The sequence below is a fragment of the Acomys minous genome, assembly GCF_964271855.1.
Source record: "Acomys minous genome assembly, chromosome: 15".
NCBI lineage: Eukaryota > Metazoa > Chordata > Mammalia > Rodentia > Muridae > Acomys > Acomys minous.
In genome coordinates, this window is record NC_140497.1 from 17,845,592 (window position 1) to 17,916,136 (window position 70,545).

The 70,545-nt window shown below is 47.6% G+C and overlaps 2 protein-coding genes across 4 annotated transcripts; both read left to right on the forward strand.

Annotated features, from left to right (window-relative positions):
* Positions 1-26,898: 26,898 nt before the first annotated feature.
* On the forward strand, positions 26,899-41,547 carry ERLIN2 (ER lipid raft associated 2). 2 transcript variants are annotated; one of them, XM_084759521.1, is made up of 12 exons: positions 26,899-27,005; positions 28,130-28,251; positions 30,546-30,627; positions 32,069-32,115; positions 32,543-32,604; positions 32,743-32,868; positions 33,387-33,460; positions 33,605-33,663; positions 34,252-34,343; positions 35,495-35,584; positions 38,165-38,244; positions 38,601-41,547. In XM_084759521.1, the coding sequence occupies exons 2-12, from the start codon at positions 28,145-28,147 to the stop codon at positions 38,799-38,801; spliced, it is 1,020 nt and encodes a 339-aa protein (XP_084615647.1). In that variant the 5' UTR covers positions 26,899-27,005; positions 28,130-28,144; the 3' UTR covers positions 38,802-41,547. The 2 variants fall into 2 exon arrangements, with proteins under 2 accessions (XP_084615647.1, XP_084615648.1); XM_084759522.1 differs by lacking the exon at positions 26,899-27,005 and adding an exon at positions 27,227-27,289.
* Positions 41,548-47,075: 5,528 nt separating this feature from the next.
* PLPBP (pyridoxal phosphate binding protein) lies at positions 47,076-60,019 on the forward strand. Of its 2 annotated transcripts, none has more exons than XM_084758256.1 (8): positions 47,076-47,365; positions 49,941-50,048; positions 50,127-50,162; positions 50,659-50,734; positions 54,665-54,799; positions 56,932-57,074; positions 57,492-57,590; positions 58,677-60,019. In XM_084758256.1, exons 1-8 carry the CDS (start codon positions 47,267-47,269, stop codon positions 58,806-58,808), a joined length of 828 nt encoding a protein of 275 aa, XP_084614382.1. In that variant the 5' UTR covers positions 47,076-47,266; the 3' UTR covers positions 58,809-60,019. The 2 variants fall into 2 exon arrangements, with proteins under 2 accessions (XP_084614382.1, XP_084614383.1); XM_084758257.1 differs by lacking the exon at positions 47,076-47,365 and adding an exon at positions 47,870-48,080.
* The last annotated feature ends 10,526 nt before the right edge of the window (positions 60,020-70,545 follow it).

Below are 70,545 nucleotides of genomic sequence, written 5' to 3' on the forward strand. Positions count from 1 at the left end.
CAGACTGTTGTTCAGGTGGACAGCCCACATCAGCCAAGGCAGCAAGCAGGGTGTCATAGCTACCTATGAGACCCAGCCTAAGCTGCCTCCACAAAGGCACCATGTGGGAAAGCAGCTAGGGGAGCCTTGCTTACCCTCTAAAGATCAAAGTCAAAAAGGAGTCATCAGGCCCCTGGCTGTAGGTTCCCCTCCTGAAGTCTGACACTAAGCACAGACTTGTACTAATCACCAGCTATGAAAGACTTGTGTGTCCAACAGTGTCCAACATCCCAAACCCCAAGCTTCAAGAAGCCGAGTCATAAAGGTCCCAAGTTTGAGGCCTGCCTGGGCACCTTAGTTAAACCCTGTCTCAAAAAGCCTTGTTTGTTTGTTTGTTTGTTTGTTTGTTTGCTTTTGTCCTATTCCTGGAGAACTTATAGTGTGCATTAAGTACTATTGGACACACTCTGTACCAAATTGCCTAGGATCCAGTAGGAAGAACAAGATAAATTCACACTAATAATGCAAATACGATAATGGCAATCAAAAGGAATTCCCCCTCCCAAAAGTGCAGGGTCTTCAGAATACCCTAGACCCCCACACACAAGAAGAGGAGGAAGAGAGCTTGCTCAGAGCACTTCCTAAACAAAACCCAAACAGGACTGTGCAGGTGAACTGGGGATGCTCCTGATGCTCCTATGGGGATGCCTCTGATGCTCCTATGGACCAGCTTGTATGCAGAGCAGAGAGACGCCAAAAGCCAGCAGCTCATTTTGTATCTTGGCCACCTGCAAAGGTGCATCTGCCCAGCAGGCAGACAGGAGAGGGCCAGAGGCTCAGCGGAGGGAAATAACTGAAGTGAAGGTAAGGAAGCTCTTTGCTTGGGGGTTTGGATTTGAAGCGAGTGCTGCACTTGCTAATCCATTTTCCAAAGTCCCAGCTGTTCACCCTGGACTGTCATCCTCCCCAGAGAACCACCTCCCTGGCTCTTTAGACTGTCAGGGTCCAGAGGACAGTGGGTTCTCAGGAACCTTTCCATGGTCATACCCATAAGGTGAGACTTACACACACACTTACACACACACACACACACACACACACACATACACACACACACACACACACTCACATACCCTAATAGTCACCTGTCTTCCCCTGACTCAGCTCCTCCCCTCCCAGACTCTTGAGGAGTGCTTAGCATATTTCTTTGCACCCTTGTCCCTCGCTGTAACTGTCCCCCCCTTGTACCCCTCCCCCAGAGCCATTCCTCTCCCCAAGACACACTCACATGCATGCTCCCTCTCACCCTCACCTCCCTCCCCCCTTCCCCTCCATTTGTTTCAATGAACAGCCCCTTTTATCTATTCTGTAGGTACAAATGAAGCTGTCAAATTTGATCAGGCGCTTGATATGACAGGCTGTGGGAGTCAGGACCCCTTGAACAGAGTGGGCCTTGTCTGTCACAGCCCGCCTGACACTTCCCATAATGCCCAGACTGATGAGATTCTGAGTAGGGCCCAGCACATTTTCAACTCTATTTTGGGTGAAAACCCTTCTTGAAAGGTCTTGAAAGGAGCTGGCAGTTCCGCCGCCCGGGTGATTAATGAGGGTTGGCTGCACTGGATGGATTTCTCCTGGTGCCAACAGCCGTCCTCCCAACAGGCCAGAACGTGTTGCCTCTGACTCCCCCAGTGCTTCCCGGCAGGCAGCACCCCCAAAATTCCCTTTCCATCAGCTTGCAGAATGCCCCCTCCAGCCCTCACTTCCTCCACCAGCCACCATCCCTGCCAGTCCTCCCCACTTTCTAATGGGAGCTGCCCAACACAGGTGGGAAAAGTTAGCCTCTCCACTAAGGGGCCATCTTGAGGGAGCAGGGCCTCCTGGACATCTTGTGAAGAAGTTGAGGTACATGAGGGACAACTGTGGAAGACTGTGGCCCATGGACTTCTTGTGTATACGTCATGCCCCACATGGGCAGGGTGGGCCTTTCTTCTTTCCTTTCAGGCATCTCAGGGGGCAAAGAGAAAAACATCAAATTCCTTGTTTGTTTTTCTTATCTTTGGGTGTTTCCCAAATGGGACAACTACTGCCATGCAAGTCAGGAAGGCATCCGTGAAGGGTGGGTTTAGCATCTTGGTCCCAAGACTCTGCTCTAACAGCCACCATGGGGGCAATTAAAAGTACTTCCCAATGCTACAAATGCCCCGTGGGTGGGGCTCTACCAGCTAAGCCAAGGACCACCACACAGTATGTCGCACACCATAGTGCAGAAAGGCCTTCTGGTCCAGGTGCCTGAAGAGCCAGGCTCACTTGTGTAGCCTCCATGAACTCTTGTAGCCTTCAAGCCCTGAGCTCCCCACCCCACCCTGCAAACTTCAGGGGTTCTCTCTCCCTCCCTCCCTCTCCAGCCTCCCTTCCCACATCCTGCTACCCAGCAGTGCCCAGATGTTCTTTGGGGGACTTTCAAACTCAGAACCCTTTGGAACAAGCAGGCTCTGGGTAGTTGGGGTCAGGAATTTGTCTTGATCTTCCCTCCTTGCCCCTCCTGTTTTTTGGGGGGGAGTTCTTTCATTTTTGACAGGATCTCCCTATACGGGCCAGGCCTGCCTCAAACTTTCAATCCTCCTGTTTCCCAAGGGCTAGGATTACAGGTCCTCCCCACCATGTACATGTGGCTTCTCTTACCTCTGAGGCAGACCCTAGCTGTGTCATTCAGTGGCCAACTTCATGAGTAACTGAGTTTACAGGTGTACACCACCAAAACTTAGACTGGTTTTTTTTTTTAAGCACTCGTAGAGATTTCTTTCTCAAACTAGGTTTGAGGTCTGAGGAAGAAACAGGGTCTCTGTAACCAGAGGGTCCCTCTGCCCCTTTTTCCCCTTCTTCTTTTCCTCAGAGGAGAGAGAGAGAGAGAGAGAGAGAGAGAGAGAGAGAGAGAGAGAGAGAGAGAGAGAGAGAAACCTGAGCATACCCGCAGGCTACTGGGTAAATCTCTAGCCAACCTTGAGATCCGCCCACCACCAACCATCTCACACGTGAACCTGAAACCGTCAGCGCAGTCACTCAGCACTGTTTACTAAGCATTACTGCATTACCAGGCACTGAATTGGCTCCGGAGAGACGATGGTCAGCCAAAACCTGCAGCTTCTCCCTTCATGCTGCTGACAAGCAAGGACCCCGAAGCCCACGAAAGTCAACCTATAGATATCAATTGTAGGGTGGCTATGAAAGGAAAGTGGAGTGTTGCACAGGACATACCGGGAGTGGAATGGGGAATCCTCCTTTAGAGCAAAGGTCCAAGAAGACCTCACTGGAGCGTGACATTGAAACTGAGACTCAGTGGCTAAATGAGCTTAGCCCGGTGGGAGGGAAAAATGCGTCAGGCTGGAGAAAGTCGTGAGTGATGCCCATCAGCTAGCTAGCATCCTTTGTCATGGGGGTGGGTGGTGCTTGTCTCTTGAGTGGAGGCTTCATGGAAAACAAAACCTCAGAAGCCCAACCAAACCTCAGCAGAACCACCGGAGCAATGAGCTTGGAAGGGAAGGGAAGTCCAGGAATGCAGAGAGGGGTCACTGACCACAACAGCCTGCACAAGGCAGGACCTCTCCACCTAAGGCTGGAGAGGGAGACTGTGCCGAAGGGATGCCTCTCGACCTGTTGCAGGGCCCACAGGGAGGCGTTGGGCAGCCTTCTCGCTCCTGCAGCCAACTGTACAACGAAAGCCACCGAGGGAGACCAAAAAATCAACAAGTAATCCCGTGCAATCAATGCAGAATAGTTACAAGACCCTTGCCAGAAGCTTGAAGAAAATTTTAGTCTTCTCTTTCCCAGTAGGTAATTTTCAAAGGGATTATAGAAGATGGTGGTTTTTACATTTGGAAAACTCCATGGCTTTATTATTAGTTAGTTTTCATACATATGACAAATACTTGAGATAATCAACTTTAAAAAAATAAAAAAGAAAGTAAGAAAAGTTTGGGGCTGAAGAGGTAGGTCAGGAGTTAAAGGAATTTGCAGTTCTTGCAGAGGGCACAGGTTTGGTTCCCAGCACCCACACGGTGACTCACAGCCATCTGTAAGTCCACTTCCAAGGGACTCAAAACCCTCTTTCTGGTCTCCACCAGCACCAGGTGCACACATGGCATGCATATACATACATAAATACAAAAAAAAATAAGTAAAATTGTGCCCCATTGTCTAATAAGGCTAAGCTTTATTTTACTTTACTTTAGTGTGCAAGTCCTAATGCCCCAGTGCACTGACACCCCTACCAGCTCCCTTCGCAGGAGCCAATAGAACAACTCGCAACTTCCTGTACGTACATCAATATCTTCAGGGACTTAGGCCTTCTTCCAAGACACCCATGCCTCTTGGTACTGTCACTTTTCCCCAGAGCCCTTATGACTTTCTTTTTTCTAGAAACATCCTCATATCCTCTTTATCTCCTCTGTAATCCCCTTGTATGTCCCTGCTCATCTTCCTGAAATGGATCAGAGACCCCCTTAAAGGCAAACCAAAAAAAAGGTATTCTATTCATCTTCTACTCTCCTCCGCCTAGGACAGTGCCCAGCACCTCGTAGATAATCAATAAGTGCTTGCTGAGTCCCATTAGTTGACATCACTTCAGGGATAAACATTTGTCAGTGTCTTTGAGCTGAGTCATTAGGTGACATGGGAGGAGCCTCAAGGATGACACTCAAAGGAGAGACAAGAGGCACAACAATGAAAGAGGAGACAAAGAATGCATGCCTGCTATCAGGACCTCGGATTTGTTATTCCAGAAGGAATCCTTTCTCTAGCCAATCTCCCATGTCCACAGCAGGCAGGGGATGACTCTAAGGGCTCCATCTTCAGCACCACGCCTTGGAAGCATGCAGGGGAAACAAACGAAACAGGACAGCAAGACCACTGTCTTCTGCCAACATGCAATAATGGCTAAAATGTCCCTTTCGAGTCATTGCTTGGAGAAGGAATGAGGTCATTTAAAAAAGCACCATAGACGCCAGACAGAATGGTACAAGTCTGTAATCGCAGCCCTCGGCAGGATGAGGAAGGAAGAGCAGAGCTCCCAGGCCAGCCTGGGACACATAGCAAGTTCAGTGCCCGATTCCATACATAGTGAGACTGTCCCTAAAAAATAAATTGATGAATATAAGCAGGGAGGGTGAGAAGACAGTCCTGCTAATGCATCCGTCTCCACTAAACAGGACCACACAAAAAAAATCACACCTAGGTAAACAAAATCAGGGTCTGAAAGTAAAGGGACATAAGACCATTGGAGGGTGAGACAGTGTCAGGTCACAAACACATTCCCAAGAAAAGCGGTCCAGGATCAATGCCCTGGGGAGGTAGAGGACAGATATTTCCTTTCTAAAACGTTTAAAATGCATTTCTTGTGCGTTTATATGTGTATAGGGGTGTGTATGTGTGTGTGTGTGTGCGCGTGTGTGTGTGTGTGTGTGTGTGTGTGTGTGTGTGTGTGTGTGTGTGTGTGTGTGCATGGCACAGTGTACCTGAGGGGGGGGGGGGTCAGGGGACAATTTGTGAGATTTGGTTTTCTCCCTCTACCATGTGAGGCCAGGGTACCGAACTCAGGTCATCAGGCTTGGTGTTTCTTCACTTCAGTTTTTTTTTTTTTCAAATCTATAAATGAATGAACAAGACCGTGAAAATGTGCTAAAAATAGACCTCAAGAGCAAAACTGGTCCCTGCCCTTTGGATCCTGCAGAGGGACCTAGAAGGCACACTGATATGCAACGGCTACAGCTTGGGAAGGAAGCATTTCACAAACTACTCCAACAGTCCCTAGAACAGAACCAACTCCCCCCTTCTGCCCCTCCTCCCGTCTTTTGGGATCTCTTCAGGGGAAAAAAAAAATAATTTTCCTACCCATGAGGCCAGAATAGAAAAACAAGGCTATATAAAACATGCCTACAAGGGAGAGTAGGCCAAAAACAATATGCTCACCTCTCCTGTGTGTGTGTGTGTGTGTGTGTGTGTGTGTGTGTGTGTGTGTCATTTTCTCCCCCCCCCCAACACACACACACACACACCTCAGGATCTCAGCTTCTTTTCCCAGTGGGGACTGGAGAGAGGAGGCAAGGCAAGCCAAGCCTAGTGACCCTCAGGCCCTTGCCAGACCAGAGGCCCTTCCAGGCAGGAGGTCTAAAAAGAAACTTCCCTGAAGCTGGTTACCAAGAAGGGAACCGGGTACACGGAGCACATGTGAGCCCAACCTCGTTTCCAATTCAGGACTGTCAGACGGTGATTAATGACTAACAGCCACAGAGCAGCCTTGATTGCCAAGTGCCGTATTGTTAAGCCTGACATTTAATGAGGCCGGACACAACTCCAGCACAATTCCACACCATCATCTGCAAATAGTGCTCGACGGATTTAATTGGTTAAGTATTTGTGTGTGTGTGTGTGTGTGTGTGTGTGTGTGTGTGTGTGTGTGTGTGTGCAGGAGGTCGGCAAGCTATCCGAGGGTGAATTTGCCTTCTGTGAGCGGTGTGTTTGTCTGTTTTAATATGCAGGGCTGAGTCATCACTGTAAGGGGTGATACAAGGGCCACAGCATTGATTCTGCCTACCTCTACACTATAGGCTTTGCCCCTCATAAGATGAAACCTACCCGCCCATCTGTCTCAGCACCCTGCTGTGGGCTCCTCCCCACCTCCCCACTCTCCCTGCCACTGTCTCTGAGGGGCAGCTGGGAGCTGGCATGTTTGTGAAGTTAAAACACATGAAAGGAAGTTGAAAGAAGAAGTTGTCTAGAAGTGGGCCAAGATCCAGGGCTCCTGAGAAGCCACTTTTCAGCGGACTCAGATCAATGGTGCCTTGGCCTGCCTCGCTGGGTGGTTCCTCCTTTGCCAAAAGAAAACTATGTCACCCCCATTCCGGAACTCAGGGCTCTCTTGGGAGATGGACTACATCCATCTTATTGTTCTAGAAACAACATCACAGGCAATAGGGGCTGAGAGACAGGCCTGGCATAGAGTCTTTGGGCCAATTGAGCTTAGGAGAGAAGATGTTGGCTCCAAAGGGCAGATCAATTCTGGGAACCAGTGCCTATAGGCTGCTGGCTCTCCGTCCAGTCTCGTGTCTTACAAGGACAGATGGAAGCAAGTGGCATGCAAGGAACTATCTAGATGGAAGGCATAATAAACGGACATGTGGAACCACCCAGACAATGAGTGCTAAGGAACATGTGAGCCGGAAAGACAGTAAGTGCCACAAGGGTGCTCAGAGAGGCCAGCATGTAGGGCTAAAAAGGAAAAATGAAAAAAAAAAAAAGCAGAGTGTGTATGAAGGGATCTGAAAGGCGGGAAGCACTGAGAAGGCTGTCACTCTGGTGATGACTTGGGGAACATTAATCCCCACTAATTAACCCCCATTAGCTTCCTTAAAGGCTTGTGTCCCCAACTATAGGAACTTTGCAGCATCCACATGACCTGGGAGCCTGTTGTAATGCAGACTCTGGGACACTACTCTAGACCCACAGTTCCACAGCTGTGATTTCATTTGAGCCCCTAGGTAACGGTGTGTACATAGTGGATGAGGAAAGATGCTCTCAGAGCACTGGGCAAGAAGCTACATGGAACAGCCAAGCTTGGCCCAAGCACGTGATGCCTGGTGGTCCCCTGGTTGGGGGGGGGGGAGGGGGAAGGGGCCCACTGTTCTTCTATATTAAACAAAACAAATAAAACTCCATGGACCTGGTGTGGGGGTGCTTGCCTGTAATCCCAGCAAGAGGAGTGCCAGTTCAAGGACAGCATGGGCTACATGGAAAAGGGAAGGAAGGGGAAAGCGAAGGGGGAGACGAAGGGAAGTGAGCAGAGAGGAGGAAGAATGAGAGCAAGAGTTGGAGAGGAGGAGAGGAAAACTTGGGCCTGGTCCTCTGGCTACAGAGAGAAAGCACTGGCAGGCTCTGTGAAGGCCTCAGGTCAGGAGCAGGGGCAGGTGACTTTCTCCTGTTGGTGTCCCAGCTCTGGCCTTTGTTCCAGGCCAGTGGTTGCAACCTTAGGACCCCATGCTGAGGAATTCGCCTCATTATTGCGGGCCTGGTGTAATTACCGCCAGCTAACGTTCAGCCCTTCAGGCATTCCTAGCTCCTTGCAATTGCCCTGCTCCAGGGGCCCCCTCTGACTGTGGGAGGCCTGTGTGCCTCAGAAAACAAGACTTAACAGTTAGCATTTTCCAACTGTGACTTGCCTAGGGGTGTCCCTGCTGTGGCTCAGCCTGCCATGCTTTTGGACCACAGCCTCTCCTCTCTGGAAAACCATCACACCCACACTGTTAGGGACTCTTTCCACTTGGCACCTGGTTGTCCTTCCTGTGGTGTATAATGCCCCCATGACTCCCATCCTATGGCCATGCCCCTTTCTGAAGGGCAGGCTGAAGTTTGCACACCAAGGGGTCACGTCCCATCACTGGCCTCCTTCATCCTCCTTGTAGAACATTATGATTTTATTGACCTGTCCCCCACAGACTCATAGTCCTGGTGGCGTGACTTGGGGAGGCTGCCAGACCCTTTAGGAAGTGGCCTCTGGGAGGTTACAAGGAGTCAGCCCCTGAAAGTTATAGCCCAGATCCCTTGTAATGACCAGCCTCTGCTCCCTGGTCACTTGTCATGTAAACAATATGGCCACACGTTCCTGCTGCAAAGCTTTCCCTGCCAGGATGAGTTGAGTTAAAATCCTCAGTCAGAATAAGCCTCTCTTCCCTTAGGTTGTTTCCATCAAGGGTTTGGGCAAAAGTAACTAGTATTGATTCCCAGGCTAAGGGATTGTGGAGGATGGTTGGTTTTCAGTATCCTCTTAGCAACTAACACTTTGATTTTAGAATGGCCTTGGGGGCTACTGAAATGAGGGGTGTTAAAATTCACTAAAGCATCTTTTTACTTATGTTTTAATGATTTTTTAAGTGAGCATTTGTCTTTTGCCTGTATGTGTGTCTTTCAGATGCCCCAGAACTGGAATTGATAACAGTTGTGAGTTGCTATGTGGGTGCTGGAAATTGAACCCAGGTCCTCTGGGTACTCTTAACTGCTGAGCCATCTCTCTTGTCCCCACGAAGGCATCTCTAAGGAATATTAGCTCCCGGATCTGAGGAGACATGCTCACTTGCTGGAGTCCCCTACCAGTATACGACTGGAAGTATCCTATTGTTTTCATGGGGCAGGAAGTGACATGAGGGAAAAGTGGAAGGCCCTATGACTTTATGCCCCTTTCAGTGGCCAACACTCGAAGAAGCCACTCAAATATGTTGTTTGCAAGTGGCAGGCTGATTGCCCTCCTGGCTGCTTGTTCATTTAAATGGAATTGTTAGACGCTTAACAGAAAAATGGTCACCTTTGCTTCTTAAGAAATGAAAGCTGGGCAGTGGTGGTACATGCCTTTAATCCAAGCACTTGGGAAGCAGAGGCAGGTGGGTCTCTATGAGTTTGAGGCCAGTCTGGTCTACAGGGTGAGTTCCAGGACAGCCGGGATTAGAAAGAGAAAAACTCTGTGTCAAAAAATCTGAGAGAAAGCTGGGCATGGTGGTGCATGCCTTTGATCCCAGCACTCAGGAAGCAGAGGCAGGCAGATCACTGTGAGTTCGAGGCCAGCCTGGTCTACAAAGAGAGTCCAGGACAGCCAAGATAACACAGAGAAACCCTGTCTTGAAAAACAAAAAAGCAAAAAAACAAAAACAAAAAAATCTGAGAGAAAGAGAGAGAAACAGAAAGACAGAGACTGAGAGAGGCAGGAAGGAAGAAGCAAAGTAAAAACATTCTTATATATGTATTATTATGTATGTTTTATGTATGTAATATGTATGTATGTATGCATGCATGCTTGTATGTAAATATGCATGCCTTGATTCTATGGAAGATGACTAAATTAGTTTAGCCCTCAAAATTAGCTGGAATTGAACCAAGCTGTTGTGTGTGCACACCAGTGATCATAGAACTTTGGAATTGCTGTTTGGGAAATACAAGCTCAAAAGCAGCAGGAGTTCACAGTGAGATCCTGTCTCTTTAAAAGACTATGCAATGGGTCTGTGACTAAAAGTGCTCACCGGCTATGAACTGGCCAGCTAAGTTTGATTCCCCATAGAAAGGTGAAAGGAAAAAAAAACAAAAAAACCAACTCCATAAAGTTGTCCTCTGAGAGAGAGAGAGAGAGAGAGAGAGAGAGAGAGAAAGTAAATGCTCTCATGAACTCACTGCACTTTAGTTACCTGCACAGAGCCAAGCCAACCATCAGTCAACATTCCTACACAGAGACTCAACTGGACTCGAGAGAGTTACAAAGAAAAATGGAGAGCTCATGAAAGTGGGGGAGGGGTATGTAGGGAGGCTCCTGAAGGGGAGCTGGGAGGGAAGGGCTAGGGGTTGGATATGATCAAAATACATTTTATACATGTATGAGATTGTGAAATAATAAATAAAAGATATTAAAAGTATCGTGGCATGTAAAAACAAGCTTAAAGCTTTATTAAGACATCCAAATGGAGTTTATAATACTGCCTTACAAATTAACACCACACTGACATGCCCACTGTTTAATTCCACTCCCCATGTTGTTACTGAGTGCATTATGTGCCAAGCCCTGGCTCAGCAGCAAGGGAAACACAGAAGTGAAAATGTCACATGACAGTTTGTTTGAGACAAGGTCTCACTCTAGAGTCCTCTCTGGACTCCAATGCACTATGTAGCTGAGGCAGGCTTTGAACTCACAATTCTCCTACTTTTGCCTCCCAAGTGCCACCATTACAAGACTCAGCAGGACTCAGATCTCAAAATAAGTACTGCCCATTCAAAATGGCCACTTTGAAGGATACGTTTTGGGGTTTGGTGGTGGTGGTGGTTTGGTTTGGTTTGGTTTGGTTTGGTTTGGTTTGGTTTGGTTTTTGAGACAGGGGTTCTCTGTAACAGAATCCTGGCTGTCCTGGACTCACTTTGTAGACCAGGCTGGCCTTGAACTCACAGAGATCTGCCTTCCTCTGCCTCCTGAGTGCTGGGATTAAAGGCGTGCATCACTGTACCCAGCTAGGATGTGTTCTAATTGCACTGTGTTGCCTTGCTCAAATCCATCTTTAAAACAAGTGGCTTTCTGTACTGACAATGACAAATCTTTATGTGCTGAGGTTGGCAGAAGGTTAGTCAGTTTTCAATCACTGTGATAAAATAGTCTGAGATGAATTGACTTATGAGAAGAAATCTTTGTTTTCGCTCCTAGTTTCAGAGACTTTAGTCCATGGTCACTTGGCCCTGTTGCTTGGGCCTGTGGTGCCCAACCATGGGAAGAACCTGTGACAGAGGCAGCCTGGTTGCTTTACAGCAGCTGTAAAACAGAGAGAAAGGGGTTAGGTCCTCAGGATCCCTTCAAAGGGCATGCCTTTAGTGACCTACGTTCTTCCTCGGTCCCACCCCCTAACATTTCAGCTACCTTCCAGCAGCTCCATAGGGTGGAGACCAAGGCCTCAACAGTGGACCTTTAGGAAGCATGTCGGAGTATCTGTTGAAACCAACCATGAACACTGAGATTTATCCAGTCAGGTCAAAAATCTAAATGAAGGGCCAGAGAGATGGCTCAGTAGGAAAGAGCTCCATGTCTGTCAAGCAGCTTACCAAAGCCTCTTCAGGACTCTACTGGCTACCTGCATACACATGGTGCAGATGCACATATAGAGATGTGTACACACACACACACACACACACACTCACATAAGATAAGCTTTTTATAAAAATCTAAATGACATGTATCATGAAGCCTGATGAACATGTAGTTCACACCTGTAACCTCAATACTGAGGAAGCTGAGGCAGGAGCATTCCCAAGAGTTCTAAGCCAGCCTGTGCTATACAGTGAGCTCCAGGTAAGCCTGAGCTACCTTAAGGAGGGGGAAAAAAAATAAAACAATATGAGTACTCCAAAAGTCAGATTTCATTGAGTTACCGAAGTTCTGCATGCTTGCAAAAAAGACAAAAAAAAAAATGTTAGGGGCTGGGATACAACTCAGAGGTAGGGCACTTGCTTAGCATGCATGAGTCCCTGGCAACAGTCTGTAGCATGAGTGTGCATGCATGTACATATGTTCACACACACACACACACACACACACACACACACACACACACACACACAGAGCCTTCCTCACCTATCCTGATTTAACAGCCAAGGAGAGCATACCACTCACTGGTTAGAACCCTCAGAGCAAAGGCCACAGTCCCCACGGTGGCTTGTGAAGCGATGCGCGATCCAACACCCTGTCCCTTCTCTAACTTCCCTCGCCGTGGTCTCCTTCATTGACTTGGCTCCCGGCTACATGGTCTTCTTGCTGCTCCTCAAGCATGCTGGGCATGTTCAGACTAGGGGGCCTTCGTTCTAGCTCCCCCTTCTGGGAAACTTCTCTTCTGAGTCTCCACTTGGCAAATTATTTCCTCCCTTCAAGTCTGTCTCCTCAGTGAGAGCTAGCCTGGCCTCCTATTTGCTCCATCCAGGAATGACCCGTTCTACTCCATATGTTCCATCAACCAGTACGCAGCCACACATCCTCACCTGCGTGCTCACGTTACACTGCAAAACGTATCCCGCTGCTAGCCACTGTGCTACCATTGCCTCTGTCTCCCTATGAGGATCTATGCTCACAAGGGCCAGTATCTTATCCATTTAGTAGACTCACAGAAGCCGAGAATTGGCACATAATGGGCACTAAACAAATATATGCCAAATTGGATTGGATTGGATTAAATCGGATTCATTCCCACTATATCGAATTGTGTAACACAGTGTATGGTCCCTGCTTTTTGGCTCTTATACCGCTTATTAAGAGACTAAGGGACACCTACTAGTTTCAAGCCCTGAAGGGGCTGCTGAACCACCTACAACAGTCAGAGTGCTGCTGTGGGCATCCAGGAAGAGCTGGTTCAGGATGCAGGAGGAGAAAGGATGTAAGCTGCTCTCAGCCTCATCGACCATACCATCTCCTTGTCCCTAGCACATGCCCAAACATTCCGGCCTCCGCTCACTTACCATTGCAGCCCCATGGGCTGTGGCACCCTTGCCTGGTTTTGCCCTCTTACCCTAACTCTACCCACCCACCAGTGCTCAGCCCCACCCCCTCCCTCCACTTAACAGTCCTGGTTTGTTCACTGTTTCTTTTTCCCTCTCAGCTCTGTAGAACCTACACCATTTCAAACCAAGCCTTAGAGTAAAAACACATGGGGGAGAAAGGAGGCTATGGGGCTGGAGAGATGGCTCCCTGTAACTCCTGCTCCAAAGGGATTTGACACTTCAGGTCTCTACGGCCATTGACCCTCACGTACACAATCCCACACACAGACCCTCACAGATATGCATTATTAAAAATAATAAAACATAGCTTCTTAATGTGTTTTACTTCCCCAGATAAGATCCACACTTTTTGTTTCTTCTTCTACTATGTCAAGAGAAACAAGCACGCTGTAGGCTGTGGCATCGATGAGAAAGAAAAAAAGGAGATATTTCAGATGAGGCGATCCCTAGCATGAGAGAGAGGGAAAGCAGGGAAGGTAAGAGAGAGAAAATTAAATTATGTATGTATATATGTATGTATGTAGTATGTATGCATGATGGATGTATGCATGCATGATAGATGGATGTAGTGTATATGGTGTATGTATATATGTGTATATCAGGGGATGGAAATATGGCCCAGGCATTAATTAGCAAATTTTCAAAGTTCCCCAAAGTGCTTGTGATGTCCATCTAGGGCTAAGCCCAACCATAGGATTAGGGAAAATGTAAGGGGCAAGAAAAAGGAGACTGTGCAAGAAATTGGGAAATTGGTCTAAGTACTATAGTCTGCCTCACCTTCCTCTCCATTTTTTTTTTTTTTTTTTTGCTGGGGAAGCTGTGAACAGAAGCTACTGGCCTCTTCCTAATGCTCAGAGTAGCATGAAATAAGTTCACAAAGAAAGCAGACAACAGCCTTGGTGGTGGTGCACGCCTGTAATCCCAGCACTCAGGGAGGCAGAGGGAAGCAGATCACTGTGAGTTCGAGGCCAGCCTGGTCTACAAAGTAAGTGCAGGACAGCCAAGGCTACACAGAGAAACCTTGTCTCAAAAAACCAGGACAGAGAGAGAGAGAGAGAGAGACAGAGACAGAGACAGAGACAGAGACAGAGACAGAGACAGAGACAGACAGACAAAGAGAGACAAAGAGAGACAAAGAGAAGAAAGAGACAGAAGAGCAGACAGCACCGACAAACTCAGCCAAGGTCTAGGTCAGTGTGAAACTCCAGGACACAGGAAGATGTGGGGAAGTGGAGGGCTATTTCCAGCCACTGGAAACTGTATGTTGCAACTTCTCCCCGTCCTTGGCATTAGCGGTCAGCTTACCCCCCACCCCACCCCCCAGTGCCTGCCAGCTGGTCCAGAGCTTGGTGACTACATGAGGTCACTGTTTCAGAACTTGTTGCCCAACCCTCACAGCCCCGCTTCTCTCTACCTGCCGTGAGACTGAGCAGAAATCCAGTGTCCGCCTTCCAAGTGCTACCTTGGTCCAAGTGCTCTGAAGTGCCTCCAAGCATCCTGAAGCAGCAGGCAGTCTCTGGATGGCCTGTGAGGCACCCCACTTTCCTCCTCTGGTGCCTTTCTGTGCACATAACCCAGAGGGATGGAGCAGGCAGCCAAGTTGAAGGTTGACCTGGGGGCTCCTACACACCTCTATCATTATCACACATACACACATTTTCCATCTCACATACCTGATGTCACTTCTCACCATATGCCTCTGAACTAGGCGTGAGGCCGGGAACAAAAGGGCCTCTGGAAATGGAAAGGATATGATGGAAAAGATGGAGATGAGGTGTTTTCCTGAGAACAGATTCTGCTTACTCAGGAGTGGAGGGTAGGGGCCAAGAAAGGAGGAAGATAAAAGTAAGTATGCTGGCATTCGGTGGCTGAGGAAGAGGAGACGGTGTGCCAGGGAACCAGGGGAGGGTGTGGAAGGGTGGCCTAGAGAACTGATGACAAAACGTCCAGACCTCATGGCTGCCAAGGCCACGCCCTGCGTCCACAGTGCACAAGGCAGGCTCTGCAGGCCAGCTCCTTCCAATGCTCTCGTTCCCTCTGACTCCTGTGTGTGGACTCACTGTCACACGTTCAGGCTCTGACCATCCTGCGGCCTCTCCACACTGAAAAAGGCCCTGGAAACGCCACGGGAGAAGAGAGCAGGGCATAGCAGGGGACCGCACATCTACTGGGAGGTAACTCTAAACTCCAGTGGGCCAGGCGAGGGGGGTAAGGCGGCGGGGGGCGGGGGGGGGGTGATGGTGAAGTTTTTCCACTTCCATTCGCAACTGTCAGGCGGGTGATTAATGACCAACAGGTTTGGAATCGCCTTTTATTGCCAGATCAGTATTGTTGCCCGTGACAGCTAATGAGGTTAGACAGGCTTCTCTACGCTGAGCATTATGGAGCCTGCTCCCTCCCCTGCAGAGCTCACAAGCCTTGCCAGCTTTTGTGCACAGGAATGTTCAGGCCCTACACGTCCCCCCTGCCCCCCCCCACCTTCATTCCTTCAGCACCACCTCCCCCAACTCCCCAACCACCATCTCACCCAGAACCTCGCCCATCCACAAAGGAAGCTGGGTAGTGGAGCTCTGGCTTGCCCCCCCCCCCACTGGAGATACCCATCTGTGACACCTGAGTCTCTTAGGCCTCTCCTCACCCACCCTGGAGCTTGACTAAAAGAAGGCCGAGGAATGAGGACAAGCATCACAGCCTAGGGGACGGAGGCAAGGCAGACATCATCTGAAGGCTTACTTCAGACAGCTGCATCCCAGTCCAACAGCCTTGACAGCAACACCCCCCACCCACCCACTCACCCCTCATCAGCTGTAAATCTCAGGACTGATTTTACATCCACGCCATGACAGTCTGCGATATGTTAAGGGGGTTGGGATGTAGAAGCAATCTGAGTCAAAAAGAAAGCTTACCACCATCAATAAAGACCGCTGAAGCTGGGGGCCCAGCTCAGCAGTTGAGCACTGACACATGAATAAGTCCTTGAACTGAAGGGGGGGGAACTATTTTAACCCTCACCTTACTCTAGATCCACAAAGCCAGCTTAAGTCCAGAAAGCAGGATGGCCCTTGTCTGATGGTTAAGATGTTAAGGAACTGCTGGCCTTGTTTTCTCCCCTCTTACAAATAATATTTACCTTCGTGCTAGGCCACATCTTGATACGGTTAAGCACATGCTTGCCTGTGGTTTAATATTTGAAGGAGTTGGAGCAATGTAATAAGCAAACAGCTTAAAAGTCCCAGAAAGACCCCCTCAGCTTAAAAATCTATTACTTTTCAGTGTGATACAAATGCATTTTGCTTCTGCTTAGAGCGATTTCCTAGTTTGCTCTTATTAAACCAGGAGACGGTTTAGCAGAGTTCTTGATTTATGAAACACATACTAGATTCATTAAAACCTTAAAAGATTTAATACATTTTATCAGGACATTAAATCTGTGCAGGCTTTTTAAATCAAATACCTGCCATATTTCATTCCCCCACGCCCTCTACACTTACTTAAGAACACTGAAATGTGGACTGACAAACATTATGGGTATTTCAGGCCTGATTTCCAAGTACATTAAAGTCTTCCCTTCCAGGATTTACAGCCCAGCCTCGCCCCAGGCTTGATCTTCTCAAGGAACAAGTGATTCCTCTCTTTGGAATTTGGTCCAGCAGGATGGTCTGAGGTACGTACTTCCTACATCACACAAATGCCCCGTCTCTCCCATCCCCTGGACCAGCGCTTCTCAACCTTCCTAATGCTGTGACCCTTTAATGCAGCTCCTCCCACAGGTCAGAACCCACTGCCTAGACTGGGTTACTGTTCTCCTAGGTTCTATAGAACCTCATGATCCCCATCATCCATCTTCCTCTAGACCTCCTCCATGGGCTCTGTGGCTTTGGATCTTCAACACACCCCAAAGGCCAGTCACCAGCTTGTGGTGCTACAGGGAGTGAGGAACCCTTTAGGGCATGGGGCCTCGCAGGAATTAGGTCACTAGAGAAGGGATCATGGAGTGTGTCCTAGAGCCAGGCCCCTCTCCTCTCTCCTCTGTGGCTCCTTCCCAGCCAGCATGAGATACAACGATCTCCTCCCACCACACATCCATCCACGCCATGACATACTATACCTACCAGGCCAAAGGCAATGTGGTCCAGACTGAAACCAAAATAACCCTTCACTCTTCAGAGCTCTGTACCTTAGGTGTTTTTACCACAGTGATGGAAAGCAAACGCACTCCTTCCATGAACCGTGGCCACATCTCAGCTATTCTCTTGTGGCATAGCCTGTGCACAGCCCACTTCAGTCCAACATTTCACACTCGGGGAGCGTGCAAGAAGATGCTGTCTTCTTTTCTTCATTCCTTGCTTCTAAAAACCCCCCAGTGGCATTTCTCAGCTGGGACACATTTGTGACAATACACAGGGTGGAGACGAACATTTGGCAACACCTAAGACACGTTTGTTGTCACAACTGGTTGAGGCAGAGTGCTACTGGCCCCTAGGGACAGACACCAGAGGTACTGTTCATCTTACACTGCTGAGGACAGCTCCCTCCTCTATACCTGTCAGGATGAGGGTTGGGGGGGGGGATAAGAAGTACCCAGCATGAAATGCCAACAGTTTGGAGACTAAAAAATTCTACAGTAGTATCATAGGAGCTGTGTTCATCACATTTCCATTGCTGTGACAAAACAAAACAAAAACAAAACAAAACAAAACACCTGAGATGATCAACTCAGAAGGAAGAAAGAATCCTTTATGATCCTGGAGGTTTCCACCCATGGTCACCAGCTCCATGGATCCTAAGCTTCTGCGAAGGCAAAGCATCATGGCAAGGAGCAAGCACATGGTGGAGCAAAGCTACTCAGCTCATCAAAGTGATCTGGAAGCAGCGGGTGTTTATAGCAAAGCCAACTCATCTATGACTCTACCAGAGAGCTGAGCCATCGCTTATATCAGAGCTACATGATCCATTCACCTCCCAAAGGTCCCCACCTCCAAACACATAAACATGGGAGGGTGTGAAAGAGCCAACGCCTCACAGCAGGATGAGGGGGCTCCTCACTCAACTTAATGTGCTTTCATCACTTGTTTCAGAACCCATGAGCTCTTTTCAGTACCATTCACAAATAACCAAACCGTTCTGGAGTAGCCTGGGAACTTTACTCAGTGGTCAATGGATAGAGAAGGACTCAGACTCTAAACACAAGCTCTTTCAGAAGTCTAGGACTGGATTTTTGCTAGGAGTAAATTATGAGGGGTGTGGTACCCATGTTGTTCTCAGAGATTTTCAGGGAGAAAAAAAGATTTCCAGGGATCAGGGACCCACTTCTTCTCTTCCCCACTTCTGAGCATGGTCAAATCTGTTATACCAATGGATATGGTAGATATAGATATAAACATAGATATAGATATAGATATATAGTTATAGTTATAGTGAAACTACAGTGAGCACAAGATTATGTGCAACAGCATCATGGTACCCAAATAAGATAAAAGCCCTCTGGCTTCACCTGGGCAGTTGGACTACGTGGTAACTTGCTGGTCATTGGTCTGAGTGGGTGGCTGTTCGCATCCGGCTTTAGCTTTTTCAAGCAAGCAGTATAGCTGACACAGTACCAGGCTATCAGTGGTTTCAAGGCTCAGTCTAGTGTCATAGGCAAATTGTGGCTTGTAGCCAGTGCTTGTTTCAATGAATGTTGGTAGAATTAAACCAGATTTCTATCCCGATGCTGTGACATGCTTCCAAGTTACACGTGTATAGGAGAAAGTATTGGATTTAGGATTGAGTGACTCTGCTCAAGACCCCACAAGTGTGCCTAAGATGCTTCAGGCATAGAGCAATGTTAGGAAGTGCCATTACAGACAAATAAGAGTCAGCGTGTACACACACACACACAGACATACACACACATACACTCACACACACACTCACACACTCACACACAAATGTATTGCAAAGACTGGAGGTGTGGAGAGGGGATCACATTTAAAAGTCTATGCTATGAGATAAAAGATTTGGAGTTGTTTTATGGGGAATTTATTATTGCATGTTTAAGTACTAATATATACAGCCAAAGATTAGTTAATGGCCAGCCTGGTCTACAGAGTGAGTTCCTGGACAGCCAGGGCAGCATGAATAAACCCTGTCTCAAAAAAGAAAAAACAAGCCAGGTGAGGAGGTACATGCCTATAATCCAGTATTCGGGAGGCAGAGGCAGGTAGATTTCTGTGAGTTTGAGGTCAGCCTGGTCTACAAAGTGAATCCAAGACAGCTAAGGCTGCACAGAGAAACCCTGTCTTGGAAATTCAAAAACAAGCAGGCAAGAAAGCAAACAAAAAGATTCTCTGAGGGTCTGGTCTGCAGGTGGAGCTGATGGTAGACTATGTGCCTTGCATATGCAGAGCCCTGGGTTGAACTACCTGCACTACAGAAAACAGCATGAGGCGCACAGTGGAAGATGCACTGACTTAAACGTGAGAGAACTCTGTCTGTACAGGTGTCTTAGTCTGGGTTTCTATTGCTGCTGCTGCAACAAAAATAGCATCATCAAAAGGCAGGTTGGGGAGGGAAGGGTTTATTTGGCTTACACTTCCAAGTTGTAGTCTACCATAGACAGAAGTAATGACAAGAACTCCAATAGGGCCGAAACCTGGAGGTAGAAGCTGATGCAGGCCTGCTTCCTGGCTTGCTCAGCCTGCTTTCCTACAGAATCCAGGACCACCAGCCCAGGGATGGCACCAGCCACAATAGACAGGGCCCCTCCCCCATTGATCATTAATTGAGAAAATGCCCTACAGCTGGATCTCAAGGAGGCATTTCCTCAACCAAGGCTCTTTCTTCTCTGATGACTCCAACTTGTGTCCAACACACACATACACACACACACACACACACACACACACACACACACACACAAAGCAGCCAGTACAACAGGTGATTGCAATAACCCAAGGCATGAAGCCATGGGCTGAAGAGAATCAAAAGCAATTAGAACTCTGTGGCTAATTAGAGCCGATTAAGAGAAAGGCCAATAGCTTGGGATGTGGCCCAATGACAGGATGCTTGCTTAGCACCCATGAAGTTCCAGGTTCAAGACCACAGGAAGAAAACAAAATAAAATAGAGGCTGAACATACCTTAGATGGTTGGGTGAACAGTGATGTCTTTCATGGCATGAGTGTGGCTGAAGAAAACAAAAGTGAAGTTTTAGATAGGATTCATTAATTTCTGTCCAGCAACCAAATATCTGTTATTCTAGTCTATGCCTTGTGGGTATCAATATTCCCCCTGGTAAGGCCCTAGATTTAAGGCCTACTGCCACCATTTTTTTTTCTAACATCACTATAGACTCAGAGTTGGGAGCTGGGATGGCTAGAGATGTCAAAGGCGAAGCCAGATTGTAACTTCCAGGCTCATTGGCATAGAACTTCAGGCTAACAGGATATTGTTTCTCACCAGCTTCAAACTACATTATAGACCATGGCCACGCCTGATTTCTAGATACTTCTTTTCCTTGTCCGTCTGACTCTCCCTGAATAAAATAAATGGACTAGATTGATATCATGGTAACAGCCTCTAAGCCTAGATAAAATTCTACCCAGCAGTGCTGTCCAAAGACAGAACAACAAGCCTGTCTCTCAGAATAATTATTCTAGATAAAAGAAACACAAGAATGCCAAGAAATGCAGAAGTGCAGACTGTATAGATTCATTTCTAAAAAAAAACTCTAGAAAATACAAGCTAAGATGCAACGAAAGGAGCAATGCAATAAAATCTGTGAGTGGCTGGGAGGTGGACCGAGCTAACACGGAGAAAAGTAGAGGGAGAGATTGAGAGGCGGCATGAAGAATTACAAGGCATATTTTCCTTATCTTGATCCCGGTGCTTTTCCACAGGCATTCACATGCCAAAGCTGAAATGATACACTTCATGGGCAGCTTATTGTGTGGAAGCGATACCCCAACGTGACTGCAAGAACACATCAGAGTGATCTTAGGTCTTTAGTGATCTTTATCATTTTTGCCTTGATACTCTGTGATCCCTTTTCATAAGTAACTTGAAGAAAAGTCACAGTCCCACGCAAACACCTGTTTGTTCTTGGAAATCACCAATCATGGGTTTTGTAACAAAATGTGGAGAAAAGCAATGCAGTCTGAAAAAGCATCTTCATAATTAGGAATAGCATTTTGCAGTGCCGGGAGGGGACCCAGGGTCTTGTGCACACTAAGCATAGAAACACCCATCTCCAGGCATCCAGATTTTCAGCAGCGTTCACACAAGCCTTGATTTGGAGATCAAATATTCTGAAAAGTGACTTCTCCCCTGTCTTTTAGAGCCTACAGAATTGAGCATGGGTCCTCTGGAAGAGCAGTCAGAGCTCTTAAGTGCTGAGCCATCTCTCCAGCCCCTAGACATACATTTTAAAGTCAGTTCTTGTTAACATGAACAGCACAGTGAACTATCACCTTAAGAATAGTAACTGCCTGGCCTCAAGACATCTTTTGTAGACTTTGTAGAACTTATTGGGACATTCTGTAGATAGGCTTTAAATTTTATGGGGTTTTTGTGTGTTGCTTTGTTTTTGTTTGTTTTTGTTTTTCGTTGGTTTTTTGTTTTGTTTTTTGTTTTTGTTGTTTTTTGTGTTTTGTGTTTTTTGGGGTTTTTTTGGTCTCATAGATCGAGTGAATGAGTTTATTTTGTAGTAAGGGTTTTAGACATATTGATGGCTTTGGATGAGGAGCATCCTTTGTAAACAAAAAGTAGCAGGGGGAATGTCCCCAGAACTAGAGATCTTTAATGCTGACCTGTGACTGTAGCCTCAGATGACAAGCCATGCCCTTCATGTTTTTTTCTCCTCATAAGACATCATTGGGGACTGCCACCTAGTTTGTTTTTCACCATTTTTTTTAAAAAACATTCAAATGTCTTAACCTTTTTTAATACTGTGAGACCTGATTAACGAACTTGCTATCTGTTGTGAGAAATTTTCCGTCGAGGAAAGTTAAACAGTATCCATTTATGAATAATGGCTTTTCTGTACCTGCATAAGTGGAGGCCCCCTTTTGAGTCGTGGGGGGGGGATGTTTATGTGTGTTTGTGTGTGCATGTGTGTGTGTGTGTGTGTGTATGTGTATTACTTTTTCCCCCAAACTGTGAGGCCCTATGTAACTGTACGATTGCCTGAGGTGGCCTTGTTCATTTCTTTCTCCTGTGGAGGATTAATAATACATAACAAATCCAGCTGTGATCACTTGAGGCAAGCACAGATGAAGGCATGAAGACAGCAGTTGTTAAGCTGAGAAGATACTGTGAAACATCACCTTATTAAAAGAAAGTTGGGTCTGAGTTATATAGGGAAATACAATAAAATAACTTTGCCTGTGAGGAAACTTTGAGGCAGACATGTTTTTGTCTGCAGTGAGTGGGTCAACCCGCAGCTCCAGAGGGAGCTTTTTTTTTTTTTTCAGCATATGACAACTTAATGACATCGTCTAAGACAAAAAGGCATTTTTAATGAAACTGAACCCAGTAGTTTATATTGGACAGGATCCTCAGTGTTGAGTCCTGGGACAACTAGAAAAGCCCCTCAGCATCTGCCTTCATTGTACTCTGTGTAGCACTGCCCAAATGACAATTATGAGTTGGGTCTGATGGAGGTGTTAGTGACTTCAGGGTCACCTCTTTCTTCATATTCCTCAGATGAAATCTATTAGGGGGTCGGTCCTTTGCAGAAGGCTTCGATCCCCTGTGCAAGGGGCAAGCAGCATGCAGAAGCTGTTTCTCCCAATAGTCTTTTCTTTCCTTTGGGCAGGTTGAGAGGTTTAATTATAATTCATCCTTTAGTTCCTCAGGCAGGAGGCAGAGGATGTGTTACAGGTCGGACGTGAGGTCCACTTCCTTCCACTCCTTCTGGTCCTCAGGATGCTATTGGAGTCCCTCCTCCTGATGGGAACAAAACGTAGCTACCCTGTCGGTATGGATCACTGATTTCTTTACAGGTTGCCCACTCCTTGTAGAGAAAGGTTCTTTTTGTTTGTTTGTTTGTTTGTTTATTTGTTTTTTGTTTTGTTTCTTTTTTTTTTTTTGTTTTTCAAGACAGGGTTTCTCTATGTAGCCTTGGCTGTCCTGGACTCACTTTGTAGACCAGGCTGGCCTCGAACTCACAGCGATCCCCTTGCCTCTACCTCCCAAGTGCTAGGATTAAAGGCGCGCGCCACCATGTCCAGTTTTGTAAACTGTTCATTCTTTCCCCACCTCCACCACCCCTGATGCATTTTTACTGTCTTCTCCGACTCTTGCTCCTAAGTACTTTTTAGAAAGCGTGGCCTGGCAGGTGGTGCACGAGGCTCAGGGCCTAAGCATGAGTCTACACTTTCAGTATCTTCCTCAGCATTCATAGATGAAAATTTGATGAAACCGGTGGAGACAAGAAGAAAATAAGTAGCTGTTTTGGGAATGAGATTCCCCCAGAATCTCACGGCAAACCAAACAGCCAGCAAGGCCTGTGGCTTGAAGACATACAACAAAAAAGAAGGCCAAGGAACCGCAACAATACAAGGTCAAAGCACCACGCCCAGCTTCCCAGAATTCTTAAAATTGAGCCATTCTTGCCCAAGAATCCACCCACAAAACTGCCCATTCAGCCTGTTGGCTTTGATTTGGTAATTGACTAATAAATAGAGATATGAGAGTCAAGGAAGAAATCAGAGGATGAACACTTGGAATGTCATTCTAGATCTTGCCCTACTCAGACCTTGGGAGATGTGGGTATTCCATTAAAGAAAGTACCTCTATCTCTGCTGTGTGCAAGCCACCTGCTTTTGTACCAAACGGCATGCTCGCCAGAGAAGAGGACAGCGCACTGACTGATGGGAGAACTGAAAGAGCAGAAAGCAGCTGCTTGCTTCAGGGCTCACCATCTTCTTCCAGGAGACCTTTGTTCCCCAGAAAGAGAAAAAAAATCAGTTGCTGTTCAGAACCTTTTCAGCTATCCACTGAGAAAAGAGCCAGGGAGCAACCAAAGTTCCAAACGAAAATGACCGAGACAGTAGCCCAGAAAATGCAGCATGTGGGAAGGCAGATAACAAGAAGAGGAGGAAGGGCTAGCTGGGTTATGGAAAGAATTAAAGTGCAAAGAAAATCCAATACATGTCTGTGCACCATGTGTGTGCAGTGCCTGTGGTGCCCAGAAAAGGGCATTAAAGGCCCTGAAACAGGAATTACATATGTTGGTGACATGCCATGTGGATGCTGGGAGTCAAACCAGGGTCCTCGACTAGAGCAGCCGGTGCTCTAACTGCTGAGCCATCTCTCCGCCCCTCCTATGTGATGTCTTTAATTCAGTCAAACCACCTCTCTTTAGAAATCTTATGGGGAAAAGGTGAATGTGAGGAAGGTCCAGGAAGTTTCCAAAGCAAGGCTGTCCTCAAAGGCCTTGCTGTGTGACTCTTTCCAGATGCCATCCAATCACAAATGTTGTGTCTTCAGATGGAGTATTTTTTCCCCAAAAAGCCTTAGGTAAATTCTTCCTTCCATACAATAATGCACTACACATAAAATCTCTTTCAGAGATCTTTATTTAAGGACCAATGAGATGGCTGGGGGTGGGGATGGGGTGGGGGTGGGGGATGGGAGTGGGACTTGCTACCCAAGTCTGACAACCTGAGTGTGACCCCCTGACCCTATGGTGGAAGGAGAAGACATTAGGACCCTCAGGCCATTTGCCATTTCACGGCAGACATTTTGCCGAGGTCTTTCAGGATGTTTGATTGGAACATGACGAATTTAGGCCAGCAATTTTGGTTGCCAAGGGGATATTAGGGGCAGATCAACATCTAACTTGAGGCCCAATTGTTTGAGAGAGAAAAAAAAAAGTTGTGGGGTTTTTTTGTTGTTGTTTTTTTTTTTTTAAAGCAAGCCAAGATTGTCTTTGGGAACAGAAGGGCTATTGCCCATGTTTGTAGGTCTAAACATGGGCCAAGGCCAGTTTCCTGCTCTGGAATGTCCTCCAGAGAGAGAAGTTTCACTGGAATGAAATCCCCAAGAGTCTCCAGAAAGAATAAAAGACTCGTGAAACAGAGTCTAATTCCCAGGACACTGCTGCAAACAAATGGGCCCTCACCCACTTGCTCGCTGAGCGGGGAACCGGCTGCTGTTGGGTGTAGCTCAGAAATAGCAACAGACAGCCTCGTGGGTACTGGAGGTCCCATCGGAGGGTAAGAGCGAGAAAGCTCACCAATTCTGCCAACACGGACTCCTGACTAAAACCTCCGTTCTACTCACATATCAAGGAGGCTGCTGGGAACTGTGGCCCCAGACTAGGTGGAGTCTCCAGCTACGGGGACCTGCGCGCTGTTCAGAATTAAGGATAGAACGGTGCTTGTAAGGCAAAGAAAGCTGAGAGGCTAGAAAGAGGGGATAGGGGCCCAATATGTAAAAATATGTAAGGATTGTCTGGAAGGAGAAACAACAAGAGATTTCAGATGACTTCAAACAGCCGAGGCGGGCATTATTTAATGCCAAAGAGGTGGCTTCTCACGCTCTGACCACACCCTGGGCAGACACAGGAGGCAGGGCCCAGTCACTCCGCGACCAGAGTTCAAGAGAATTCAGATTATAGTGGGGGTGGGGGGTGGAGCTAATAATGAGGAAGTGGAAGGGGGTTCCTTAGGGACGGAATGGAGAGTTAGCCAGTTCCCTTAGACAAGCTGGTTTTGAACCGCACAGCCTGCTGTCTGCTTTTGCTGCCTCTGTGTATCTGGGATTCGGGGCGCCTGCTATTCTTCGTCTATCTACTCACATCTGGCTTCCCCGAACTTTGAATTCCGTTTCAGCGCCTTGGCTTTTTGGGAGAGGACAAAGGGGTTCCTTTGCTTTCCTTTTTCCGAGTCCTAAAAATCGTCCAGCATTGACAACTCGCCATCTACTGTACTGGGGGGAAAGAAAGCTTTTTCATTTACTAAAAGCTTGAATTAAAGTGGGCACTTCCTGGCCTGCAAACAAAATTACCTCAGTGGCTGGCTTAGAAATTTCCAGCTAAGGAAGCAGCTCGGTGAGAGAGTATGGCCACAAAGCCCTTTAGTTCTACCCCCGGGGACAAAAAGGAGAGAAAAGGTTCGATATGAACGGCCCAATACTACGCTCCTGCAGGGTGAGGACTTGTGAGGGCCTTAGACTAGGAGACATGAAGTCCAGTTCTCTTCCCGGTCCGCTCTGTCCCAGGGTGCAGATGGCGTTACATACACTCGCTGTGGCAGGTGTTAAGCAAGGCAGGAAGCTTGAACTATTAAAGAAACGCAAAGGAAGTTTGCAATGACTGTTGCTGGTCACGCCCCTCACAGAATTCAGATTCCGTTCATTAAAATCAGGACAATAATTCCTTGTTAATTACTTTATGTTGCTGTGGGGACCTCAAGGCCAAACAAAGCTCTCAGAAAAGTATAAAGAGCAATTCAGAGTAGGGCTGTTGGCTAGCAACGTCACACATAATCTGCACTTTTGGAAGCTTTTTCCTTCTTGGCTGGGAAGGCAGGAAAGCAGCAAGCAGGCAAGGAGCACTGCATCTCACTGGTACCTGCTCGGAAGAAGAAGAAAAGAAAGCCAGATCGACCTGAAGCAAAGGAGAATCTCTAGCAATCTCCAAAGGTGATACCAGGGGTCGTGGTGTCCCGAGCTCACTCTGCCAGCGCTGGGTACCTGATCCTTGGGCATCCCCTCAGCCCTACAATCCCAAGGCTGTCCGTGCCCGCCGGGCCGGCTCGCGGGCGTCCCCTGGCGGCACCACCGAACACTGCCGCTCGCAGCGGGAGGGGCGGAGCGGGGGGAGGCTCTCGGGGTTGGGGCGGAGTCTTTTTGCGCGGATTGATGATGTCATCAAAGCGCCTGGCCCGGAAGGAAGTAGCGTGCTGAGGGGTGTGGCGGTTTCTGCGGTTGCACTTTAGGGGCTTCAGACGTGTACGGAGCGCCTGGAGGGACAACCTGGTACGCGGCCCCCGCCTCTCAGTACTCGTTCGGCCTCGCTGCGGCTCGGGGTTGGATCAGACCCGCTGAGCTCTGGGGCTCTAGCCTAGACAGCCCCTCAGCCCGCCCACCCGGGAGCAGAAAGAATCCTTGTCTGTCCAGTCCCCACGGGTCCGAGCGGAAGCTCTTGGGCGATCCTGTCTCGAGGAGGAGGGCGGGGAAAGGGCACGAGGTGGCGTGGGGTAGTAAGTGAGGGCATTTGCAGAGGGGACGCTACTGCTGCCCGGTAGCTGGAGGCCACCACGGTAAAAATAAGTTAGACCTGAGAGGTGGAACTCGTTCCCTGTGCCGATTGTGCCAGTCTGTCACCGTAGTTTTTCCAGAACATTCAGTGTTCAGGAAATGAATCTCTAGTGTGATTCTGCCGCGTCTCGGCACCTGGACGGTTTGGACTTTGCACAAGTCCAGAGTCTCCCAGCCTGTGGCACTCCCAGTTTCCTGTAACCACGGGGTTTGGGGTACAAAGAATATGGAAATATGTCGTTTCCGTTTTGTTAAGAGATCTGTCCCGTTTAAGTCCAAAAGAATAGGAGGGAAAGTGGATGACAGGCAAGAGAAACTTACCTCGGAACGCAATTGCTTGCTGTCTCTCTCTCTCTCTTTTGGATCTCAAGAGAATGGTGGTTTCCCTCTCAATGGCGGGCAATTAGAAGTGGGAGGCCCTGACCAGATACACATAGCCACAGCTGCCTGCCATTTGACATCCTCTGTAATTTGGGCCAACACACTGCAGCTGCCTCTATTCCTTTACTAGATTAACTTGTCTCCGGTAACAACACAATGAGAACGCGAAGAGAAGGCTGTGCTTTGAACCCTGCCCACTTGGCACCGAGTCTCCCTTAGGTATAACAGTATCTGGAGCTGGTGCCTCTTGGCTTCAGTGGGAATTATGCTCCCACAGTTAAGGACCAGAACCTTGACTGAGAACAAGGATGGAAAGAGATGCAGATGTGGCTAGCACTGTGTCTCTGGTACAAACAGGCTGCCCATGAATCACTTTTCCGGAGCCACAGCTTGGGTGATCTGCCCTGAGCGGTGCAGCTTCTCTCCTGTATGTCAGACCACACATTGTCCCTTGTCTCTAGGATACAGGTTCACTGATGGCTCAGCTGGGAGCAATTGTGGCTGTGGCTTCCAGTTTCTTTTGCGCATCTCTCTTCTCAGCTGTCCACAAGATAGAAGAGGGGCATATCGGAGTATACTACAGGTAAGGCAGAGCCGGTGGCCCACTTCCCTTGTCACTGGCCAGCAGATCCTGGCCAATGTGTTTTATTAAATAGGGGAATCTTTTTCAGGTGAGGCTTCTAAGTCTGTGGCCATGGGTAAGTGTGTGTGTGTGTGTGTGTGTGTGTGTGTGTGTGTGTGTGTGTGTGTAGACTTAAAATTGTCTTTAGTATTTTAAGGTGCTGGTGATATATATATTTATGGGTTTAAAGACAAAATCTCAAGGAATCGGTGCACTTTCCAGATCATCTCCGAGAAGAGTTCTCTCTCCAATCCCTTGAAGACCCTTGTCTCCACACTGCAAGGCTCCCTCTCCAAAAGTTGCCAGAGGCCCGGTTCTTAGAGGCAACTTGAGAAGTGTACTCTGCTAAAACTTGAGAGACTGTTTTTAAAGTGAATGTCTCAAGGAAGTTTAAAGGCTCTGCAGGCTGATCCGTGTCAATCAAAGCAGCTTTAGGAAAATGACTCTTTAAATGATCTCGAGTCACTTTCTTTCTAGTGGCTTCTGTGACTGAGGTTTTCGTTTTAGGTTTTAGAAGGGAGGGTGGCTCGACTGGTTGGTTGGTTTGTGGTGCTGAGGATTAAACTCAGAGGCTACTGCATGCTGGATAATTGCCCTACTACTGAACTGTACCTCCAGCACTTGCTGTCTTTGTGGCTCTACTGCCCCTTTTGAGACAGAGTCTCGCTGTGTAGCTCTGGCTTGCATGGAATGCTCTGTGTAGGCCAGACTGACTTGAACTCACAGAGATCCACCTGACTCCTCACCTGACTCTGCTTCCCCAGTGCTAGGATTAAAGGCGTACGTTGATGTGTTTAGCTTGACCCCCTTCTTGTATACGGGTCCTATAATGCTTAGCTATGGAGTGCCAGTAGCAAGCTCTAAAATCATCATTAGAGTTTAGCTTAGTGGAAGAGCTTCTGACTAACATACTCAAGTCCCTGAATTAAAAAAAAAATGCATTCAGGGAGGCAGAGGCAGGTGGATCGCTATGAGTTCAAGGCCAGCCTGGTCTACAAAGCAAGTGCAGGACAGCCAAGGCTGGAGAAACCCTGTCTCAAGGGGAAAAAATTAAATAAAAAGAGAGATGTGCACTTTATTGCGTTTCCACTCCTCTTTAGTAATTTGTCTTTACCATCTGCTTTCATGTTCCCCAGAAGCTTTTAATTTTGCCATTCACAGGCAACTTGATTGGAAATATGTGAAAATACATATTATATATTTAATATGTGTTGAAGTGACTTTATCCTTGTATCAAGTATGATGGCTCAACGTGTGTAATTCCACCACTTGGGGGAAGGCCGAAGCAAATTTACTGTAAGTTTTAGGCCAGCCTGGGCTACTAAGTTAATCAGAGCTATGTAGCAAGATCTGCCTCAATAATGGTGAGACCTCATATGTGTGTCCCCAGGGTCTTCCAGGACACGGTCAGGTAAAGGCAAGTGATTCGCCCTTCTGCTCTCAGTTGTACTAGAACTTTGGTTCAGAACCTTCAGCCTTCCATCTGTTAACTAAATTCCACTTGCCTCCTCTACCATGGAGTCTGTCACTTCCTACTGAAATATATGTAAGGAGCAGGTGTAGCTCATTTTGGTAGCGTGCTTTACTAGATAGAATGTGTGATGCTCTGGGTTCAGCCCTAGCACTGCCCCCCCCCCAGTGTTGTTTTAATCTCCTGTGTCACTGTGCTCCAACAGTCCTGCTGCTCCTAGAAGCTGGTTAGGGCTCTGGTGATGACCACAGGCCCAACAGCTGTGACAGCCTTGTCTCTGATGTTGTGTGTAACTAGGAACTCTGCTCTGTGTGTACTTAGTCTGTGTGTTTACTCCTTGATAGGAAAAGTGCGACTAATGGTTTGAGGGTTCCTAGAATGTTCAAGTTGAGACAGAAAGGAGAAAGGGAAGACATGTCATTGACATGTGTCACCCTACATTAAGTTTTTACAGGAGTAGAGAGATGGTTATGCTTGGCCCATAAGTCTTGATCTAAGGCAGTGGCTCTCAACCTTCCTAAAGTTTCGACCCTTTAATAATACAGTTCCTCATGTGTGGTGACCCCCCACACCAACCATAAAATTATGTCTGTTGCTTCTTCATATCTGTAATCTTGATGCATTTGTGAGTTGTAATGTAAGCATCTGTGTTTTCTGATGATCTTATGCAACTCCCTGTGAAAGGGTTTATTGATCCCTTAGGGGTTGTGACCCACAGGTTGAGACCCACTGACCTAAGGGATCTCTCTTGGGTACTGAACCTGCCTTTCTCCCTCCTCTGCAGAGGTGGCGCCCTGCTGACCTCCACCAGTGGCCCCGGCTTCCATCTCATGCTCCCATTCATCACATCCTATAAGTCTGTACAGGTATAAGTGGCTCGTGTGGTGTGCTGGGCTCATTAACAAAGTTGGGTTGTTGACTATACACAGTTTGAAATTAACTGTTAGAGGAATAAAACGCCTTTTCAGAGATTGGCTTAAGGTGCGCTCTCTCTCTCTAACACACACACTCACTCAGAGAAAGAGACAGAGTCTGAGACTCTTCTAATATTACTTTATCATTGAAATAACTAAATGGAGCCATTGCTTTGCTTTGGCCTATCAGCCCCAAGTGGAAATTGCTTCCTCATCTTTGAAGTGGAGCTAAAGAATTTTTTATGAATGTTTAGAAGAAAAGTCAAATGTGTGTGTGTATTAAAATCACAGGTTACCAGGTCATATGGAAATAAAACATGGAACTTTGCTTGTGCTTGTTTGAAATTCCAAAATACAAATCACATTGCATGGGGAGGGAGACTAGTTGGGTAAGGGCAAGAGCTTCGTAAAATAGGAGTAAGATTCCTGTAGCCAACCTCCTGGCTGAGGTGGACTTAGCATCTCTAAAATATATCCAGCTAAGATGGGGCTGGAGAGATGGCTTAGCAGTTAAGAGTACTGGCTGCTCTTCCAGAGGACCCAGATTCAATTCCCAGCACGCACATGACAGCTCAGAGCTCACAAATGTCTAGAACTCCTATTCTAGAAGATCTGATTCCCTCATGCAGGCAGAACACCAATGTAAATCAAATAAAAGTAAATAAATAAGTTTCTAAAGTATATCAACTAAGAAAACGCAGACTTCAAGAATAACTTAAACCAAGCACAGTGTCGCAGGCCTGTAATCCCAGCACTCTGAGAGGCAGAGAGAGGTGGATCTCTGTGAGTTCGAGGCCAGCCTGGTCTACAAAGTGAGTCCAGGACAGCCAAGGCTACACAGAGAAACCCTGTTTCGAAAAACCAGAGAGAACCTTTTCAGCCAACTTAATGGACTGGGGGCTGTCACACAAAGATAGAGGCTGGCATACACTGGCTGTGAGCTCAGTTCCCGGGCCAGACAAGAGGAAAGGAGGTTGACCAGCAGGCTGCCCATCTTCCCTTGTGCGCGCCCTCCCTTTGCCTTGCAGTGCGGAAGTCCCAGTGCTTTGGGTACGTTTTCTTACAAGTCTCGCCGTCGTGCCGAGCAGGCACTCTGTTCTGAGACAGCTCAGAAGAGCATCTGCTGCTTCAGCAGTGAAGTGCATGCTCCAGGCCCCAGACTCAGTTGCTTTCCGTGTGATCCGTGCTTCACGTATGGTGACACAGAGTAGGCACTTTTGCTTGGTTTCAAGGCGCAGCCTTTAAAGGGGGTTAGTCATGTTTAGCAAGAGCGAAGCACAGTCCAAACAAGCAACCAGTTCCAAAGACAAAGGCTTCGGGGATTCCAAATAGTAGTAGGTTGGCTCTTTGCCAGGGTCCATTTTCCATAATTTGATGTTTCCTCTGTCTCCAGACGACTCTCCAAACAGATGAAGTAAAGAACGTACCATGTGGGACCAGGTAAGGTACCCTGAGTAGAGCTGGTGAGCCCCAGCCAGTACGAGGAGAGCCTGGCCGCCCGCCCATGGCTGCAGGGAAGGCTCCTGTGAGGGAAGGCAGCACACGCCGAAGTGATAGTGAGGCCAGGCAGAGGAGCAGGCTTCCCGGCACCCGGTGCACTCTGACCCTGGCCATCCCCTTCATCCCTTCCCTTTTAGTCATGTGCTTTGGTCAAAAGATAGGGACTACGCTTTCCTGAGGCTTCAACGGTCTTGCTGTGTCCTTGGGGAGGTTAGAAGCTCTGCAGGGCTCGGGCGTGAGCTGCCTCACATTCCATGAACACTGCGCTCCGGCTCTTGCAGTCACATGTCTTAAGCCAGCTCCTTAGGGGAGGCCACCAGGTCCCAGGACGCACTGGTAACCTCTTTGTCACTTCTCCCTCCAACAGTGGTGGTGTGATGATCTACTTCGACAGAATTGAAGTGGTGAACTTCCTGGTCCCAAATGCAGGTACGTCTTCCAGCTTGTCCCTACACGCATGCGCACTCCATTTGGGCACCAAAAGCCCTGAGTGCCGCCGCTGAGAAAGTTCTGAGAAGCGCGGCGCCGTGGCTTTTTCTTCTTACGCCAAGCTCCCCTTGCCCACAGTGTATGACATAGTGAAGAACTATACGGCCGACTACGACAAGGCCCTCATCTTCAACAAGATCCACCATGAGCTTAACCAGTTCTGCAGCGTTCACACCCTCCAGGAAGTCTACATCGAGCTGTTCGGTGAGAATGCGGTCAGGTTGTGGCTGCCATCTCTCAGCCCTTCTTTTTTTAAACAAAATTACTAGATTTAAATTGCCTACCTTTTGGTGACAAGACCTCATTGTGTAGCCTAGGCTAACCCTAGGTTCTCCTGCTGCAGCTTCCCAGGTGCTGGGTTTAGGCATGCCCTTCCGTGCCCAGCTTTCCTTGCTTCCCTTCTGGAACCCTGACATAGGCATTCTATCTCTCTTGGGCCTGCCTTCTCCCAACGACGCCAGTTGAGAAAGACGAATGTTTCAAATTGGTTTTTGTTTAAGCTTAGGCCCCCTGAAAGGTATAGTTGATGTTTTAAACTGTGAAGGGGTTTTATTTTGAAGGCCAGTGACTGCTGCAGGCTCTTACCTTAGCTCTCTAGCTTGGTGTGTACACGGTGTTGGAAAGACTAGTCAGCAAGCCAGCGTTTTGCTGGTGCTTTCCCCACATTCTCCTCTCCTCACCTAGACATCTAACAGCTCCATTTGTGCCTTTCTCAATTCCAGATCAAATTGATGAAAACCTCAAATTGGCTTTGCAACAGGACTTGACCTCCATGGCCCCTGGGCTTGTTATCCAAGTAAGCATGGCCTCAATGGAAAGTACACTGCATGCTGTCTCTCACGGGGTGCTCTTTTAGCACAGGGACACTTAGAGCCACTTGCATCTTATGTCCCTGACCCTTTTCATTTTCCCATCAGTTGTTGTTTGTGCCCTTATCCAGGCTGTACGAGTCACAAAGCCCAATATACCTGAGGCAATCCGCAGGAACTATGAGTTGATGTGAGTATGCCCTGTGCCTAAGCTGGCCCCCGTGAGCTCCCCCTCTACCCATCCCAGAGCTACAGGCTCGGATTTTTTTTCTCCCTTCACTTAGCATTTGTTAGTCTGTTGGACTATAAGGTTGGGCAGACATGTCAGCACTCAGGACCACAGAGAAGCCCTAGAGAGCAGTGATGCTCTTAAAAGTGAGAGGATTGTAGCCATGGGTGATAACAGGGACACACAAGGTTGCTGGTGGGTCTATGTTATTAAAGTGGTTTGTTTTTCTGCTTTATTTTGCTCTGAGAGAGGTTCTTGTTAAGTGTGCAGGCGAGCCCCAAGCTCCTGTGCTTAAGCTATCCTCCTTCCTCAGCTTCCTGGGTAGCTGGGGCTACAGGCGTACACCCAGGCACTATGTTTTATTTCTCACAAAGGAAAGCCATATGGTGTATGCAACAGATCAGTAAAGGCTGAGCCACTGACCAGCCTTGCGTGGGAGAACAAAGATGCCCGAAGGTGCTTCTGCTCAGCCAGAGCTGGGTTTCCACGGGGAGAACTGAACTTCCTGGCCTTCAGCACAGCCTCACAGCTCCATGTTTTCCCTTCTAGGGAGAGTGAGAAGACAAAGCTTCTTATTGCAGCCCAGAAACAGAAGGTGGTGGAAAAGGAGGCGGAAACAGAGAGGAAGAAGGCTCTCATTGGTCTGCACATGTTTCTCTAACCCTCTCTCAGGGAGGAAGGTTGGGGAGGTGGGAAGACGTAAGGAAGGGCATGCAGGGCATGGTAAACTCCAAAACGCTTCCTGTGTGTGGGGTGGCATTCATATCCCCAGGAGCCACATGGAAATTGTCAGATTGTAGGCACACGCAGTGAGTCATGAGGTCTTGTATTTCTGAAGTAGAAGGAGCCCTTTTCTTAACAGGAATGACTACCATTTCCTGAGAAGATCATGTGTGAAGTGACTCAGTTGTCATAGCACCAGAGGGAAGTTCTGTCACTGCTTGGACTTTCTGTTCGTTTGGTTTCTTAAATATTATTTATTACTCTGAGAGAGAGAGAGAGAGAGAGAGAGAGAGGGAGAGAGGGAGAGGGAGAGGGAGAGCGCACTATGCCTCTAAGTAGGAATTCATGTGCCATGGCACAGTTGTGGAGGTCAAGGAACAACTTGAGGATGGCTGGCTCGTCCCACTGTGTACTGAGGTTGCCAGACTTGCCTGGCAAGCCCTTGTACCCACCCAGCCATCTTGAGGTGATAGCTCTGTTTCTCTGAACTCAGATTTGTAAACATATCCAAAGCCATGTAGCAAGTAAGAGGAAGGCCTGGAGCTCTGGTCAACCCAAACTGTTTCCTAAGTGAAGTGTCAGGGAGAACTTACTCTTTAAAAGGTTGATTTGGGAGGGAAGTTAGGTTGTGCCCCTGACTGCCCGGAAGCATGCTTCTCTCCCTGGGTCGGCTCCTTCGGCTGCTATTTCATACTGATGCTGTGCGCCTGTGCTCACTGGGACGTTCATCTCTGCTCAGGTGTGCTGATTGGAGCTGCCCTCTGTGGACTTGGCTCTATCTGAGCAAACCCATTCAGGTATTAGGGCACTGAGATCAGGGGAAAGGTTGAGTCAATCCAGGCCTCTTGTGTTTACATTTATTATTTGTGTGTAAGTGTATGGGCACATGCATGCCATGGTGCTTCTTTGGCGCTAGCAGACAACCCGTGGGAATCAGTTCTCTCCTTGCACCATGTGGGTCCTGGGACTGAACTTGCATCATCAGGCTTGGCAGCTCGCACCTTGACCCACTGAGCCGTCTCCCCACGCTAGCCAAGCTCTAAATCCTATCTCAATTTCGTTTATGCAGAGGCAGAAAAAGTGGCTCAGGTTGCAGAAATTACCTACGGACAGAAGGTAATGGAAAAGGAGACAGAGAAGAAGATTTCAGAAATTGAAGGTGAGTAGACATTATGTCGTGCCTGAAGAGCACGGGCGACTGGGTCACTTCTGTGCCCTTTCGTCTCTGCTCAGGGTGTTATGATGTCTCTGAAGTACTAGCTCTTCTCTGCCTAGACTTGGGTTTAGAGCTTTCAGCCAGCATTGCACAGCAAGCAGATCTCACGGAACATTCACTCAGCAGGCGTTGGCTGTGTTGATTATGCCCTGGGCATTTTGTTAGGACTAGAAAAGAGAAAGCAAGGGCTGATGAAGTGGCTCGGTGGGTGGAAGTGCTCCAAACCTGAGGACCTGAGTTGATAGGCCACAGCCCTCAGGGAGGAAAGAGAACCAACTCCTGAAAGTTGTCATCTGACCTCTATGCACTCACCGTGGCATGCTTGCGTGTGCACACACACAAATAAATGTTTGTAAGTAAATAAATGGGGCTGGGAGCAAGGCTGTCAGTCCAGGCATGGTAACATATTCCTATAGTCTCAGTACTTGGGATAAAGGCAGAAGTGGGTGGTGATTCAGGACATCCTGGGCTTCAGAGCAAGACCCTGTCTCAAAAAAAAAAAAAAAAAAAAAAAAGGAAAGGGAAAGAAAGAGACACAACAAGCCCTGCTGATCTGGAGCTCAGTCTAGCAGCTATTTCTGAGCACTGGGTATTAACTCCCACACTGGACCCAAACCACAGCTCTCCCCGCCTTTGCTACCTCTTCTTCAAAAGTCCCCCAGAGCCAGGTGCGTTGGTACACACCTGTGACCCATAGCAAGCACCTCTTAGAGGAGGAGGACTCAGTTGCTTGCATTGTTTTCGTCTCAGAGTTTGCTCTCCAGGTCCATGCAGACACTAAGTTGTTCTTGATGAGGACCCTTCAGCACCAGCAGCTCCGGAGCAGCTCTGCTCACCTCCGCTTCCCTCCCCAGCCCTCACTTCCCACCACCCTACCCTCTCTTGCTTCATGCAGTTCCTTCTGTCAAGTGGGTTCCAGGACAAAGGTGCATCCTCATGGAAGCTTCAGGCCAGTGTTCTGTGTAATTATACACTCACTGTGGAGCCTGCAGGCTCTGTAGGACCCACTCATGAGCTGATTAGAATGTCACCGATCCGTGAGCCTCACCAGGGAAACGGTGCTTTCGTTTCCTGAAAGTACTTGCCATGGGCTGAGGCACAGCAGCTGAGAGAGTGCATTGCTCTTGGAGAGGAACTGAGTCAGTTCCCAGTGCCCACAGATCACACCCACCTATAAATCTGTCTCCGGAAGGATTTGACACCCCTTGGTTCCATGGGCATCTGCACTTGTATGCACATAATCACACACAGATACACATAATTAAAAATGAATCTTTTGTAAAATGGGTCATGCTGGGGTGACACCTGCAATCCCGCTACTTAGGAGGTAGGTGGAGCAGGAGGATTTAGTGTTCTAAGCCAGCCTGGGTCACACAGAAAAACTGTCTCAAAACACCAGCAACAGGCCCAGCAGTGAGAGCACGTGCTGCCAAGCCTCACAACCTGAGTTCAATCATGGCAGCTGGAGAGAAGTGATTTCCCCAGGTTGTCTTCTGACCGCCACACACATGCCATGGTATGCATGCCCCACCCCCACTCCACCAAGTAAACAAATGTAATCATTTTAATTTTTCGAAGGGGGACAAGGAACAGCAATAGCCACACAACAGCACCCCCAAAGAGTGACCTTTGTCCCTGAGTATTTTGTTACAAATGTGACTGGGATGAGGCTGGCGCTTTCCCTAGGCATGGGGCTCAATGTTGAGCTGCACCATCGCTGCGCAGGGAGGTCTGAATCCAGTGTTCCTCTGGACCAGCATACATAAATCAGAACCAGCCAGCCTAGCCAGTGTCAGAAACTCTGAGAAAATGAAGTGGCAAAGGGACCTGAGCTGCTTTACATGGAGGTATTCAGTATTGAGACAGACATGTGACAGGCACGGCAGTGTCTGCAATGCAGCACTGAAAAGGCTGAGTCAGAGGATGCCATAGTAGGTCCTCCTTTTTGTCTTAAACTGGACCTCTTGCTACTCAGGCCTAAGATCTTAGGTGACTTTCTTTTAGAGAAGTGGCTTCTCTGTGCTATCAGGAAGACCACATAGCCCAGGGCTAGCCTCAGCACAAGGAAGACCACATAGCCCAGGGCTAGCCTCAGCACAAGGAAGACCACATAGCCCAGGGCTAGCCTGAGCACAAGGAAGACCACATAGCCCAGGGCTAGCCTGAGCACAAGGAAGACCACATAGCCCAGGGCTAGCCTGAGCACAAGGAAGACCACATAGCCCAGGGCTAGCCTGAGCACAAGGAAGACCACATAGCCCAGGGCTAGCCTGAGCACAAGGTGAGACCATTTCAAAAACAACACACACACAAAGCCATCTCTCCAAGGTCATGGAGACCCAAAAATGCCTTTGTTGGTTTTGGGCTTTCTGCAGTACCAGGAATGGAACCTGGGGCTTTGTGTATGCTAGGCAAATGCTTACCGCTGAGCTATAATTGCCAGTCCTGGGGCGGAGCACAGGCTTCTGGGCCTTCCCATGGTTTTTGTACTTGATCTAGCTTCCTGCACCCTTCTCCCCTTAGATGCTGCATTCCTGGCCCGGGAGAAGGCGAAGGCCGATGCTGAGTGCTACACTGCTCTGAAGATAGCAGAAGCAAATAAGGTAAAGGCCTGACCACCAGACCGAGGGTGTGTTTGCCTCACTGCCTCCTACCCAGAGCCCTCTCGGCAGAACTGAGGATCCCTGCGCTGTGTGAGGCAGACACTTCTCTTAGCTGGCAAGCCTCAGGAGAAGTTTCATTCCTATGTTAAACACCAGACTCTTGAAACTGTTGCTACCCTGTCATAGAACCCCAGATTACTTCCTCTCAGAGAAGTGGTTTCTGGGTAGCAGGAAGGCTGTGAAAAGTAGAAGGAGCATATCCGCTTGACAGAGACCCTCTCCAGATGAAAGTTAAAAGGGTGCCACCAAATTGTCCCTGTCATCCCTCCTAAGCTCTCTGCACTTTTATGTCACAGCTCAAACTGACTCCAGAATATCTGCAGCTGATGAAGTACAAGGCCATTGCTTCCAACAGCAAGATCTACTTTGGCAAAGACATCCCCAACATGTTTATGGACTCTGCAGGTGGTCTGCGCAAGCAGTTTGAGGGGCTGACTGACAAGCTGGGCTTCAGCTTAGAAGATGAGCCCCTAGAGGCAACCACGAAGGATAATTGAAAAAAAAAATGTATACAACCTCTGATTGTACCGCTTAGAGAGAGCTTTATTTTTTAGGATGAAGCGAATGCTCCTCCTTCCCACACTACCTTCTGTGACTCTTCCAGAGACTGTGGTGAACAAGGGAGCAATGGACATAAATCTACCCCCTTCTGGGAAGGGAGAGCACATGGAGAATTGTTTTTGGTTTTATTTTTAATCCAGGTAAGTGGGTTATATGACTTCTGATAAGGTGTGTACAGCACAGATTTGACCTCTAACCTGCAGGCACCAACATTGTCCCTTTGAAGCTGGCTTAACTATAGCTACTGTCAACACCAAAGTGGGAGACACGTGGCTGCTGCCTCTCTGTGATTTTATTCCTTTCAAGGAAGAATGCATTCCACACTTCTCTCCCTTGGCGAGGTCTGTGTGTGGGGCTCCAACATAGGGGGCATCTGCTATGGAACATCAGCTGCCGAGAGCATTGGCCTGCCGGGCTGTCTGTGAGTGCGTTATTCTAGAGTTAAGCTGTGTTGAGCCCTCCTTAGGAAAAACCTGGTGCTAGGTTTTGCAAGATTTTCTACATCCTATACCCGAACTCTAGTGTTTTCTGACTACATCTCACCGCAGCAGGTCTCAGTCACCACCACACACACCTTTTCAAATCCACCTGACCTATGATTTGATTTCTTCTGGGATAATCTATCCATTAGTTTCCTCAGCATTAAGCTGGGAGCTGATGACGTAGGCTCCTTATACCTATTAGCACTGTAGTACTAGTTGGCTAATTATGCGTGTACTTTTGAAACCAAATGTCTTTATCATTACGGAGATTCTTCATTGAAGAACGCTTGACACATAGAAGGAGAAAGGGCAGCCAGTAGACATCCAAGTAGTAGTGCCTATGGCCTGTGCTGGGGCTTGTCTGACATGCTGATGAGGGAGCTTTTAGATCCAGAGAGCAGGCTGGGAGTCAACTCTGAGCAGCTACATGGATGTAAGTCAGAGTTCGTGCCCGTGCCCCATGGGCTGCGTTGAATCTCCACGGTTTGTTTTTCATTGCTGGTTAGGAAAGCAGTGAGTCACCCTAGGAGATTTAGAATGAAAAGGACAAATGAGAAGGGAAGGTCTTAGATCCTGAAATTAGGCTGGGGGCAGGGCTCCACCGCGGCCCGTGAGTGCTGCACAGAGTGCCTCTGTGGAGGGCAGCTGTGCAGTTAGTTCACAGACATGGCAGTACCCTGTGTAACCATGACCAGCTCCAGCTTAGGACTTGACTGCGGCCCAACCCCACCCTCCCCCACACCAAGTACCTACTGGTACCTTTTAGGTGACTGCCATAAATGATATATTCTGGCATCAATCCCCACCTCATTTTTGGTTCTGTAAGTCAGGCCAGCTTGCTTCTAAGTGGCGCCAGGATTGCTGGGTTTTTAGGTAGCATTTGGCCTGCCTAGAAGGAGGCAAAGTTGGTTCTGCTTACTTTAGATGTTGCCCTTGTCTCTTCTAACTCCTCACGCCAAGCTCTCGCATCCCACTGGTTCTGGGCACACTTTGTACAAACTGCAAAATGTTCCCAGCAAGTCAGCTTCTCATAAGTTCTTGCAAAAGTGGTCCGTCCCGTCCCGTCCAGGGCCGCCCCCCCCCCAGGCCAACTCATCTTCCTCCCATTGCTGCTGTTAGCCATTTGTTAAGTGTGACATGCTGTCCCCAGCACCCCTCTTCCACCACAGCCTCAGAAAACACTACTTCACTGGAGTCCACGCAGGAGTGAGGCTGTCTCACCAAATGTCACCCTCGCATCTTGAAAGTCTCTCTGCTTCTAACATTCTGAGAGCTCCTCCCTTGGTCACAAAGCCACGATAAAGTCCTGCTGCAACTACGTCCCCCCCCCCCCTTCTTTAAACATATAAATATAGCCATGTGTGGTGTTGCATGCCTGCAATCCCAGCACTTGGGGCAGACAGATCTCTGAGTTCAAGACCAGCCCGTTGTACAAACCAGAACAGTGAAAGCCACACAGAAAAACCCTGTCTCAAAATAACAAAAGGAAAAAAAATAATACCATAAGTGTCCCCATGTCATAAACATAAATCAGTTGTTAGTGGTGTCTGTCACAGCAGTAAAATCATGGAATTCATCTGTCTTTTTTTAGCATGGGCTACCTCGCCCATCTGTCTTTGTGATTTTTGGTTTTTGTAATACTAGAAAATTTGATCATAAAGCATTTGAATTGTAAACATATAAAATGTGATAAGCCTGCAGTTTTGTAGGCAGTGAAGTCATGGCTGCTATTTTTAAGTAGAACTTCTATCAAAGTAATTGTTTTGTAAAATTGAGGTTTTTGTAGGCTTTCCTAAGGCACAGCCACGTTGGGGGAATGTTTCTCGCTAAACTCTGCAAACACATTTTAGATCCAGTGCAGTTTTTAATCACTTTCCAATTTATTGTCAGTGTGTCTGTAAGGAAGCCAAAGCTTAATAATTTTTATATAACTGAAAAGAAATGTGGAAGAATCCGTGGGGTTTCTGAGTTGAGGGAACCACTGAATGAGGCTGAAATAAAAGTGCTCTAAAAAGAGAGGTGTTTGATAAGTGAGCTTGGGTCCGCGTGTGTCATGTGCAGGTAAGACAGGCAAGCTTACTGAGCTGCACTGCCGTACATGGGAGCTGGATACCCTGTCCCTTGTCTGTAAACCTCACTTATCTTGTTGTTTCAGTGGGATTCTAGCCACTGTTTGTTTCCTTATAAAAGCTGAATTGGGCAGTGTTGGGTTTGTACTTCCATTCCTTTACTTCTGCGTAGGCTGGTGATTGAATAGTCAAAGCAGTTTCTCAATGTGCCCCAAGGGCATTAATGAGCCTTGATAACTGAGAAATGACTCTATTATATTAATCATTCCATAAATAATACTGCTAGGTTAATTAACATGGGTTAATAGCTCCAGGAATTGTTTCAGACAACACAAAAGATCTCATGTGAATATACTTGCATCTTGGATATAATTTCCGTCTTGCTAAATAAAACATCTTTGTCTTTACTTTTCTGATTAAAGTAAAATTTCCCAATAAATACTAGGATAGGTGATAGAAGTAAACCGTCCATCTTAGGCTTTCCCTAAAATGTATCCAGGTGATATATTCTTAGCAGCATGGTGGTGCCACCTTTAGCCTCAGCACTCAAGCAGAAGCAGGAGGGTCTGTTTGAGGCCAGCCTAACCTGTGTAGTGACACCTTGTCACAAACACACAATTAACAAATTGCTGCATTTCTTTAAGAGATAAAGGCTTTCCCAGTTGACCTCAAACTCAAGTGATACCAGCTTAAGTAGGAACTCTTAGACAAGCTCTGGCAAACTGCCTAGCCTAGTGTCTCCAGGTAAACTACATACCATCCCCAATATTGCACAAAACCTACTTTTATGGAAATGTTTGCTCTTTATTGGAATTTCACATTTAACGGGGTATTTTCTTTACATCACCAGCTTGGATTTTTTTTTTTTAATGTATATAGTGTAGGGTGTTTGGCCTGCATGTGTCTGCCTACCACATTCATGCCTGGAGGCCAAAAGAGGGTAGATTGCCCAGACTGGAGTTAATGGGCAGTTGTAAGCTGCCATGTGCCTGCTGGGAATCAAACAGGGTCCTCCTGAAGCAGCCAGTGTTCTTAACCTCTGAACTCCAGCTCCCCACACCCTTAGTATTTTTATTATTGTTTCTTTACGTCAAACTGTTTTGTTTCTTTTTGAAAATGATTCACAATTTGATCATACTGCCACACACATTGTCACTTAATCTCTTGCACGTCCACCAAACCTTTTCACCCCAACAAGTTTCCATCCTGCTGCTGCTGCTGCTGCTGCTGCTGCTGTTAGAGAAGGAAGCTGATATGAGCCTGAGTGGTGAGTTACTTGGGCAACTTCACAGTAGCAACACCACTGAGGAGAAAGACTCCCATCCCTAAGTAACCACAACTGCCTCTGGCTCCCCAGAGACTGGTGGGGCCTCATGTGCTGCTTCCTGCTCCATGATGGAATGTTGATGAACCCAGTCTTGTACCACTGTTGCTGTGGTAACGGGGGCAAGAGCCATGACATCCCCAGGAGATGACAGTGTTCCACAGCACTCCTCCCTATCTTCTGGCTTTTACATTTTTTTCACCATCCCCCTCTTCCAAGATGTTCCTTGGTAAATATATCTTTGTTTGGTTTTAGGATAAATTTATGGGATCTGAGGGATGGTTCAGAAGGTAAAATGCTGTGCAAGCCTGATGACCTGAGCTTGAGCCTTGCAATGTTTAATTTGCTTACCTGCTTTATATTCTTCTGTTCCCTGGGCCACATTAAAATTTCTCATGCCCAAAGAAGTCATGCAGCATCTAAGAGGACCTGCACTTGGGGCTTGTGCTAGTTAGGATTTTTGTCAACTTGACACAAGCCAGGGGTCATTTGGGAAAAAGGAGCCTCAGTTGAAAAAAATGCCCCTGTGGTGGTTTGAATGAAAATGACTTCTGTTAGCCTAGAGAGATGGCTCAGAGATTAAGAGCACTGGCTTCCAGAGGTCCTGAGTTCAAACCACACGGTGGCTCATGACCATCTGTAATGGGATCTAGTGACCCCTTCTGGCCTGCAGGCACAATACTGTATACATAGTAAATAAATCTTTATTTTTTAAACTTTTTATTATTAATTTATTCAGATTACATCTCAATTGTTATCCCCTTGTCTCTTCCCGTTCCTCCCTCCCTCTTTCACCCTATTCTTGTCCCCTAGATCTGTGACAGAAGAGGACCTCTTCCCCCACCATGTGGTGACAGCCTATCAAGTTTCATCCTGGTAGCCTGCCTATTCTTTCTCTGAGTGCCACCAGGCCTCCCCACCATGAGGAAACGGTCAAATATGGGGCAACAGAGTTCATATCAGAGTCAGTCCCCACTCTCCACATAACTGTGGAGAATGTCCTTTCAATTGGCTAGATCTAAGTAGAGGTTCAATGTATTGTCCTCGGTTGGTGCAGTAGTTTGAGCAGAAACCCCTGGGTCCAGATCCGCCCATCATGATGTTCTTCTTGTAGGTTTCTAGGACCCTCTAGATCCCTCTATTTCTCCATTCTTCCATACTTCTCTCACCTAAAAATAAATCTTTAAAAAAAAGAAAATGACAAGCCAGGCAGGGTGGTACACACCTTTAATCCCAGCACTTGGGAGGCAGAGGCAGGTGGATTGCTGTGAGTTTGAGGCCAGCCTGGTCTGCAAGGCTACTCCAGGACAGCCAGGGCTAACACAGAGAGACCCTGTCTGGAAAAACAAAAACAAAACAAAAATGACTTCTGTAAGTTCCTGTCTTTGAATACCTGATCTCCAATAAGTGAAACTGTTTGAGAAGGATTAAGAATCATGGCCTTGTTGGGGGAAGTATATAACTGGTGGGAAGGCTCAGGTTTTACACCAGTCAGGCATCCCAGTATCTGTCTCAGCCTTGTGGTTGTGGATCAAGATGTGAACTCCCAGCTGTTCCTTCACTGTGCCATCATGGATGCTTTTGAAATCATAAGCTAAATTAAACACTTTCTATTGTAAATCCCCTTGGTTATGGTCACAGCAATAGAAAAGTAACTGAGACAGCCTCCAGCTAATTAACCCATGGTCAAGTATTTGAGACATTTTCTTGATTAATGATTGGTGTGCAAGGGTCTGGCTTTCTGTGGGTGGTGCCACTCCTGAGAGGTGGTCCTGAGTTGTATAAAGGAAAAAAAAAAAAAAAAGGAGCAAGCCATAAGGAGCAAGTTAGTAAGCAGTTAGTAAGCAGTGTTTATCTATGCTCTCTGCTTCAGTTCCTGCCTCCAGGTTTCTCCCCTGCTTGAGTGCTGCCCTCAGTGATGGACCATGATGGGGAAGTGTAAGCCGAATAAAATATTTCCCCTCCAAGTTGTTTTTGGTCAAGGTGTTTACTCAGAGCAATAAAAAGCAAACTAGGACAGGGCTAGAAAGATGGTGTGCTGGCTAGTTTTATGTCAGATTGGCACAGCTAGAGTCAAAGAAGAGGGAGCCTCAGTGAGAAAATGCCTCCATAAGATGGCCCTAGAGGGGCTGGAGAGATGGCTCAGAGGTTAAGAGCACTGGCTGTCCTTCCAAAGGTCCTGGGTTCAATTCCCACCAACCACTTGGTGGCTCACAGCCATCTATAGTGATATCTGGTGTCCTCTTCTGGCATGCAGGCATATAGGGTTTCTCTGTGTAGCCTTAGCTCTCCATTCTGGACTCGCTTTGTAGACCAGACTGGCCTCAAACTCACAGAGATCTGCCTGCCTCTGCCTCCCAGTGCTAGGATTAAAGGCATGCACCACCAGGCCTGGCTCAATGGGGACCATTTCTATTCAAACCTCCATGCCTCTCCAAGTTGCTTTTGGTCATGGTGTCTTATCACATCGATAGTAACCCTAAGACAGATGGTTCAGGGGATAAATATTCCCATGCAATCATAAAAATCTGAGTTTAGATCCCCAACAAACATCTATAATCCTGGAAAGACAGAACCCTAGGCTTTCTGGCCATCCAGTCTAGCCAAATTGGCAATCTCAAGCTCAGTCATACGCTCCTGACATTGATCGACATCCTCTATTCACAAGAGGGAGGGAGGGAGGGAGGGGCAGAGACAGGGACAGGCAGACAGAAGGAGGGAGAAGGGAGGGAGGGAGGGAGGAGGAGGGAGGGGGTTGCCCTATATGTGAGATATATAGGCCTCAGTCTTTTTCCATGTGTGAGTGTTTATGTGTTTATGTATGTATATATCCTTGTGCATGCTTACATGCTCAAGCGCCCTGGCATTCATGTGGAGATCAGAGGACAGTTTGTTGGGAGTCTGCTCCCTTCTTCTACCAGGAGTTGCAAGGATCAAGCTCAGACCGTCAGATTTAGTGGCAAGCACCCTGACTCCTGGGTCATCTTACCGCCTTCAGTATGTTGTTGGAAACAGCATGTCTCTTAAATTTCTTGTTCATCTCACCTTTCATGACTCCTTTTAGCCTGACCCATCAATCCTTGCCGCTAACTCACTCCTTCTAACTGTAGCTCTACAGCGAATTCTCACTACACTCACTCCGTAACAGGCTTCTAGTCCCTTTTAGTGTTCTCTAAGGACAGTAACAATAGGGCAGGAAGCATTTTCCTTGCACATATTTATTTCTAATGTCCGGGATGGCGAGACAGCACTTGTTGCTCTAGGAGGGGTTCGGATCCCAGGACAGACATGTCTGCTCACAACTCTAACTGCAGTTCCAAGGGGGTCTGATGCCCTCCTCTGACCTCTGTGGGCATTTCACGCACGCGCGCGCGCGCGCGCGCGCGCGCGCGCGCACACACACACACACACACACACACGCATGCAGGGAAAATACCCACACACATAAAAATTAAAAAGTGGGGAGCTGGGCACCAGGAATCTGTTGCCAGCACACACAGGGTGTCTCACAACCATCTAACTCCAGGCCCAGGAGATCCAAAATTCTATTTTGGCCACAGCATCACAGACATTTTTGGGGTTTTTTGTTTTGTTTTGTTTTTTTGTTTTTTGTTTTTTGTTTTTTCTCGTATTTTGAGACAAGGTTTCTCTGTTTTAGTTCTAGCTGTCCTGGAACTTGATTTGTTTTCGGGTTTGTTTTGTTTTGTTGGGTTTTTTTTTGTTGTTTTGGTTTGTTTTTTGTTTTTTGTTTTTGTTTTAAGATTTGTAATTTATACAATATTCTGCCCATGTGTGCCTGCACACCAGAAGAGGGCACCAGATCCAGATCTCATTATAGATGGTTGTGAGCCACCATGTAGTTGCTGGGAACTGAACTCAGGACCTCTGGAAGAACAGACAGTGCTCTTAACCTCTGAACCATGTCTCCAGCCCCATGTATAGCCCAGGCTGGCCTCGAACTCCTGCCTCTGCCTCCTTCAGCAAATCGTACCAGCAAGTGCCACTTGGAACTGACCCTGTAGAGCAGGCTGGACTTAACTCAGAGATTTGCCTGATTTTGCCTCCTGAGTAGTGGTATTAAAGGCGTATGCCACCATCACCCTGCTCTAAAAAGTTCTTCTTAATGTCTTTGTTTATAGGTAATCCCGTCCCTCCTATAAAACAGACAGGCAAACAAATAGGTCTTTTTTTTTTAATTATATATTCATATTCACACACCTAACACACATCATACAAGCACACACATATACATGCATACATACATCATACATACATACATACATATATACACATTTTTTTAAAAGTTACTCCTACTGTCTTTGTTTATAGCTATTCTGGTCCACCCCCTAGGCTCTAGCACTCCCGCCACTCTCGCGGACCTCCCCAAGATGGCGCCCGCCTCGGCCTCTAGCCTCCATTGGGGGAAGTGGCCGGATGGTGAGCAGTGATTGGGCCTCGCATGTAGTGGGCGGGACCGGAAGGTAGTCTTGGTGGATCCCAGGTCCTCGGCCCGCGTCCTCGAGGGAATGTTGAGGGCTGGCAGCATGTCTGCAGAGCTAGGTGTCGGGTTCGCGCTGCGGACCGTGAACGAGCGCGTTCAGCAGAGTGTGGCGCGGCGGCCGCGGGTGAGGACAGGTCGCTGGGGACTGGGGCCGGCGTGGGGGGGGGGGGGGAGGAGGAGGGAAGATACCTGCGTAGGGCCAGGTGTCATGGTGATGCAGAAGGGGCTCCCGGAGGGGCGGGGCTGCAGGGGCTTGAGAGGTTTCCTCTGAGGTCTGGGCTTGAGGCTCAGGACTTCCTGCAGGTTGGCCTGGTTGGAGAGAAGGTGCTCACTTAGGGAAAGTGACTCGTGTTCAGGTGCCTCGCCATTTGTCATTTCCCGTCGCCACGGTACTAGAGCCCTCAGAGGGCCTAGTCCACCCGCGATCACGTGGGGGCGGCGGCGATCCTTGGTTAAGAGTTGAGTGAACGACTAGGTTTTACCGACACAGAGCAGCAGAAGGGAGCTGGCAGGTGCCCAGTCACAAGCATTTTCCCCCCAGTTGGTTGTTTTGTCCGCTATTGGACTTCGTATTAGAGCAGAGTCCGTGTCTGCTTTTCTCCATGCAAATTAAGCTACGTTAGCTGATGTCTGGAGATCACCTTAAACAAGTCCTGTCGACTGTTCGAGCCCTCGGTTTTCTCGTAGCTGAAGGAAATGAGAGCTCACCTCCTTCCTAGTACCAGTGTTCTATCTCTTCAGAGAAAAAGCCTGGGATTTCCCTAAAGCACCTCACTCTGGGATTTAGGCCTGCTTGTACCACTTTGTGTCTGGAGGCCTTCAGTTCGGGAGACCCTGTGGTAATTGATGTGACTTCTCCAAGTCCTTGAGAGTATCGTGATTCTGTGAAAGGCTCAGAAATGGTGGGATACATGAGGAGAGCTATGTGAGGATTTGGCTGCAGCTGAAAGCAGGGAAACTCGGCATTTTTTGTTTGTTTTGTTTTGTGTGTGTGTGTGTGTGTGTGGTTTTTTGTTGTTGTTTTTTTGTTTTTTTGTTTTTTTTTTGAGACAGGATGGCTCTGTGTAGCTGTGGCTGTCCTGGACTCACTTTGTAGACCAGGCTGCCCTGGAACACAGAGATCCACCTGCCTCTGCCTCCTAGTGCTGGGATTACAGGTGAGCCCACCATGCCGGGCTTGAACCCCTCCTGCACTTTATGTAATGGCCATGGGGAAGAGTTTGGATGAAGCTAATGGTGAATATGGAATTGTGTCCCGTTGCCAGCACTTCAGCATTGTCATTTGTTGGCTGAATCATAGACTGAGCAATGCATTGTGTGCCTTTATCCCAGTCGAGCCTCCTTCGGAGTGAATAGGAGCATTATTAAGCGTGACAACAGGGCCAGAATGGAATGAGTCTCTACGCTGTTTCCCTTCTGCCATCAGAAGGGGAAGTGACCTACCTGCTAAATAGAATGCTGCCTTCCCTTAGTGAGGTTATGCTGTTGGGGTTTGTCTTATCATTTGTTTGTATGGTTTGGTTTTGTTTTGGTGCTGGGGATACAACTCAGAGCTTCACAAATGCTACGCAGACCCTCTGCCACTGTTACTGTACCCTTGACCCAATAAGATGGTGTATGTGTGTGAGGTGGTGTGTGTGTGTGTGTGTGTGTGTGTGATGTATGTATGTATGTATGTATGTATGTATGTATGTACAAGTCCATACCCGTGTATGTGTATGTGTGATGTATGTATGTATGTACAAGTCCATACCCATGTATGTGTGTGTATGTGTGTGTGTGTGTGCTTACACAGGCATATATTCCTGTGTGTGTAAGTGCACATGTCCATGCATGTATGTGTGGAAGCCAGAAGCCAGTGTCAGTCATCTTTCTCTGCCACTCTCCACTTTATATTTTGAGACCCTAAAGCTGGAGCTGCTAGCCAGCAAACGCCCAGCCCTGGGATGACAGACAGCTGGTACCACATCTACCTTTTATATGGGTGTTTGTCTGGTCTAAACTCAGGCCCCCCTGCTCGTATGGCCAGCACTTTACCACTGAGCCATCTTCTCTGCCCCAGATCCTTAATCCTCCAGCATTGGTTTATATGTGAATCATCTGGAACACTTGTTCAAAAGGAAGTCAGCAGGCAAGGTTGTAGCTCCATGGTAGAGTGTTTACCTGGCGTTCCCAAAATCCAGGGCTCTGTGTCCATACCACAAAAACAAAAGAATCAAGGGGGGGGGGGGGGCACATGTCTAATCCCAGAATCCAAGTGGAAGAGGCATGTGGATCTCCGTGAGTTCGAGGCAGCCTACTCTACAAAATGAGTTCCAGAATAGCCAGGGTACACAGAGAACTCTGTCTTTAAAAAAAAAAAAAAAAAAAAAAAAAAGCAAACAACAAACAAACAATCATAAAAATGGGGAGATCTTACTACTGCCAAGTAGAGATGCTCACCAGTATATTTTACAAGGTATATCATTTTGTTTCGTTTTTGTTTTTCAAAACAGGGTTTCTTTCTTTAGTCCTGGCTGCCCTGGAACTCACTTTGTTTGTAGATGAGGCTGGCCTTGAACTCATAGAGATCCACCTGCCTCTGCCTCCAGAATGCTGGGATTAAAGGTGTGTGCCACCTCCACTGGGCACTACAAGGTGTATCTTATTGGGACAAAAATCCCACGTATTTGTTCATGTGACTCTTTCTTTCTTGACAGAATCTTCCAGCCATCCAACCCCGGCTAGTAGCAGTCAGCAAAACTAAACCTGCAGACATGGTGATTGAGGCCTATGGTCATGGGCAGCGCACTTTTGGAGAGAACTACGTAAGATTCTTCTTATAAGAACCCTCGGAAGAGTTGTGCCTACCAGGCTTCTGACTCGCTCTGTTCTTGCTCTTTTAGGTTCAGGAACTACTAGAGAAAGCATCAAACCCTACGGTACGTAGACACAGGAAGTGTTGACTCTGTGTAGAAGTCTTACCTTGTAGCTGAGAGTTAGACCTGTGTTGGTGATAGAGTTTTAGAACAGAAAGCTAGGCTAGGGATAGAAATTGTCCACATTTCCCTTGTGCCCTAAATAATTCTTCAAGGAGCTTCTCTGTCTTTATCTAGACTTTAATATTCTCTTTTGTGGCTGTTGGTGAGTAGTGATTTTAGGAGCAGAGTCTTTGGAGTTTTGAAAGCATAAATGAAAGGGTTTGGGGTACAGCTCAATGATAGTGTGCCTGGAAAACTAAATCATTTTTTTTCTTTAATGGGTACTATCTGAAAAAATACAGAGAGGGTTAGGAGTAAGGGAAGGAAACAGTGGGAGACCGGCTGAAGAGCGTGGTGGTAGGTCATCACTCAGCAGAGATAGCATGGGAATGAAGGGTGCTTGGGCTGACCAAGCCGCCATGACATCTGCATCAAATGGTTTCCTTTTTCTCTCCAGATTCTGTCTTCATGCCCTGAGATCAAATGGCACTTCATTGGCCATTTACAGAAACAGAATGTCAATAAATTGATGGGTAAGACACAACTCTAAGTGTGAAGACACGCCTTCTCTGTGATTGTATGGCTTCCACCACCACCTGAGGAAGCAGCTTTGAGGCCATCCCCAGCTCACCATTTGTGCTGTGGGATTGGCTCAAATAAGTCACAGTAAAATAAAAATAAGGTTGGAGGATGTGGCTTAGCAATAGAGTGCTTGCCTAGCATTTACAAGGTCCTAGGTTAGTCCCTAACACCATAAAAAAAAAAAAAAGAGTTACTAACTACAGGAAGATTTAAGCATGTGACATGTGAGGACCTTAAGTAACGGTGCTTACATCTCTCAAGGTAGCAAAACTGAAGAAACCTGTATGGTTTCTTCTTTTGGGGAGGGGCGGTTATAGAGCAAGGCACACTGTGTGTCTAGGGGTCAGAGGACAACATAGAGGAGTTGGGTCTCTCTCTTCAAATGTGGGTCCCGGGGATTGAACCCAGGCTGTCAGGCTTGGCAGCTTTACACACTGAACCTCTTGCTTCCCCTGGTACTTATTTTCCTTAACACCCTTTTCAGGGGCCAGTTGAGAGCAAGTTTATGCAACTACAATAAATTGTACAGATTGAAAGTGTCTAATTTGATTAATTTTGACACAAGATTACAACTGTGAAACTATTACAATAATTAAAATAGCAGGCACCCATCACCCCAGAGGTTCCTTCCTGTCATCTTTGTTGTCCGTTTTATTGTTGTAAATTGCATATTTTAGAATTTTTCTTCAGAAGTATCTTCTATCAGTCCTCATCAAGCGTTGACCTTTAGCATTTTTATGTGGTTCTATTGTCTTATTCAGTAGTGTCTCACTTTATAAACATCACAGTTTTTCTGTTCACACTGATGGCTATTTAGGTTACTTCTAGTTTTGGAGTACTACAAATAAGCTGCTGTGCCAGATGTGGTGGCACATGTAGAGGAATTTTAATCCAGAAACGTGGCTGCTGTGGCAAGGGATCACATCCGAAGACCTTCTGGGTCTGTGTGATCCAGCTGGAATACAACCAGACAGACCTTTCATCCCAGGAGATAGAACAGATCTAAGTTCAAGGCCAGCCTGGTATAGAGCAAGTTTCAGATAAAGAAAAGCTCAGATCTAGGCATGGTGGTGCACGCCTTTAGTCCCAGCTCTCAGGAGACATAGGCAGGGAGATCTGAGTTCCAGTCATTTCCATTGAGCCAGTGAGTTGAGAGGCTTACTCAGCCTACTGTCTTCTTTTTTTTTTTTTTTTAAAGATTTATTTATTTAATGTATGAATGTGATGTACACCCACAGGCCAGAAGAGGGCATCAGATCACATTATAGATGGTTGTGAGCCACCATGTGGTTGCTGGGAATTGAACTCAGGACCTTTGGAAGAGCAGTTGGTGCTCTTAACCACTGAGCCATCTCTCTAGCCGCCCCCCCCCTTTTTTTTTAAATATTCACTTTACATCCGAATCGTAGTCCCTTTCCTCTTCTCTTCCTGGCCCCTCCCCCACTCTCTTCCCCCTCCCCTTCTCCTCAGAAAAGGGGAGCCTCACCCCAGCACATTAAGTCGCATCAGGACTGAGCTTATCCGCTGAGGCCAGGCAAGGCAGCCCCACCAAGAGGAAATGATTGAAAGCAGGCAACAGTCCATGTCATAGGCAGCACCCGCTCAACTCACTAGGGGACCCACATGAAGATCAAACTGCTCATCTGTTACATATGTGTAGAGGGCCTAGGTCCAGTCCGTGCATGGTCCTTGGTTGGTGCTTCTGTCTCCTCAAGGCCCCATGGGTCTGGGTTAGTTGTTTCTCTTGGTCCTCTTCTGGCATCCCTGTCCCCTCCAGGTCCTTCCATCCTCCCCCTCACTCTTCCACAGGACTTCCTGAGCTCTGCCTACTGTCTTATACAACCCCAGACCACCTGCTCAAGGGTGCCCCCAACTTGTCAAAGGCCAGTTTGGACACCCCAGGGTAAACTGAGGCTGGTGTAGAGTCCACGTGCCTCCCCCAACAACAACTCACAGTGAGCTGTGCCTTCCCATATCAGTTATTAATGATGGAGAAATGTCCACAGGCTTTTGCCTACAGGCCAGAGTTCTGGAGACATTTTCTCAGTTGGAGTTTGCTCTTCTCAGATGACCCTGGCTTGTGTAAAGTTGACAAAAAATAATAATAAATAAAAAAAATAAAATAAAATAAAAACCCTAACCAGCACAACTGGCCTTGCCACTCTGAGTAATTTCATGCCTAATGTATCAACTCTCAGCGTTTGTATCTGATACATTGTAGTTTAGCCTGAGGGGTGCTTGTTTTAGCTAGAAGTTTGAGTCTTTGTAAATACATGGAAGAGATAACCTAACCCTTATCAACTAAATCTTTCATCTCCTCACTTTTGAGTCAGCGTCAGATCATTATCAATCCAATGAATAGTTGCTTTATACATTGCTGGTTTGGTTTGTCTTTATTTATTTGTTTTGTTTTGTTTTTGAGACAGAGTCTGACTCTAACCCAGGCTGGCCTGGAACTTGTGGTGATCCTCCTGTCTCAGCCTCCTGAATACTGGAATTGCAGGCATGAGGCACCACCTCTCCCAGCAGCATGCCAGACAGTTTTGTTTAGATTTCAGACATGAAGTTTGTCGTGTTCAGTTCCAGCTATTTTTATATTCCTATAAATATCCTGCTGCTGCTTTTTTCTGGAACAGTTTACATCTTATTGGGACAATTTTATCCTTTTAAGGTTTTGGATTTTTGTTTGGTTGGTTGGTTGGTTCACTTTTCGTGACAGAGTTTCTCTGTGTAGCCCTGGCTGTCCAGGAATCACTCACTTTGTAGACCAAGCTGATCTTAAACTCACATCCACCTGCCTCTGCCTCCCAGCGCTAGGATTAAAGGTGTGTGCCATCACTGCCCGGCTTTACGTTCTTGTTGTTAATTCTCTTGGTGTATAACAGGCCAGAGTGGAGTTTAGAATTATTTATTTACACTATTACTAGTGTCTGCGTCCCAATCCATATTCCACATCCTTTGTGAACCTCAGATGACATGCCCCCCTAACCTGTTAAGGCCTGGTCACCCTCATATCTGTGCACTGGTCAGTGACCAGCTGGACACTCTAGGCCAGTAAGACCTGTACACTGCATGCAGCTTTGTCCTCACATTCCACACCCAGGAAACAAGTGAAGAGAGATCAGGAAGTACGAAGAGGCTCAGTCTTCTCCAAGGTAGAGGAAAAAAGAGAAAGGAGACGTGGAAGGCAGGGAAAGTAGTTAGCCAACTGCCTGGAAGATTTCTGTGCTCAGTACAAGCAAGCTGGTGGGACTGTATCACTGTCCTTTATCGCTGACAAGAGTCATAGTTTATCTTGATGACCTCACTGTCTAACTGAGCACCCAGGAGAGCAGTTCTGGTAGTTTATCTTGATGACCTCACTGTCTAACTGAGCATCCAGGATGAGCAGTTCTGGTAGTTTATCTTGATGACCTCACTGTCTAACTGAGCATCCAGGATGAGCTATTCTGGTGTCATTGTCAAATAAGACCCATACCTGACAGTGATGGTGTCTGTCCAGGATAGCGTGTTTGAATCTGGATAGGCTCTGTTCTGTTGTTTGACCTGTTGCCCTTGGCTTGAACTGAGGCATGACTAGATCAGGCCTGCTGCTCAGAATCTCAATTACCAGCTTCGTAAATGCATCTCTGTACCCATGCTGCCTAATTGTGAAGCATTAGCAGTTCCCTTATCCATCTTTGCTGGTGCGATGGGCTTGTGTGCCTTTGGACTTCATATCTAGGAACTGTCGTGCTGTTTTTCTTGGCTGATCAGAAGGTTTCACTGTCCTGTTCTTTTGCTGTGACAGTCCTCCCTCTACCAGATCAGAGGTTTGTCGCATGTGTCCTCTTGACAGCAGGGAAAGCGAAGACTGCTACCTTCCCATTTTCTCATTACAGCTGTCCCCAACCTCTTTATGCTGGAAACCATAGACTCTGTGAAGTTGGCAGACAAGGTGAACAGTTCCTGGCAGAAGAAAGGCTCTACTGAACAACTGAAGGTTATGGTCCAGATTAACACCAGTGGAGAGGAGAGTAAGTGACTGGATGTGAACCGTAGGTGTTTGATCGCTTGCATGGCTGAAGCTCAGGTAGAGTGGTGGGTGTCAGCATCCGGTGAGGAGACTGTGGGGGAGAAGCTCCAACCTTCTAGCAAGCGGCTTTGTCACACCTGAGCAGTGTGGTGATCCAGTATAATTCATTAATATATTATGGCTTGTTAGGCATTGATTTTGAGGAATTAGAACTTTGATGTTCTGGAAATCCTCTCCTGAAAGCGATTGAGAATTGCACATATAATACTTCTTAGGTGTGGAAGGAAATTAGCCAGGGCTTCCCTGGGCAAGGAGAAAAGAGAAGCTGTTGAACCCCTGTGAGTATCTATCTCATGGGGCCTGGCTTATCAGTGTGGCAGTGAATTACAGGGGAGTGTGGAGCTTGACACCAGACAGACATGTGCGTGAACTCTACCTCCTGTCAGTCGCCTAAGCTCTCTGTCCTGAGTTTCCATATGTGGCAGCGGGCACTCCCCCAATGCCATCGGGGGAGTGCCCACTGCCAGTGGTGTGGTGAGGAGTCAGTGCAGTGACGCAGAACCCTGGACAGCTCGCTTGCTTGCTTTTTGTTAAGAATGAATGCCAGGCATTTGCATGGAGCCATCTGAGCAGTCACGTGCAGCAGTTCTTGGCGTGAAGGAGCTCAGTGTAGGCATCTGTTTTCCAGATGTGCCTTGGAGTCGGGCTGCCTGGGCTCACAGTTCTTGTCAGGTGTCCATAGAAAAGGACTTAGCCTCCCTGCCTCAGTTTCCTCTGAAGATTGGTGCTATAAGAACCCTTAGAGTAACTGTATGCAATGAGAAGTCTTGGGGCTGGCCCAGTGTTCAATAATCTTAACAGTTTCCATTATTATGCTATACGCATGCTCCCTGACTATGGCTACATTGCATATAAATAGATACAAGACCAACTCCAGAGTGTCTTTACTGCATTTCTTGACAATTAGCTGTGATTTGTTCTAATTAAATAATAGTGAAAGGGCTGGAGAGATGGCTCAGAGGTTAAGAGCACTGATTGTTCTTCCAGAGGTCCCGAGTTCAATTCCCAGCAACCACATTGTGGCTCACAACCATCTGTAATGAGATCTAATGCTCGCTTCTGCCATGCAGGCAGAGCACTGTATACATAATAAATAAATAAATATTTTTTAAAAAATAACAGTGAAATGCCTACTGCATTTAATAATGGGACAAAGGCAAAGCATTGCCAATAGTCTTTAAAAGACATAACAAATATCAATTGTTCTAGCTCCTCCAGCCGTTCTTAACTGTAAGTTAAACTTTGCAAATATATAGTTCCAACTTTATTATGCGTATATGATTTGTTTTTTGCTCTTCTATTAATAAATTGGTTTTTTTAAAAAACATCATAAAAATGTCAGGTTTAGAAAAAAGTTCTGAGATTCATCTAGGACTTTGGCAGTGTGACTCTCCCTAGTGCCCTAAGACACTGACTACCCTCTCCTATTTCTATGATAAAACACCAGAGCCTTCACAGAAGGAAGGCTCTGTTTGGCTTATGGTTCCAGGGGATAAAGGTCCGTGGTAGGGGAGCATGGCAGCTGGAGAGAAGCCCAGGGCTCACACCTGGCACCACAAGCATGGAGGGGAGGGGAAGTCTGGAGCCTGGGAATGATGGAGAGATGCTCGGCTTTGCAGCTTCATAGCCAGCGCCCACCTCCAGCAAGACAACATCTCCTAGGCCTGTCCAAACAGCACCAGCAGCTGGGAACAAAGCGTTCACACATAGGAGCCTATGGGGGACATTGTCATTCATATCACAACATACTGTATCTTTTCCGTCTCCCCTGTGGGAGGTGGTTTAGTGGTAGTGCCTTGTATATGCAGAGGCATGGGTTCAGTTTCTGGCACTGAAAAAAATTAAGTAGAACTCTGAGACGGAATAAAGAGAATTAATCTTGAGAAACCTGCGTGGAGCAGGGGCAGCATGAAGGACCTCACATACACTGTCACTCTTTAGGGTTAGGGTAAGTGACTTCATCAGGTTTTCATCTGAGAGTCACCTCCATCATCAGGAAGGGATGAAAATGGAGTCTTCTTCTGGCAGGTTAAGACATGTTGGCATACACATCTTCTGTTTCTTTTTGTGAAGGTAAACACGGCCTTCCACCTTCGGAGACCATAGCCTTGGTGGAACACATAAAGGCCCATTGTCCCAGCCTGGAGTTCGTGGGGCTCATGACCATAGGAAGCTTTGGGCATGATCTTAGTCAAGGACCAAACCCAGACTTCCAGGTACTGGGGTCGGCATGATGCCCTTGTGCCAAGGAAGCATCGTGGGGCCGTGAGTGTGGCCTGCCAGCAGGACATGTCTAGAATGTGCAGCAGCCATGCTGGAGAGCTCGGGTGGGGATGCAGCATGAGGAACAAAATCACCAGAAGTGTTTGGGGGTTGAGAGCTTTCCTTTTGTTTTCATTTTGGTGGGTTTGTTTTTCTTCTGTTTGGTTTGGTTTGGTTTAGTTTGGTTTGGCTTGCTTTGTTTTGGAGACAAGTTCACCACCCTGTATAGCCCAGGCTGGTGCTGAATTAAGGATTCTCCTGCCTGTTCCCGAGCATTATAGACAAGCACCACTATGCCCAGCAGATTTGGCCACCTTTTGATGTCACTGGAAACCACAGAGATATGATGGTAACACTTGTATTTGGGTCAGGTGTTACTGTCCCTGCGGCGGGAGCTGTGTGAGAAGCTAAACATCCCTGAGGAGCAGGTGGAGCTGAGCATGGGCATGTCCACAGACTTCCAGCATGCCGTAAGTGTCCTTCCAGGGGCGGGGCGGGGCGGGCCCTGGGGTGGGGTTTGATGTAGGGGGTCTTTTAAGTGCCTCATCCTAGTGATAAAGCAGACACAGTGACTAAGTTGTCCTAACATACACACACACACACACACACACACACACACACACACACACACTGCTCCTTTGAAGTGAAATTATAGGAATTACAATGAAATTCTTAAAACTCAACGTAATCCACTACATGTAGTCAAAAAAAAAAAAAAGCTGGGGTGTAATTTAGGGTTTAATGACTGCGTCAGACCTGGGTTTGGTTTCGCAGAACCAAAAAAGAAGTTTTAAGCTGAGTTTTAAAGACACTTCATACATATGTCCTAGGTTATTAGCTATGTGACAGTAAGTATGAACTGAAATAAAGCAACTCACAAACATGACTTTCTAAGATACTAAATAATAGCTGGGTGCTGTGCGCTTGGGAAACAGAGTCAAGAGGGATTTCTGGTGAGTTTCAAGCCAGCCTGGTCTACACCACAAGATCCATGCAACCCAAGCCTGTATAGTGAGATGCCTTAAAAATAAATAAAAAATAACAACGTTCTAAATATCAAAGTGTAAAGTTGCATTTTCGGAATACCACATATATTAAAACAGTTTCAAGATTCTAAAATGGAGTTTGATTTTATGCTCAGATAGCTACAGGTTTTTTCTGCTTGGCTGGCCATACCCTTTGATCATTAGCTTCAAGGCAGCTTTCTCCTATGGCATGCTGTCTCACACTCACACACCTAGATCTCTACCGTCCCTCATCCCCACATCCTAAAATGCCACTGAAGTCCCCAAGCACTGTACAAGCTGAAGTCATCACCTGTCTTTTGAAGGCTACCTGAAATGTGGTTCTGTTGCGGGCCCACCAGAACACCTAGCCACTATTAGCTGCAGCTTGGTTGTCCCTTATGCAGCCTCTAGGCAGAGAGAGAGAAAGAGAGAGAGAGGAAGAAGAAGAAGGGGGAGGGAAGGGAAGGGAAGGAGGGAGAGAGAGGGAGAGAGAGAGCGAGAGAGCACCTCAGTGCCAATTGCCTTCCTGTTTGAACCTCTCTCCCACAGATTGAAGTAGGATCTACAAACGTCCGGATAGGAAGCACCATTTTCGGAGAGCGAGATTACTCAAAGAAACCTGTCCAAGAGAAGACTACAACAGACCCAAAGGCCACAGCGCCACTAGCGCAAGAACAGTGAGACCCGGACAGCTGAGAGGGTCAACTGTGCACCAGCCAAGGTTTTCGTTTTGGTGTTCCGCATGTTCCCATCCCCACTCTCCTGTGGCTGTACAGAGCACTGAGATGACATGTGCTGATGGAGGCCTCCTGTGTGTGGCCTCTGCCTAGGAGGAGTTCTGAGACTTCAGAGCTGACACCAAATCAGGAACTGACATCTACTGAACACTGCCCAGGACCACCCAGCCCTCTGTGAATGCCTTTTCCCTGGTATCTTTTGAGTTGCTGATGTCTATAATCAAAAAAACAAAAAACTCAGAGGAATTCCCATTTGCCATTCCACCAAACTGGAGGAGTGCCCCACAGTTGTGTTTACAAGTCCCCAGCAAACAGTCCCATCACTACTCTGGAACAGGGTGATCTCTGCTCCCAGTTTGCACCCTGGCCAGTAGATGTCTCTAGTCACAGCTCCTCTGTGGCACTGAACTTCCAGGGTAACTTGTAAGTGCACTTGGGCCTTGCTGACATCATGTTGAGAAGGTGGTAGGTACATGGAGCCTTTTCCTTGGGGACCACAGTGATGAAAAGTGAGTGCGCATTTCTTCCCATCACAGTCCTTTTCTGGGTTTTAGACTGTCGCTCTTGGAGATGGCAGCCCTTCAGAGCCTGTTTTGGGCCGTGCACAGGTTCAGCAAGGCCTCACTCCATTTTTCTTGTCTGGGGAAGTATCTTCCAGGTGTACTTATAGCCACCCCAGTGCACACACTGTTTTATAAGCCAGAACTTTGCAGCTCTTGATTGGTCGTGACATAATGAGATCCTCACAAATGAGAACGCAGCTGGGCATAGCAGCACCTGCTTGTAATTCTGGCATTTGAAAGGTGCAGTCAGGGAGATGGACAGTTCAACAGCAAAGGCTAAATGAGACCCTTAGCTAAGAAACAAATAAAATAAACCAGAAAGCACAATTCTATAGCAACCACAACAGCTTCAGTGTGGGCTGCTTCTTTCCTGATAGCTTTTCCTCATTTACTCCAGCCCTCCTTCGTTTAACAATAACTTCAGAACCTGCTGCTGCTGCTGGAATGTAATTTCATAATCTTAGACCACTCTGGTTCTTGTTCCGTTTCAATCAAAGCTAGCGTGGCATTTCAGAGTCTGTTAACTACAAATGTGAGCTTGAATTATACCATCTGTGCCAACTATAAAGTAATTAAAGATTTATTTTTATGATCTGGTGTAATGAGTGAATTAACAAAGGGGGCATTGGAGCGGATAGGAAGCAGCTTGCCTGCCTCTGGAGAGGCCCTTCCTTGGGTCAGAGATGCCACCGAAGCCACGCCATACATATATACAAGGGTTCTGAGTGTCAAGAGCAAGGAAATGTCTTCGATAAGTGAATATTAGCCCAACATGGATGTCATCTGAGAGTCTTCACTCAGCAAGGGATCAGGACAGATGCTGGGCCTCGATATTGGACTCCAGGTGAGAGGGGTATGGAAGAATGGGGAGATGTAAGGACCCAGAGGGTCCAGGAGCCCCACAAGAAGACCATCAAGGATGGTGGATCTGGCCCCGGGGGCCTGCACAAGCTGCTGTACCAACCAAGGACAATGGATGCAGTAATCCTAGACACCACCCCACCCCTTCAGATCTGGCCAATGGACAGCTCATTGTCCACAGCTGTGGGGAGGGGGGGACTGCCTCTGACATGAACTCTGGTGCCCTCTCTTTGACCACTTCCTCTTGGTAGGGAGGCCTGATGGCACTCAGAGGAAGGGGGGAAACAGGCTACCCCAATGAAAGCTGATAGGTTGTGGTCACATGGTGGGGGAGGAGGTCCCCTTCTGTCACAGGTCTAGGGGAGGGGAATAGGATGGAAGAGGGAGGGAGGGTGGGAATGGGAAGAGACAAGTGAGGGGATAACAAACTGTGATGTAATCTGAAAATAAAGTGTTGGTTGCCATTGTCAGGAATTGGAAAGGCGCCTGCTCCGTGCTGAATGAAGCTCTTTTGATTGCCTCTAGATGGCGACATTGGCTGCCCTGAGGCGCATGCAAACTTCAACATTGGCTCACCTCAAGAGCGCATTCTGGGCCCATCAGTCAGCAGTAGGGCCTATTCAGTCTTCCTCCATAAGTGACATGGACCTGCAGGCTCATGGGTACTTTTGGCAATCTCACTTCTTTCCCTTTTTCTTTTCTTTGTTTTGTTTTGCTTTTGCTTCTTGAGACAGGGTTTCTCTGTGTAGCCCTGGCTATTCTGGACTCACTTTGTAGTCTGAGTTGTCCTTGAACTCACAAAGATCCGCCTGCTTCTGCTTACCTGTGCTGGGATTACAGGCACAAGCCACCGCACACAGGCTCTCATCCCACTTCTGTGCTGACTTGGTTGAGGGATCTGAGGGTGACTCTGGGCGCTTCGGAAAAAGTGAAATAGTTAAACAATAAAAGATCTGCCTGGCTTGTGCCTGGAAATGAAGAACACAGTGGAGGCGAAGCCAGGAGAGGCATTAGTCCAGATGCCTGGAGGAAGCCAAACCATAGCCAGCGCATCCTCAGCCGGGTGGCTCTCTTGAGAAAATCTGGCCAGGCTATGAGACTGTCTTTTGTTTCATTTGAGGCAGCTGCTTGGGCTACTCCCAGGTTTTTATAGCAGCAGTGACAGCATCGAGGCAAGTTTAGAGTCAGACCCACCCATCCACTCATGCAGAATTAGCCATCTCTCCCTGACAACCCATGCCCTGGGGTGGGGGTGGGGGGTTGTGCATGCATCCCCTATATTAGGATTCTCTAAGGAATGACAGATACAGTAGAATATATATGGGCTTTGTTAGAGTGGCCTACGCGCTGTGGTCCAAATAGTCCAACAACAGATGCCTCCTGCTGCAAAGACCAAGGATCTGGTAGTTGCTCAGTCTGCAAGACTGGAATCTCAGCAGTGCAGGTGTCCCAGCAAGATCCTAGAGAGCTGCCACTTTTCAATCCCCATTGGAATCCCAAAAAGAAGCAGGTTCTAACATCAGCCGAGGAATGGCTCAGGATAAATGAGCTGGCTAGAGAGAGTGGGGGGCAGGCAGACAGACAGCACAAGCTCCCCTCTTCTGTGTCCTTGTATGTGGGCCACAACCACATTAAAGGGTGCGTGCTTTTAATCTCAGCACTCAGGGAGGCAGAAGCAGGAGGATAGCTGTGAGTTCAGGGCCAGCCTGGTCTACATAGTGAGTCCAGGACAGCCAAGGCTACACAGAGAAACCCTGTCTCAAAAAGCAAAACTAAACAATCCCTCACAGGTGCACCCAGCTGCTTGGGTTTTTTGTTCCTTCCAAATGTTGTTGAGCAAGCACAGGAGGCCCCTGGTAATCTGTCAAGGCTTTGGTCTCTGGGAGAGAGACCATCTACACAGACACATACCTATGGCACTGGTGGTGGGAGCCCCAGAACACCCAGGGAAGTACAGAACCATGAAGCTGCACCCTAACCCTTACCACATTTCTTTATTTTTACAAGCATTAATTATACAATGACAGGCTTCATTGTGCAATCGCCCTCTCTTGGCCCCTCCCATGCCTGCTCATCCACTCACTCCTCCCAAACAGTCCCCTTTACCTTCATAGATTTTGTTCCAATCACTGTTTCTTCTTCTTCTTCTTCTTCTTCTTCTTCTTCTTCTTCTTCTTCTTCTTCTTCTTCTTCTTCTTCTTCTTCTTTTTCTTCTTCTTCTTCTTTAGTTTTTTGAGACAGAGTTTCTCTGTGTAACAGCCTTGTCCTGGACTCTCTTCATAGACCAGGCTGGCCTAGAACTCACAGGGATCCACCTGCTTCTGCTTCCCAAGCGCTGGGATTAAAGGCGTGCATCACCATGCGGCCCCCTCACTACATTTCTTAAAGCAAATTGTTCCACCCCACTCCCCTTTTTAAACCTTTGTGGTCTGAAAGTCCTCTCCCCTGAATTCTTTCTCTTTAAAAATAAAACATTTAAGCTGGTTTTTTTTTTTTTAATGTGTGTGGGTGTTTTGCTTGAATGTGGGCATGTGCACCACATGTGTGCCTGATGCTCATGGAGGTCAGAAGAGGTCAGATCACTGGAGTTATGGATGGTTGTGAGCCACTATGTGGGTGCTGGAAAGTGAACTTGGGTCCTCTGAGAGAACAGCAGATGCTCTTAACTGCTGAGCCATCTCTCCGGCCTCCACCCTTTTAAAAATATTTATCTTAGCCTGTCGGCAGTGGCACATGCCTTTAATCCCAGCAGTCAAGAAGCAGAGGCCAGCCTGGTCTACAGAGTGAGTTCCAGGACAGCCAGTGCTACGCAGAGAAACCCTGTCCCAAAAATCATATATGTGTGTATTTTGCCTACATGTGCATTAGTACAAAGCATTTGTGCAGTGCTGGAGAGATCAGAAAGAATCTCAGATCCTCTGGACTCTGAGTTACAGATGGTTGTTAACCAGCCTGTGGGTGCTGGGATTCAAACCTGTGTTCTCTGCTAGAGTAGCTAGTGCTTTTAACTGTGAGCCAGCTCTCCAGCTCCCCTTCCTCTTTCTAATTTGCAGGTGCCTACGTTCTTGCAAGCGTGTGGGGGCATGCCCTTGCCACTGCACATATGGAGAGATAAGAGGACAACCTCAGGTGGGTAGTGTCTACCCCTCACCTTGTTTGGGAAGGGCCACCCCGTTGTTCACAGCTGTGTATACCAGGCTAGCTGGTCCACAAGCTTCCATGGATCTTCAAGTCTCTGCATCCCATCTTGCACCAGAAGTACTGGGGTTACAAATGAGTGCTTCAGTGCCTGGCTCTTACATGGGTTTTGGAGATTTGAACTCAGGTCTTCATGCTTGCATAGTAAGTACTGTATCCACTAAGCCATCTCTCTAGCTCTGTGTTCTCTCATGACAGTTCATCAGGTTATTTATGAAACCTGTAAGTATCTCCTTTGTTTGTTTGTTTGTTTCTCTGTTACACAGAGCCCTGGCAGTCCTGGACTCTCTTTGTAGACCAGGGTGACGTAAGTACCCCCTTTTTTGATCCAGCACTGAGGCTGGGAATGGACACACACACACACACACACACACACACACACACACACACACACACCTTGACTAAGGACAGGAAAAGTTGACGGCAGGGCAAGAAGTAAATTCAAGACTAATATGGCTATCATTGGCTGTGTTGTTGTTGTTGTTGTTGTTGTTGTTGTTATTTGGCAGCGCTAAGACTGGCACCCTGGGGTTTTTCTGCAAGCAGTCTACCACCAAGTCACACTTAGCCTCCATTGCTAGCTTTAATCAGTGATAAGCAGTATATTAGATTTGCAGCTATAGCCTCAGAAAGCCATATTGCTGTGAAAGAAATGCATTTTTTTCAGTCCCTTGTGCTAGCTGAGAACTGATGTAGCTTAATACAGAACAAACTCTGAAACCACAAGCAGAGGGCGTGAGAAGGAAGAGGAATTAAGCCCAGACAGGAGGAGAATCCGCCTGCCCCCATTCCTTTCCTGACATTTAGAATCAGCCTGCCATCATCCCACCTCCCTGGCTCCCACACTCCTCCAGAGCCATTTTCACACAGGCTCCGGGGCTCACAGTGTACAAACTTCCCCCTGGGTTGGAGCAGCAGTGAGCTCTTTACCCAAAATGGGCTCCACCAGGACATTTGCTTTCTGCTTGGGAAGCCAAGTGACTCTTAGGCTTCCCACCAAAGAAAGCTTCGGGAGAAGGGCAGACCCTGAAAAGGGGCTGTGCGGGGTGTTGCCAGGGTGCACTTGGAAATGGTTTGCTGAGAACTGTGACTGTCCTTACCATGAAATCAGTTGGATGCTCTTACATCATACTTATGACTAAGGGCCAAGGAATCCAAACCACCGCCATCCTCCCAAATGTTTTACTAATCTGCCTTCTTTGGAGGAGCACAAAGGAAGGGGATTTTTGGTTTTGTTTTACGTTGTTCTGGAATCTAACCCAGGCCCTAGCACATGCAAGGACACTACCACTGAACCACGTTCCCAGCTCAAGAAAACGGTGCTCTTTCCCAACTGTTTTCTATCTGCTTGTGCACACCGTGGTTCTGTATGTTTGAGTAGACATTTGGGTTTTTTTTTAATATTTATAGTTACATTGTGTGTGCATATGGAGCTCAGAGAATGACTTGCTGGAGTCAAACGCTCTCCTTCTGCCCCTCCAGAGATCGAACTCAGGTCTGAATGCTTGCACAGCAAACACTTCTTCCCACTGAGCCATTCCAACAGCCCTTGAGTACGCATTTACACGGTCCTTAAACATCAGTTCTCCTTAAATGACTTATTCATGCCAAGGGGGCCTCAGATGCAACATTTCCTTCCCTATAAAGTATTGCACAGGTCAACTGGAGGTGCTTTCGGAAGGAACAAGAGCGGTTCCTTCCTTGGGACTCCTACAGCCCTGAACTCTGAGAGGCTCAGCAGCAGATGGCGCAATTTGGGTAAAGAAGTGCTTCTCAAGTCTTAATGAGTTGGGCAGCTCTGTGCCAGTTGCACGCTAGATTTGCCCCCATCACCGTCCCAACAGTGGCCTTGTTCTGCAGCCTCGGAGCTCAGCTTCAACTAGGCTGCCAATTTCGAAAATAAAATCAACGTGTGACCTTATTCAGCAGATGTACCAAAGAAACAAGCACAGACCGGGGCCAATTTTGAAGCCAAAAAGGGAAGATGAGAAGAGGGAGAGAGAGAGAGAGAGAGAGAGAAAGAGGAGGGGAGAGAAAATTGGCTGGACATGAAAGATGTCTTGTCCGTCTGTTCCCCATTAGGCGCAATTCTCTCTCAATCTGCAGCCTCAACATAATTCTCTTGACCAGAAACTCTCCGGAGAGATAGTGTCGGAGAGAAAAACAAACAGCGGCAGTGTATCTTCTGACAGCAAAGTCACTTAAAAACCTATTTGGGGGGCAGGGAGAAGAGAGGAGGCCATGTCAGCATATCAGGGGAGGGCACTCTCCACAGCTGGCTACATGGATCTGCCCAGAGAGTGGGCAGGACAGGAAGAGGGGCCTAGGGAAAGCTGATGAGGGAGAGCCAGGCTGCTGTCCACCCTGATGCCGTTTCTGGGCCCAGACTCAACACTAAATTCCCATGAGGGCTGGGACCAGCTTGGCAGTGATATAGTACTTTACCTGGCACAAGTCTGTGGGTTCCATCCCCAGCGGTGCAAAACAAACAACCCCCCCCCAAAAAAAGTAAAGAAACAGCATGGAGCCTTTTTCACCCTCCTGAAACATGAAGAACTCCAGACTGTTTGGAAGAAAGGGGCCTCCACCTGTGATAACTCAGCTTTCCCTTTTCCAACAGCACCAGCAGCCAAAGGCCAAGAACTCGGCTCTCCCTGGAAACCACTGCCAGTTCCTCAGACAAACGGCTAAGGCCTCCTCTCCCCAAGCCCCTTTGACTTGCCTTAGAGCTAAACAGCCTAACATTAAAGAAAACACAGCCCACCCCACCCATTGGAGCCCAGGGGAAGGTTCTGGGTCAACAGGGGTGATACAGGGCAGGGCAGGGCCGGACTGGGCCACCTTCTATGCTCAAGTTTCTAGGACAGGCATCCTGTTATAGGAGAGGTCCTTTTTAAAGGAAGAAAAACTAATCAGCAGAAAGAAGCAAGGCTCTCCCCCTGCCTTTAGGACTTGTTTATTAGTAGGATATCTGATTTCAGCAAAGGAAGCCAGCTCCGAAGCAAGGTTTTTATTGGCCATGAGCAAGAGGAATTCAGAATTTGCTTTTGATTTGGCTTCCCCTGAACTCAAAGCACTGAAGGGTGCTGCTTTTGATGGGACAGCTTGGCTGGGGGTGGCGGGGAGTTAGCAACTCACTATTGCAAACAGCATCCACAATAGTTTCTCCTTCGGAAGATGACTTTTGTAAAGTGAGGCTCCAAAAGGGAAGCTGGCCTCTAAAGATTTCAGAGACAGTCAGCAGTGCGTGCACAAGGCCTGCATCTGGAGCAGAGCGCAGGCCTGCCCCTCTTCCCTGTTGAGTAGGGAATGCGGGAGACCCGTGTTCTTTGGATGAAATCACAGTGCTTTGAGAGACTACCCAACTGTGAGGCCTCTGCCTGATGGTTTCAATGTGTTGGGAAGATGAAGCGGGAGATTGGAGACAGCCTCTGCCAACTGCACTTCTCAAGTAGGGTCAGCTAGGTGCAGGGGAGGGAGGTTCCTGCTGGGCCACAGACTCCCCAGACTATAGAGAGCTGCAGGGTCTGCAACACCAGACACCCTCATCGCGTCCTAGCCCTGAATCGTCATGTTGCTTGCTGAGTCTTCATAGTAAGCACTGTGGAAAAAACTGGAAAGTGCCTCACCACTTGGATGCCCTTGGATGAACCTAGCTACCTCTTCCTCCTCCTCTGTGTCCTCTTCCTCCTCCTCCGTGTCCTCTTCCTCCTCCTCCGTGTCCTCTTCCTCCTCCTCTGTGTCCTCTTCCTCCTCCTCTGTGTCCTCTTCCTCCTCCTCCGTGTCCTCTTCCTCCTCCTCCGTGTCCTCTTCCTCCTCCTCCGTGTCCTCTTCCTCCTCCTCTGTGTCCTCTTCCTCCTCCTCTGTGTCCTCTTCCTCCTCCTCCGTGTCCTCTTCCTCCTCCTCTGTGTCCTCTTCCTCCTCCTCTGTGTCCTCTTCCTCCTCCTCCGTGTCCTCTTCCTCCTCCTCCGTGTCCTCTTCCTCCTCCTCTGTGTCCTCTTCCTCCTCCTCTGTGTCCTCTTCCTCCTCCTCCGTGTCCTCTTCCTCCTCCTCTGTGTCCTCTTCCTCCTCCTCCGTGTCCTCTTCCTCCTCCTCCGTGTCCTCTTCCTTCTCCTCCATGTCCTCTTCCTCCTCCTCTGTGTCCTCTTCCTCCTCCTCCGTGTCCTCTTCCTTCTCCTCCATGTCCTCTTCCTCCTCCTCTGTGTCCTCTTCCTCCTCCTTCGTGTCTCTTTCCTCCTCCTCTGTGTCCTCTTCCTCCTCCTCTGTGTCCTCTTCCTCCACCTCTGTGTCCTCTTCCTCCGCCTCTGTGTCCTCTTCCTCCTCCTCCTCCGTTTCCTCCCGTCTCTACTGCCCCCTCAGTCTGCTTTTCTCTCCGATTCCCATGGCTTCCCTTCTCCCACAGCTCACAGGAGACAGCTGACTTCTGAGAGGCCATAGCATCCACAGGCTCTGGTATCGCTCCACCACTTTGGCCAGCACCTCTGACTGAGGCAGGAAATGGCCAGCACCATGAGGATGCTGGAACTTGGGCCTCAGCCTGAGATCCTGATGGGCAGCCCCTTGTTTAAGGGAATGGTTTTGACTGCCTCTGGCTCCCTTCTTGCTCTAAGTCTGTGACTGGAAGTGGAGACGGCCACTCTTTCCCTCTTGGGATAAGTGTGGTGTCCTTGCAGGCTCACCATGGGCCTCCTTATGTCTACCCACAGGTGGTCTCTTATCTTGGAGATGAAGTAAGTGCCCTGTGCTGGTGTTTGCTGTCTGTAGCTCAGTAATCACCAGTGAGGCCCAGGGACACCTTGGCAGCCAGTGGGCCATTTAGCCCTCTAACCTGAGGCCCAGAGCCTGGGGCAGGGGGTGAAGAGAAGAGGAACAGGGCCCTCACTGTGTTCCCTTTAAGGGGCCCAGTCATCAAAGGACTTTGTACAATAAGTTAGAGAACACACTCCAAGAGGAGCTACAGGACTAGAAAAGGCAGCCTTGCCAAGTGGGGAGTTGCTATCCACGCATGCTCAGTCCATGCTGAGACATGCACATACAGCCATACCATATATGCATACAACCACAAGCACACTATAGCACACACACATACATATATATGATTACAGCCGTGGATACTTCTGCATGCACAGCCATACACATGTATAGCTATAAATAAGCGTGCATAAAATATATACCCTCAAGCACATATACACACATACATATGCTATCACAAATATACAGATACACATGCATACATACATACACACGTGTGCACACAGCTACACACATACACGCAAACACAGTCACAGACACAAGTCGCAATGATTGCTGGAAGACTGTTTGAGTTTGAACAGAAAATCTGTTCTTTACCAACCAAATAACCTTAGGCTAAATTCTTACTGACAAGTGGGACTTAATGTCCTTATCTCTAAGTAGGGGGCGAATGTCCCAAGCAACATGACATTGCTATGACGACATATGACCAGATCCTGGCATGTCCTGGAAGGCAAGGTGGCATGTATCCTGCTGTCTCAGCAGCCTTGTCCTCCCTCCTTGGGATCCGCAAGGAGTAATAGAAGGAGAGCTTTGATGGGAAGAGCAGATAAGGACCTCTGGAACATGGCTGGCTGCCTGCTTGCCTGCCTTCAGAAGTGAAACCTGAAACTGTAAGGCAGGGAGAGAAAGCAGCGAAAGCCCCACATTCTGAACAGTCTCCCAGTGCGGGTCACTCGTGGATGACCACTGACATAGCCAGCTGGGACGAGGGGGGTGGAAAAGCTCTGAGTCTGCTTAGTTGCTGCCCAAATATGGGCATCCAAGCCTTCCCTTTGGTCTCTCCAGCTTAAAGCAGACAGCCCTAACTACTGGGACACAGGGCTGGTAGTGTAGTTCAGTGGCAAAGCAGTTGTTCAGCACAAAGCATTTGCCCGTGCTCAGCACTGCAAAACAAAGTCAACAAAAAGCCTTACCAAGTGGGAAATATAAACATCAAAATTACCCTGGCGCAAAACACATTATGAGATGCTAGACTCCAGCAAACACTCAGACCCTTTCATTACAGTGCCCGGGCTAGGGAGAGAAGCGCCATTAGGTTCCACATGGGGCACGGATTTTCACAAGCTCCTGGGCTGCCAACCAACTTGGACTGTGTATTAATGGAGGTGTTTGTCTGAGCCCCATGCACGATATTGACAAATAGCTGTAATGACTCAGAGAAAACCCCAGCTCTGAGAGAGTGTAGCCTGGTGGGACGCTGAGACCTGAAAGCTAGATTTGGAAATAACCACCACCAGACAGACGGTGTCCTGACTAGTTTTATGTCAACTTCATACAAGCTAAAGTCATCTGAGAGCAGGGAACTTAAATTGAGAAAATGCCTCCGTAAGATGGGGCTGTAGGCAAGACTGTAGGCCATTTTCTTTTTTTTTTTTTTTAAATTAAGTTTACATTATTTTATTTTTTAAAGATTCCTTTATTTATTATGTATACAATACCCTGCCTGCAAGCCAGAAGAGGACACCAGATCTCATTATAGATGGTTGTGAGCCACCATGTGGTTGCTGGGAATTGAACTCATGACCTTTGGAAGAGCAGTCAGTGCTCTTAACCTCTGAGCCATCTCTCCAACCCCGTAGGCCATTTTCTTAATTAGTGATTGATGTGGGAGAACTCAGCCCATTTTGGTGCCACTCCTGGGCTGGTGGTCCTGGCTTCTTTAAAACAGGCTGATGATCTACAGAGCAAGCTCCTAGACAGCCAAGGCTACACAGAGAAACCCTGTCTCAAAAAAAAAAAAAGAAAAGAAAAAGAAGGAAGGAAGGAAAGAAAGGAAGGAAGGAAGGAAGGAAGAAAAAAAAAGGAAGAAAGAAAGCCGGCTGAGCCAGCCATGGGGAGCAAGCCAGTAAGCAGCACCTCTCCATGGCCTCTGCATCAGCTCCTGCCTCCAGGTTCCTGCCCTGTTTGAGTTTCTGTCCAGACTTCCTTCGAAGATGAGCAGTGATATGAAAATGTAAGCCAAATATACCCCTTTCTCCACAACTTGCTTTTTGGTCACGGTGTGTTTCATCACAGTAATAGAAA

Bases quoted from the DNA above. Each gene is read 5' to 3' on its own strand.
- ERLIN2 (XM_084759521.1), top strand. From the start codon at position 28,145: ATGGCTCAGCTGGGAGCAATTGTGGCTGTGGCTTCCAGTTTCTTTTGC. The intron at 32,869-33,386 runs GTGAGAATGCGG...TCTCAATTCCAG, and splicing joins AGTCTACATCGAGCTGTTCG to ATCAAATTGATGAAAACCTC. The intron at 38,245-38,600 runs GTAAAGGCCTGA...TTTATGTCACAG, and splicing joins AGATAGCAGAAGCAAATAAG to CTCAAACTGACTCCAGAATA.
- PLPBP (XM_084758256.1), top strand. From the start codon at position 47,267: ATGTTGAGGGCTGGCAGCATGTCTGCAGAGCTAGGTGTCGGGTTCGCG. The intron at 50,163-50,658 runs GTACGTAGACAC...TTTTCTCTCCAG, and splicing joins AGAAAGCATCAAACCCTACG to ATTCTGTCTTCATGCCCTGA. The intron at 57,075-57,491 runs GTACTGGGGTCG...TATTTGGGTCAG, and splicing joins GACCAAACCCAGACTTCCAG to GTGTTACTGTCCCTGCGGCG.